Source organism: Furipterus horrens, unplaced genomic scaffold, assembly GCF_987537825.1.
Source record: "Furipterus horrens unplaced genomic scaffold, mFurHor1.1.pri manual_scaffold_12, whole genome shotgun sequence".
NCBI classification, from domain to species: Eukaryota; Metazoa; Chordata; class Mammalia; order Chiroptera; family Furipteridae; genus Furipterus; species Furipterus horrens.
Genome location: NW_028327182.1, coordinates 1,383,309 through 1,441,824, shown reverse-complemented (window position 1 = coordinate 1,441,824; position 58,516 = coordinate 1,383,309). Strand labels below are relative to the sequence as shown.

The following is a 58,516-nucleotide window of genomic DNA, read 5'->3' as shown; positions in this document are numbered from 1 at the left end:
CCCTGCCTCTAGACAATGACACGAGGCCACAGGCCGAGTCGTTCCATTTTAATGACGAAGAAATGACGGCAGTAGCTAGGCTATCAAAACCAAAAGTAACGACCTCGCTCTCCCAGATGACCCCTGTGCCCACAATGCTGTCTCGGTCCCGAGCGACACATTTTAATCCCGGGAAGACGGGGGGTCTTCTCTTCATCGGCAGAGGACGTTTCGCTCGGTCTGATTTATTCTCGTTTCCTTCAGACTCTGACAGACAAGGATCATGTTCCTCACAGTTGACAGCACACAGTTCATCTTTAGCAAAGAAAACACGTCTGGGGAAAACCCACTTTAAAAGGTATAAATTTAATTTTTGTAGCGTTTTAATTAGACCTTCCCAAACCTCTGGAAATTTGTTTTTCACTCACCAGTGTCTGAGAAATATGCTTTCCAGTATTCCACCACCACACTGACTTTCTCCCCCGTCAGCGGCTCAGTTAACGTGATGTCCGCTCCGTGCCCTGAAAGACAACCTAAGGATATTTGCATTAAATATTGACCTGTGGTTTCCATTCGGAGGAAAAACAAATAATACGTCCAGCAGACACATACCTGTGAAGTTTTCAGGGATTATAGAAACAAACAGAAAGTGTGTATTTTTCTTCTTGCCAAATCTGAGAAGGAAAAAAGAGTTACAATGAAGCAAAATCATCATTCAAAACATTGGGATTCAACAGCTTAGCTTATCAGAAATCGAACTAGAGTGATTTTCTATTTTTCTTTAGAATTTAAAATGGTGGCATGAACATGAAAATTTCGTAAAAGCGCATCTCCGATCAGGGAAGGAAGAGAGGGACCGCTTTTTGAACAACCTGTGAGGAAAGGGGGTGCGTTTTCACTTCGTACAGCTGCACAGAGACGTTCTGGGGTCTGCCGCGCGGGGCACAGCACACCCACAGCTGATGGGAGGAACGCCGGGGACGGAGACACTCCGCTAAAACTAATACTTGCTCCGTTTAACGCTTTCTTTATAAGAGGTGCCTGAGGTTCTCTGTTTCAGTTTGACGGACAAGGAATCCAGATTCTGAGTCTTCAGTCAAACCCACGGCTTCCCTGAGCAGGACCCCTCGCTGTCAATAAGGACAGTCTTTCTATGATGCGTTTCTATGGCAACCGCAACTGGGGAAAGGGTCAGGGGACAGCTGTATGGGAAGTCTAAAGACATGCAGAAGATCAGCTGTCCCGAAAAACCCCTGGAGTAATGTCCGTCTGTCTGTCCGCCTCCTTCTCCTTCACAAGCAACTCGGTGCCTTTGGCTTCCTGTCCCCCCGACTCCCGTTTCCGCAGCGGAATGTGTCATTTCAGAAGCCCTTATATGTGTGAATATCATCTGCTTTCCCATCACGTTCTCTTATACGTGTGAGCACACCTGTTCTGACCTAACCCTCACTTAAAGCACCCTAAATGGCTCAGGCCCCGAGGCGGTCGGGCCAGGGAGACCCTCGTGTGCACCCCTGACAGCCAGGGGGCCGCAGACAGAAGGCGACCCGGGCCGGGGCCACTGGTGAAGCAGGACCGCCCAGGTGCTGCGGCCCCGGACCCGGCGGCTCTCACTCGGCCTCCCCGTCCGGAGCAACGCCTGCGGCCCGGCCCCGCTCGCCGGCTCCCCGTCCTGCCCTGACAACGAGCCCCAGGAAGATGGGCCATTTAGGGACAGTTATTAAAAAGAAGCCCCTTTGGGGGCGTCCTACACCAAATACATTTCTACAAACAAAAAGTTCTTATGCTCTTGCCCTCGCCTATTACTGTTTAAGCTAAAATGATCGTTGTTATAATAGCGCGACCAAGCGGGAATGAAAACATGCACGGAGACCCTGCCCACGAAACCATCCTGCACCTTGGACGGCAGAGCAGAAGTAGCACCCTCTCCTCGGGGTTCTCCTCGGACAGGTGTGCACAGAAGCTGTCCCCAAGGCGCGGAGCCCACCTGAGAGACCCCGCCGCTTCCCGCTCCGCGGCCGTCGGTGAGGTCATCTTCAGGAATACCACGTGGAACGCGCGCTCCTCCAGAAGCACCGCCGCCTCCCTGATGTCACCAAGGGTGACCGTGACTTCCGCCAGACTAGAAAAGAACTTCTGCACCGTGTCAGCCAGCTGCTCAACGGTGGCATCTCCGACCAACAAGATGTCTATTTTTGCCTGAAAGAGAAGGAAAAGATGCAGCAACGCACAGAATTGACTCCTGGGCACAGAGGGCGAAGGCCCTCCCTGCGGGGCCAGGACGTCCGCAGGTGGCCGAGGGCACGACCACAAGCACGTGCGGGGCGGGAGCTGGCGACCCCGGGCCTCGGTGCCCAGGGCAGAAAGCGGGCCTGAAGGCCATGCCATTTTGAAGCGTGTTGCCTACAAATTCCATTCTGCTATGGTTTTCCTGCAAGCGTCTTTCCCATCCCATTGACCACGGACAGGGGCTTACGGCCTGGCCTCTGGACCACCCGCTCCGCTGGAAAACGTGCTTACCAACGACAGAGCCAAACTGGGCGCTCGCCTGCACGTTTTGGGGGGTTTTTGTTTTTACTCTCCCAAACCCTTTTGAGGAAACACGGACTCCACAGAACGGTGTAAGCTTTAGATGCTGAAATCCTAAGAAATGCTCAGATAAAGTCCTTTATTTAAACAGAATATGCATGCTATTCAGATCTCAATATTAGGAATCAAAAACCTTTATTTCTAGTAGGGACATTTTGAAGGACATTCAATTAGGAAAAATGTAATTTCCATCCTCATCTTTTATTTTTCTGTTTTATTCTCCACAGCAGAAAAGGCATTTGACAAAATCCAATGTCCATTCATGACCAAACTATTTAAAAAGTGAGGAAACAGTCCTCAACGTAACAAAGGCCACATATGACAAACCCACAGCCAACATCATATTCAACGGGCCAAAGCTAAAAGCCTTTTCCTTAACATGAGGAACAAGACAGGCCTGTCCATTTTCACCACTTTCTTCAGCATAGTATTGGAAATTCTAGCCACAGCAACCAGACAAAAATAAATAACGAAAGCATCCGAATTGAACAGGAAGAAGTAAAACTGTCATTCTATGCAGTGAAGTAGGATATAAAATTAACATTCAGTAATCAGTTGCATTTTTATATAGCAGTAATGAACTGTCAGAAAGACAAATTAAGAAAACAATCCCATTTACAATTGCATCACAAAAATAAAATAACCTAGGATTAAATTTAACCAAGGACGTGCTCGGAAGGACCTGCCCTTAGAAAACTAAGACACCGAGGAAAGAAATGGAAGGAGAGCGGAATGTACTGGAAGCACCTACCATGTTTACGGCTTGGCGGAATTATCCTCCTTAAAATGTCCACACTACCCACCCCCATTTACAGATTCAATGCAACCCCTATCGAACTTCCAATAGCATTGTTTATAGAACTAGAATAATCCAAAAATTTCTATGGAACCACAGAAGTCCCCAAATAGCCTCGGCAATCTTGAGAAAGGAGAACGAAGTTGGGGATATCATGCTGCCTGATATCACACGACGCTGCAGGCCACAGGGATCAAAACAGCCTGGCCCTGGCCCAAGACCAAGCCTCCAGATCAATGGAACAGAACAGAGAGCCCAGAAACACGCCCCCGCCTCTGGGCTCCATTAGCCTGTGACAGAGGAGGCAGGAACACGCAGCGGGGTAAGGACAGTCTCCTCAGCAAGTGGTGTCGGGAAAACTGGACAGATGTATTTTCAAAACAATGAAACTAGACCACCTTCTCTGCCACGTACAAGAATAAACTCAAAATGGACTGACGGCTCAGATGTAAGACACGACACCATCAACCGTCCAGACGGAAACAGAGGCAGTAAACTCTTTGGTGTCACTCCTAGCAATATTTTTTAATGTGTCCCTGGGCAAGGGAAACAAAAGAAAAAATAAACAAATGAGACTACATCAAACTAAAAAGGTTTTGCACAGCAAAGAAAACCATCAACAAAATACAAAGGCAACCTACTGAAGGAAAAAAGATATTTGCCAATAATACATCCAAGAGGTGGCCAATATCCAAAATACATAAGAAACGCGTAGAATTTAACACCAAAAAAAATCCTATAAAAAAATGGGACCTGAATAGACAGTTCTCCAAAGAGGACACACAGATGGCCCACAGACATCTGAAAAAGATGCTCAACGTCACTCATCATCAGACAGATGCCAATGAAACCACAATGAGGCGCCACCTCCCACCTCTCAGAACAGCGATCATCAATAAACCCGCAAACAGCTCTTCCCACCACCCTGCACTGACCCTTCGGAGCCCAAAGCCACCCGACCTCCTTGCAGCTCAGGGTGTCTTTCATGCCCAGGTTCCCTGTCTGTCGCTGACGCTCATGGATGGGCTTCCCCTGCCGTTGGGGTGGTCTGTTCCCCCAACGACTGACTCCTTTCAAGGGACAAGTGACCAGGCCTGGGTGTGAGTGGGCGGGACAATGGGAGCAAAGGTGCAAAAACCCCAGCCGGCTCCGCTCAGACAGCCGAGCCCGCCCCTCGCTCCACGGCAGGGCTGCCTTTCCTCGGGCCCTGCCCAGCTGCCCGGCTGCCCACGCGGACACCAGGCGCCCCCGCCCCACACACAGCCGCGTATGTTCTCCGTGACGAGCAGTCCCTGGGTTTCATCCCGGACCTAGAAAAGCCGCGGCCCCAGCTGTACGTGGAGGGAGTGGGCGAGCCCAGGGCTGAAGACGCTCAGGGCCCAGGGGCCCGGGCCTCCTGTCTTCTCTTCTGCTTCCTCGTAAGCTGCGTTTTTTCTCCTTTTGTCTGAGTGGCCACTTGATCCTGTCTGCTTTCTGAATTTCAAGTTCTCCTGTGGATTTTTTTCTTCTTTTTTTTAGTGTGTTTTGAACTAAGCTGCTTTGTTCCAACCGAGATCCCACTAAGGACAAGGCATTGCATTTGGTTGCTTGGTCTCCTTGGACCTTTGACTTGGAAATCTGCCCCCTTCCTCCCCCCATGGCACCGACAGGTCTAAACGTGCCCTGCCGTGCAGTCTGGGTGGGCAGAGACGCGGACGCGCGCACGCACGTCCACCGACCCGAGCCGTCTCCCCCGCCCCGCCCTGCCTGCAACGGGACACCACTCCAGGCTCCTTCGGACGGCCTTTCACACCGCACCCCCAGTCTTAGCCCTTCTACTTCCCTCAGGTACCCTTTGTTCTCAGAGGGCAGTGTGACCCCCCCAAACGAGCTGTGACCGTGGGGGTTTCTACAGTAGAGAACACTGGGACTCCTGGCGATGGAACGGCCTTCAACAGTGTTTCCTTTTCGTTTCGTAAACTGTCCTCACTTCCAACACGTTCGGGGGGCCGCGCGGCACCCTGGGCCAGCCTGATGCCTTCAGGGCCGACTTGGCAAGTCGCCGTGCGGCGCAGAATCTCCTCTGTGCCATTACGTCCCTTGTGCACTGAAGTCTGAGCACTGAAAATAGTCATTAACAAGGGTCATGAAAGCAGCGATTCTCATTTTGTTTATTAACCTGGTTAACGGAAGCAACCTACATGCTGCAGGTGGGGTGACACTGAATGTACCCCACAACCTGAGACACTTCAAGACTGAAAGGGGATGCTACTGATAATCACCCTGAAATCACACAGAGAAACCAGGGTGACCTGGGCCATGAAACTCCGTTAGAAAGGTCCGTTTCCTCTTCCTTGCGGAGATCCTACCACATGGCCTCTGCTTAAATATGGCTGCAATCTGTTTCCTCTCTGCAGATACTCACAGAGCCCCTCCTACAGGGCAGAGGCCGGGCCGGGACTGTAGGTGAACAGTGAGACGAGGTTCCTGCCCTTGTATGAAGTATTTTCTTCTGCTGAGGAGTAAGTATGGCTTTCAACCCTCAGAACCCGCGAAGAACCGGGCCCGAGCCTCAGTTCTCCCAAAGCCGTCAGCACGGCCCCTGTCTTAACACCCTGATGCAGTGGGAAGAGAACAGGGGTGTTCAAGGGACAAAGACGGGCATCTGTCACCCAAGTTCGGCCACTGACTAGTAGCTTTGAGGAAGACGCCTGGGTGATCCTCATCTGGGGGCTAAGGATATATCACGAGACTGTTCCCAGGAGAGATGTTTGCTCTGCACCTTGTGGGTGGGAGTTATTGCATGTTTTCTTGAGTAGCGCCAGACGTGAGCACAAGGAGTACAGAAATGTCACCTCAGCTTGTGGGGGAGGGAGGGGTAGGATTGCAGAGAAAGTGTGGCCACCTCAGGCAGTGCAACAGCCTGAAATCAAACTGCAAAACCCAGGCCTCAGGGCTCGGAAACGTGAGCCTACAGAGGAGCGGAGGCGAGTCTTGCAGAAGAGATGCCAGCGGCCACCGTGAGCGCCTTCCTAGCCCGTGATGACGCTCTGAGGGCGGCATGCACCTCGGAAGCTCTGGTTTCCCCAGAACCTGTGGGCGAGCCTCACGGAGCCGAGGGCAGAGCCTGGGTCCTGCAGGGCAAACAGGAACTGAAGCAGGTTCGGGAAGAAGCCCTGCCTTGCTCTCCCGCCCCAGGTGCCCTTCCTGCCCGGCCAAGTCAGGCCCCAGCCCACCTGGGACGGGACGATGAGACCCATGAGCACGCGGCCCCAGCCCACGGGCCCACGGGAACTCGAATCAACTGACCAGCTTCTCATCGGCTTAAAGCAGAACACCGGCTTGGCTAAAGACGGCTCGTTGATGGTGTAACGTGGACACAGGTGATGATAAGGGTCCACGGATGAGAATACGAGGAGGAAAATGAATAAAACTCTCTCAGGCGTGCGGCCCTGGAAACCCGCCTTCCGGAACGTGTCAGGGGTTCACCCGTGAGCCCCACGTAAGCAGCACGAGGCTTCCTTTGGCAGAAAATGCTTTTCCGTCTCAATGGCTTAGTGCCTCTTCGAACGTCGTCGTCGTCGGCAGCCGTCCGTCTCGAGAGACGATGGTGTAGCTTCTTAAGAGTCTATCTGCACCGCCGAGAATGGCTGTGCAGTCCGACTCGGGAGTGACACGGTATCTGTCTCCTCCCGTGTTGAATCGACATCTTGCGATGACGCTGAAGCTACAGAGCCTGGGCAGGGTGATATGGAGGGTCTGCTGTTGCCCATGCAGCAGACCCCCCCTCTCTTCGCAGCTGAAGGGTCCAAGGGAAAGACGGAGTCAATACAGCTTGGCTTCAGGTGCGCCGCAGGAGTTGCCGGTGTTGACTACAACGTCAAACCGCCTTAGGGACTCCGGCTCCGGATTTTCTGTCGGGGTTTACTCCCTTAGCCTTTCCCCTGAAGAGGTATGCCGCAAGGCAGCGGAGGTTTTTTGGAGTCAGAGTTTTCCTTCTCTGATGTACCCTGACTGGAAGATCGAACCAGCGACACTTAGCTCGCAGGCCGACGCTCAATCCACTGAGCTAAACCAGCCTCTTCGAACAATAAATAAATAAAAGCAACACACAGTCCCGGGAAGTAGCGGGAAACTAAAAAATGCCTAATGAGACAATAAAAACTATCTGTGATTCCCACCACTCAGGAAGAAACACCCCCAACACCCTGGTAGAGACCTTTTAAGTGCGGGGAGTTTTTCTAATGCGATGTCCTTGTCCCCAGCACTGGGATTTCAGATGCACACGCGCTCAGGGCCCTGAATCGCTGGGTTTCCCTCTGCTCTGCCCCAGGCTAAGCCCTTAATTGGTAACAGCAGGTGCTGACCTGCTTCAAGCCAATCACTCCCACGTTTTCCTGAGTTGTTATTTACGTCACTCCTCTTATCACGGGGAGCAGCTGGAGGGGCGACTCTGGGTCCCGGGTCCCCAGGCGGGAGGGCCTTACACAGCTCTGCGCTCAGATGCAAACAAAAGGCTCCTTGGGGGCTCCCGACTGCTTGAAGCCATGTTTATTTCCCTCTAGAGAATCAGACGCTTGATTCCGAGCCCCGACCGGCGCAGCCTGGCCTCGCCCTGCCGCACAGAAGACCACGTTGCCTTGAGTTTAAATAGCTGCCTCCCTTCTGAAATACTTAAGAGAACCTACGAAACCGGCCCGCCTCCAGAAGGGCCTAACTCCGCTCAGAAAGCTTGTTCCTAAGGAGGGAGGGGCCGAAGGCAGCGGGCGTTCTCCGAGGGGACGAGGGGACGGAGCCTCACACAGCCCCCAAGGCTCCCCGCCCATTTGTATCCGTCAGGACCTGAGGAAGAAGAAGGCAGCCCCCCTCACTTTCCGGGGTGGCTGACGTTTCGCCCCGCTCTTCCTACTGGGCTAATAATCACCTTTCATCTGCGTCTAAACCAGACTCACAAGTGACTCAGTGCTCTGGCTGCGGGAATAAGAGTTGGGGGGCGGGGGGCACAAAGGCACCTCGGACCATGCCGGTGAGCGGGCTAAAGAGGGGCACTGCCTGGGCAGACAAGACGCTGAAAACGGACCTGCCTAGGCCACGTGCGGCCCTGACAGCGGCCATTCCCGTGGTGTCGGGGACTGACTGCTGCTCCCAGGAAACTGCCCGCGGCCTCCTGCCCGCGGCGGCGGTGAGCGTGGCAGGCGCCGGGCCCGCCAGAGGCTCCCCGTGTTCCCCCCCTCCTGGCCCCTCTGTCCTGGCGGGGGTCAGTCCGGTCCCCACCTCCGGGTGGGCCCAGCAGCTCGGGCACCTGCCCAGGGCTCGCTCCTGCCCCCCCCCCCCCCACCAGGCCCCGGCCCCGGCCCGGAACGACAGACGCCCGGGCCCCGCGGGCGTTATAAGCGCAGCTGCCTCCCTTCCTCCTCCTCCTCCTCTTGCCTCTTACCGGAGCAGAGACCCGGCCCGGCTCCTGGCCGCTAATTGAGGCGGCCATGCCCGCTGCCCACGTGCCGGTGCCGGCCGCTTCCCCGCAGCAGGAGCTCGGGCCGCGTCCGCCCGCTGATGGCCCGGGGCGCGCACCTGTGGCCACTGTGCACCTGCGGCTGCGCGTGCCGGCCGCCCTTAAAGTGACCTGCCTCCCGGCCGGGCACCGAGGAGCAGGCGGCTCCGCCATGGGGGGGGGGGGTGGGGGGGCGCCGCGACAGGGCTGCCCCGGGTCCCCTGGAGGTCCGTAGGGGACCCGACCCTGTGACTGGCCGGGTCCCTGGGAGACGGGTCACAAGGGCCTCGCCTGCCCCAAGTCTCTCTGGCGGGAAACCCTTCCCCGTTAAACAGCAGAAATCGGCAAATGGACGTTGTCTTTCTCCCTAGACAGGGAAGACGGGGTGCTGTCGGGGTGCGTTCTTTGCAAACCCCAAAGACATTAAAACTTGTAGAAGCATCTCAGGCGGTCCTGAAATGCCCCAGGCAGGGTCCCCATTTCTCAGGTGGCACGGTGAGACAGTCTGAAGTCCCCCAGAGGCTGCTCTCTGTAACCTGCTAGCTCAGCCTTTGCTAGACATCGTACGGAGTCCGCGGGGCGCCGGGACCTCGGCGGGCCCTTCCTCTCGGGGCCTTCACCGCTGCTCCTGACGGCTCCTCGCTAAGTGTGGGGAGGGGCAGGGGAGGACATCGGCGGACAGTGCTGTCACTTCGGGTTGCGTAGACTCTGAACCTCACTTACCCATCCCCACCCCTGATCTCAGAGAAAACCTGTTTCCTGAGCAGGCGGTCCTGTGTTCTGGGGGCTGAGGTAGACCCCGAGAGCAGGCAAAACCTTTCTCCTGGTTCTGTGTGGCTTTGATGGGTAGAAGAGGAGCAGGTGAATTTCCGCGGGGGTCATTCTGCCCTGTGTTGGGAAGGGGCGGACACGTTGTAGGAGCTGCTGTGTCAGACGCAGGAGCCGAGGGAATAACTGCAGAGGCGTGAGGCAGGGGTTTGCTCGGCAGCACACGGCAGAGGGGAGGTCGGGCCCTCGCACAGCGGGACGTGGCCGCGGGGCCGCTTCACGCACATCCCACGCCCATCCGGTTGGCCTCGCTCCCGAGTCTAGGTGGCTGGTCTGGTGCTGAGCGTGGCGAGGACTGTGCTGGGCTGACGCAGACCCCCGCCTTTACACGGAAGTGTGAGCGTCCACGCTTGTGCCGCGGGAAGCAGGACAAGAAAGGCCCTCTTCTGTCTCCATTCAGATCACATCAGTACTGGAAGCGTTTCCCGTCTTCGTCACCGTTAACAGCCTTGAGATCATCTTCACTTGTGCTGTTAGAGACACACAGTCAGATGGATGCTCTTCCTGGTTCCCAAGAGTAAAAGTATGCTTCTTACGCTCTTGATGGAAACCTGAATATTATGAATTATTAAATATGACAAGAACGACTCTACACAGAGAAACAGACTTTAAAAATGTGCACTCAAAATTAACAATTCAAACCGGCTCTTAGAAAATAGTCTCCGGATCACCTAAAATCATGATGTTTTACATTATTTTCCAAAAAAAATTACATAAGAATTGTGTGTTTTTCACACTGTTCATAGGCCCTGAATAATTCTATGAGGTAATAATACATTATATGCGGTCTGTTCAAATGAATTCTTATCAAGGACCTGTGCCTGCAATGTTGGGAAACTTCCCACCCAGCCGTTGCCGGAACCGTTACATGTGTGCGGGGTGTGCGGCCTTCTCTCGCTCTGGTCCCGCCCCTGCTTTTCCCCTGCGACACCCCCCTCCCAGCGTCCTCTCTGCCGGGTGGCCCTGGGGGCGCTGTCCTGCCCCGCACGCACGGAACTTTCTCCGGTCCCGGCTCCAGAGACGCCCCTTCTCCCAGGCCGCCCCTCGCCCTCTCTGGAGAGTTTTCCTCTCCGGTGTCTTCACTGAGTGTCTCCCCAGCTGCGCCGTCAATGTCCCTGTTCCCCAGGGTGCCACGCTCAGTCCTAGCTCTCAGACTTCCTTCCTGAGCAATCTCTTGTAAGCCCACGACTGCAGGTGGCATAACAGCTCCGTGGCCTCTGTTTCCAGGGACGACTTCCCGTCGTCTGCACCCAAAACTACACTGGCAATGTCCTCGCGTCCCAGCCCACCCTGGTTCCTGCCGGCCTGGTCACTGTGGTCCACGAGTCACTCACGTTAGAACCCTAACCCGCTCTCAAAGCCTCCCCAGCCGCGCCCCGGCCTCCAGGTGTCCGTGACGACCTCAGTCCTGCGGCCTCTTTAACCTGTCCCCTCTGCTCTGACCCCTCGCCCACCCCCGAGACTGCTGGCCCAGCTCAAAGGCCCCTTTCCTCACCCGGGCAATTACAAAAGCACCCACGGTTTTCCTGCCTCAGTCTCACCGCCCTGGGGACTCCTCCCTCCGTGGTGGCCGGGGGACGCTTTCTGACTCCGCATAGAACATGTCAACAGCTCCCCATCACACGGGAGAACGTTCACGCTCCCCGACACGGATGCAGAGTTCTCTGATTCTGTGTTGGGGAGCCCCTGCCTCCGTGTCCAGCCTCCCCTCCCGTCTCCTCTCGTTTATTCCAGGTATCCTGAACCAACTGCAGACCTGGGGTGTGTTTAGATCATCGATCAAGGGACTTTATCCTTGTCTGAGGATTTGAGACTGTATTTCCCGGGACCTAAGGCCCCCACTGTCGGCACACGCGTGTCAGGGCAGTGCCCTCGGACTTCGTGTGCGCACGACTTACCGGACAGCTGATCAAGAGCACAGAGGCAGCCAGCCGGTTCAAGGGCCGGCGCCCGGGGCCTGGCTGCTGGGCCTTCCCGCAGTTCCCTGGGTGGCGTGGTGCCTGCCGAAGGCGAAAGCAGGGGCCGGGGACGGCAGCCTGAAGACCAAACCCAGTGTGGCCTGTTCGCGGAAACCAAGACCTGCTGGGACACGGCCCCCCCCCCCCCCCCCCCGTTCAGGTGTCGTCAGTGCAAGAAAGCAAATGGCCTCCAAAGCCAAACACACCGGCCACCAGCTCCCCGTAGGGGGGCCGGCCCCGCCTACGAGGACCCTCTGTACCGGGAGACACACATGGGGACCTTCCCTGGGGCGGTGTGGTCGTCATGAGGTTCTGGAAACATTCTCAATGTCCATCAATAGGGGAATAAATAGATGCGTGAGGATATACACATAAAACAGCAAACTTTATTAGCTCTTTATGCATTAACATGGGTAGAATAAAAACAGTATGTACAGTATAACACACACACACACACACACACACACACATATATATGTATGTTTTAGACACTGTATGTAAAAGAGTGTTTACCAATAAACTGGACAGACCCCACTTCGGTGAAGGAAAGGACAGGCCACAAGCAAGGACAGACTTGGAGTTTACTTTGTCTTTTTAAAATAAATACACGTTACATTAAAAAACAAAAAAACCAAATTAAAACCGCTACCTCCAGTTAAACACGCAGCTTGAAACTGCCTGCAGCAACGTCTGAACGCCACCAGGTGGGGGTGTAACTCCGTGGATGGGGGGGGGGGGGGAACGCCACTTTTTCCATTAAAAAGAGCAAAACAAATACTATTTTCCTGACTCTCCAAAATAGAACGAAGGGTATTTCTGGGTTGAAAATAGCAGGGACATGTGCAAACAAGCGTCTTGCCTCCTCCTGCGATCTCTTCGTGGCAACAATCCAAGGTCTCGCTCTCGTTCCCTGAAGGCCGTGGGTGCGCACGGGCCTGTGGGCGTGGGTCGGCTCAGCGCCCGCCCTGCAGCCGCGCAGACCGGGTCTTGCTGAGAAGCCGTGCGGAGCGCGCGTGGCTGGAGCAGCACGTGGAGTTTGGGGGGTTCGTCAGCGGGGCGGGCCCGGGGCCTCCGTCCCAGACCGTGTGGTCCTGAGCGAGCCAGGGGGCTGCTGCACAGCAGGTGACACGCATGACAAGGGCTTGCGTGTTCCCTATGCTCAGTTCAGAGCAAGTTACTATCGGGACAATGTTCGGTCCTGGGATTCCGCGTGGTACGGCGCTTCCGCTTTTCCTCTGAGGTCGTCTGGGTTTTCTCACACGACTGCTGTTTCCCTGAGTGTTTGTGAAATAAAAACTCGGCAGGCTCTGGATTCACATACGCCGTCCTGGGAGCCTTCTCTACACGTCAAAGAATAAATATTTGAATGAATAAAAGACAGATGCATGTGTTTCGTAAAGTATAAAACCCATTCCATTAATTCATCAGCGATTGTAACTCAAAAATCCCACGAGGGCAGCGATTTGCAACCGGCGCGCTGCGAGGATTTGCACAGCACGCAACGCCCGACTGGTCAGGGGCCCCGGCCTCTTTCCCCTTCGACTGTCACACTTAAAAAGTGACACCAGCCAACAACGGCTGTCTGTTCTTGGCAGACTGGGGAGCTGCAGTTCTAGTGCAGGAGCCCCTCTCTATATCACGTTCACTTATCGCAGCCTCACTGCATCGCAGGATTTTTAAAATATTATACTTAATTAGTTATTGCGTATTTTTCACTATATTGCAGGATTTTGCGGTGCTGTGCAGTAAATACTAAAATAAATGTAAGGTTCCTACTTCGCGGATTCTCACCTATTGCGGGGGCTCCAGAACGTAATACCCGCGATAAGTGAGGGATCACTAATTAGTTTCTGGGCCATCAGACAACCAGTGAGCGCGCAGGTCAGCTCACGGCTTTGCAGGAAGGCTCACTGTGACGGTGACTGGCTGTGACGGTGACAGTGACCATGACCATGACTGTGACAGTGACTATGGCTGTGACTGGTAGCGTAAGCCCCACCCACTACCAATAAAGACGCCCGGACGCGCGCAAGGCCTGCGCTCAGGCAGCGTTTTCTCCTGCTTCTCTCCAGCGCGAAGCCTCTGGTACCGAAGGAGGCGAGGGTTCCGGCTGACCTGCTATCACCCCGTTAGTCACAGCCTCCTCCTGTCCCTTCCCACGGGCCCCAAGTACTTCTTACCAAGGGCCTTGCCGGGTACGTCATGGTTCGGGGCTGGCACTGTGGCTGCCAGCATTTAAAAACCGTTTTCTAACTGGTTATTTGGTGTTTTGGGTTTCTAAAAATAATAATTTCTTCTATTAGTCTACCCACCCACTTTCTAATTCCTTACTAATATACTAGTTTTTCTAGGTGTCTTCTGGAAGGGTCTGAATGTCAACTTTTATAAGCTGGAAAAGACCGTTTTTGCTCTCATCTAATAGCTGTGCCTCTTGTTTGTTTCCTATTTTCCTGCTCGATACGGGAACTTTGGAGACATTGCTGGTTTAATGGTGGCAGCAGGCAAGGCCGCCACCACGCCCTGCCCTCAGGTGACCTCCCTGGGTGGAGCTCCGGTCCCCAGCCTGGACTCCGCTTTGACCAGCAGGAGACGGCAGCAATGGCTCTGCCGAATCTGGCCCTTTCTGTCACTTGTGCCTTTTGGAATTCTTGCTCATGGGACATGTCCTCTCGGCAGCCCGGTGGCACCGGCTGCAGGAAGCAGGGCCACAGGCGTCACGGGTGGGCCTCGTGACTGCCGGTGCCCAGGTCGCCAGCCAGTAGCCAGGGTCCGGCGCCAGCTGCGTGCAGTCGTCCCGGGTGAGATCCAGTGACCGATCGGTGTGCCTGTGTGCGTCGCCCTCAGAGCCCCCGCCCTCCGGTGCTGGGCCCCTCCTGTGTGACCCCGTCTTTCCTGCTGTCCTCGTCCGTCTTCGGAGCTACCTAACCTTACACCTCAGTCCTAGTCTGTAAATTAACGGTCATTGGGACAGCACCCGCAGTATACGCCTGAGGAATGCTGTGAAGCCGAGTTCTCCGTGTAGAAGAACCCAGAACACTGCTGGCCCATGGGAGGGGCCGAATAAACATGAGCTACTGTTCCGTCTGCAGCGGGCCAGCCCCAGGGACGCCCAGAAACCCACCCGGCACCGCGCGCGGGAGCTACTCCGCAGGGGCAACAGGAGATGAGACCTGGTGGCAGTCAGTCCCCAACCAGAACGGTGGTTTTTCACCCCCCACGTCTGCTGAGTCTCAGCGCCAAGCAGAGCTGGGAGAGGCCTCTGAACAGTGACAACCAGGCTAAGCCACTGTGACAGCTGACGGTCAGCGTGGCTGGGCCGCAGGGAGCCCCGGCTTTGGGCCACATGTCCCTCTGGGTGTGCCAGGGGAGAGTGAAGCCCTGCACATCACGCAGTGGCCGGGTCACGCAGACGGCTCTCCCTGCGGTGGTGGCTGTCCCTCAGTCGGGTAACTGGCTGGCTGGGACAAAAAGCCTGAGGAGGACGCACTCGGCTGACCCTCCCGTGAGGACGTGGTCTCGCCTGGCCTCGGGCACGGGCTGCCAGGGCTCTTCTCGGGCCTCCCGTCTGCAGCTCCCAGAAGGGCAGGCGGCGCCAGCTGCCCGGCCTCGGGTCCCCAGAGCAGGACGGGGGGCCATCGGCCCCGCCAGCTCCCAGCCCGACTGCAGGCCCGTGGCCGCCTCAGCCCCGGCCGTCGCTGGGTGTTACAGTAAACCCACCAGAGAGAGGATGTGTGTGTGGACATAAGAGACACCGGAACCTGTAGAGAACGTCCTAGTTTATTTGAGCCAAACCGACAGCTGCCAGGAGGCGGCAGCTCAGCGGCCGAGCAAACGCGTGGGGAAGTGGCGGCTCTACTGCTCACTTAACACGGGAACCGGGGGTCGCAGGAGACCCGCTGGCGGAGGGAAGCAGCGCGGGGCGCCTCGGAGCTTGGCGGCAGGCGCGACAGAAACAGCCTCGCACACCGGTGGGCACAGGCGCCCCCACCACGCACAGCACAGACGGCGCGGGGGAGGGGGGCGCGTGGTCGGTGCCCGCGGGCTCCTGCGCCCTGCGGGCTCTGGGACACCGGGGTCGCTCCGACATCCCAAAGCTGTTACCATGGAGGCAGGAGGCGGCCAGGCTCCGCCAAGGGGAAGACTGACCTCCGTCAACGAGCCGCAGCCCAGGAAGCGTCCTTGCGGACCCTCGCCCCCCGGGTTTGCGAGGCCGGGGCCTGTCAGGAGTATGTGGCCCCTTCTCCATTCATAAGACACACATACGGTTGAATTCTAACACAGAAGTTACACTTATCAAAACGTGGTCCAGCTGCTAGATCTGAAAAGGCAACGCACCGCCAAGGGAGCAGCGGGAAGAAGTCCAACCACCTCCAGATACCTGCTGACCTCCGGTCTAAGGTCACTTTTTAAACTTCCAGCTCCACTGTCTGTCACTCCATTTCTTAAGGCAGCAAATGGCCAGAAGCGACTCACCCGATTTATTCCCACTGCCGTGAGTACCGTTTCCTTGGCCTCAGGGAGAGACTCCGCCAACTCCACGTGTCCCTGAAACATCACACAGGCCCACGGATGTATGAGGCCCAGTAATTCAGACAGTTTATCCACAAAGGGCATTATTTAGGCCGTTTCAAATAAGCTCTATAAACTAAGTAGCCATTAGAGGTCCCAAAAAATATCAGAATGGATGAGAACTATGAGAACCAATGGCAAGCTTTTAAAATCAAGAAGCAAAGAGTAAAAGGCCATGAGGTATTTCCCTGCACGCACACTGGGAGTTTACGGGTCTGTGAACATCCTGCCCGCAGCCCCTCTCCGGGGGTTAACCTAAGTCTTCACATTCTCTGCATTAATTATGAATAAAACCTTTTCTTCCTAATAACTTATTGGCTTAATATATAAAATTCCAATGACTGAATTCCAAAATAAAAGTATACTTACTACCCACAAACTCAATACTGTTTATAATCGTTTTTATAAAACTTCAGCCCCTTGGAGAAGCTGACAGAAGTAGTTATGGTGAACTGATTTCTTACAGTGCCTTCTGTCCGATTAGGCTAATAATCACTGTGAATGTTAATACACCACCAGTCCTACCAGGCTCCTCCATCAATACCAGCCTAAATCCAGAAGACTGAAAATCTGTCTGTTCATTTTAAATCAAGAAGACCACCTTGCTTCCCAATGAAGGGTTAGCCACTAAGCAATTTTGGAGAACCTTTTATTTCTCACGATGAGTCTATTCCGTGTTTTGGAAGTCTTTAAAATATTATCTGAGAATTCTTTAGGTTTAGGAATAGTCTTCGTTTAGCTTATATGCTGTAAATCCTGACAAGCCCCTAAAAGAACCCACTGTTAGTGCAAAAAGAGGAAACGGGATTTTCAGTCTTTCCTTCCCGGCACCAATAAAGCCAAGGTTACTAAATGCCAAGTTTTATGCAAATATATAATAATTTCCTACTTTGCTTTCTGAAAGGTAGCAAATATAAAAATAGTTTAACTTCAGGTTTAATGAGGGCACGTGTTATTATTAGTCTTAACTGCAAAACGTGAGCCGCATTTAGAGAAAATACTGAGAATGAAACTGTATTTCTAAGGCCAGACGGAGACCAGAACGCCGGGCCCCTCCCAGCGAGTTCAGCACCGGCCGTGAGCGCGGGAAACAGCCGCCCCGGCCAGGAGACACCTCGCGGCCCCGCTTCGCCCGTGGGCGCCCACACCACCTCCTGGCGCCACCGCGTCCGCCGCGTCACGGGCCTTTCTTCTTGGCCCCCCGCTTCCCTCCCGCCCCCGTCGGCTCTGCCTTCTCCCCGTCCGCGTCCGCCGTGGACCCGCCGCCGGCGCCCCCCGCGCTGGTGTGGTCGGCCAGCTTGTAGTCCTCCAGGATGGTCTGCCCGGTCTCCTTGGCGGTCTTCTTGACCATGGCCTTGATGCCGAGGTTGTCGAGGTTGTAGGCGGTCAGGCCCACGTTGATGGCAGAGTCCACGGCGCTGTGTGTGGCCTCCCCCGCGGTATGTCCGTACCTGGAAAAGCGTGGGTACAGTGAGGTCACACGTGAGAGTCCAGGTCTCCCGCGTGACTATGACATAAGTCACGTGGTTAGCGTGTTATCCCTGAAAGCAAAGTCAGAGGTTAGGCTTCGCTTTCACTCACAACTCAGCACCTGGGAACGGACAAAATCACAGTGTGCGCTCAGGCTCCGTTTTCCCTTCAGCCAGGACGGGAGGGAAATACACTCAGGCCCGCGGAGCTTCCTGTAAGAAGGGCTGTGGTTGCTGAAGGACGCAGTGGGACAGGAAAAAGGGCTGGGGGTCGCCGGCATACCGGAGGGAACTGTGGCCGTCCGCCGATGACCGCCGGGACAGGACAGGGGACATAGCACAGTGACCCTCAGCACCGCCGTCACGGGCGAGCGCGGACGCCAGCGCCCTGAGAGGCTGACGGGCAGCGAGGCGGGAAACCCCGCGGGGAGACGCGCCTCCAACCCCGGGGGACGTCCCCAGGAGGACAGCCTGTCGCCAGCATGCGACAGACCCCGGCACGGAAGGGCGCGGAGCAAACCTAGGGTGCGGGGAAGGCCTGCCTCTCCAGCCTCAGACGACACAACATGAAAGGGAGCAGGACACGCTTCATGCTTCCAACTCGGAAGCCGAAACGGAGAGCAGAAATGGAGCAAGCGCACGAGGGACACTCTTAGCTATAGGTACAAATGTCAGGCGTCCAAAAACAGGGTGAGAGATTGGAATTTAAATAAAAGGCTCATGAAAAATGCCAGCTGTGACATGGGTCGATGAAGGGACAGCCACTAAAAAGGCACACTCGGTCCCTTCCTGACGCTCACCACGACCAGGGCCGGGCGGCCAGTCCCCACGTGTCCAGTCTGGGACGGCCCCTCTGGGACAGCAGCGCCCACCTGGGCTCCACGGTCTGAGAAAAACATGCGTGGAGGACCTGGAAATCACCCCAAACAGGAAACTGTGGCAGGAACTCAGGGTGTTTAGAGACGAGGAAAATCACCGGAGGGCGCAGCGATGGTGCTGGACTCTGCAGTTCCCAACGGAGGAGAGGAGGCTGTCCCTGGGTGACCCTGCAGAGCGTGTCACACAGAACAGGGTCTGGGTCACGCGGCCGCTGCCCAGAGCTGCCCTCAGTGGATCTGAATCGGTCCCTCTACCCCATGCAAATGTGAGGGGAATGGCCATTAAAACTCACTAAACAAACCAACAAAACATGAGGCCTTAAAAGAGTAAACTCCTTACAGGAAAATATTTTTACTAAACTCACCCCTCACAAATGTGTCCTAACCTAAAATATTCCTGAGGGGGGGCAAAAAGAAGCCTCACGTACTTAGGTTATCTTCCTCTACAGTTTAGGCTGGAAAACCAGGGCCTCGGAGGCGGCCCGAGGGCCGTGCGGCGCAGGGGTGAATTATTCAGCAGACGGCGCGCTGCAACCCAATACGGCGGGTTTGAGTTACTCGCCGCTGTTCACTGTTTCCGGAGGCCTTCTTGTTCCTGGAGCTAAAATACGGCAAATTAACGGACCTGACAAAAATGACATCTTCCTGAGGCTGCTACGCATGTGCCTGAAAGTTTTAAGAGTGTCATGAATTACGCGGACCCTCAGGCAAACCATTCATACTCAATGGACATGGTCCCAAATCATAATCAAAAGCATAAAAGACGGAGAACATACTTGTTAACACAACCTGCTTCTAAGTGCGTCTAAATGAAAGACTCAGCCCTCTGTACTGGCTCACGCCACCAGCAACCAGCTCAGGAAACTTACATAAGATGCTTGTTCCTCTCCTACGCAGAATGCACAGAATTAAAGAGACTGAAAGCGACTCCCTGGGCGGGTAATTTATCACAGGTCTGAAGAACACGGACTTCCTTTCTCGTACCATATCACTTGGGTTACAGCAGAAAAACACAAAGGCTCACGCCAACAAATACTTTCCATAGTGTAAATAAAATTCATAAATGTAAATATCAATCTATTACATTTACATCCACGTGTGTGAATAAATATAAACTTATATAAGTAAAGGAAAACAAAATCAAAGAACAACTAGCTCTTCCATTTCTTCAGAGAGAAAGATCTGGCCTAACACTGGCCGTTTCTTCTCCTAAAGGACGACCCCCGCCTCTGGGCCAGACAGCCGCTGACGGATACATGAGAACTGAGCACCCGAACAAGACCCTCTGTGCCCCACGGCCCCGCCCGTCCTGAAGTCACTGCTGAGGTTCCAGGGCCCTTGCAGCTGGAAATACAAGCCCCCCCGCCCCCTCGCTGGCCTGCTACTTCTCACTCCACGGGTCTTTGGAGGAAAGGGTTAGAAGAACAGCAACACACCCTCCACACAAGGAAGTCGGTTCAGAACCACTGTCAAGTGCTATTCTTATCACGTTCTCCTCTCTAAGCACCAAAAATACAAAATCTGCACCAAAACCCTGCACTTCCTTACCTGTGTGAATCCCCCCTTTAATAACGCTCTACCTACTTAAGAACAGAACGAGTGACGAGTCACCAGACACTTAATAAAAAGAGCCACACCGTCGTGTGAGCCGCCGGCTTTACGGAGGCCCCAGGAGACGTGACCATCAGAACACTCGCTCCCACTTACTTGTGCCGCACGGTCTGCACGGTTTCTGCCGAGACGTTGGTGACGATGCACTTGGCTGCGCACTCCAGGCCCTGCCAGACGGTGGAGAACCCTGCGGAGATGCGGCAGAGTCAGCCGCCCTGGCGCGCGGCCTGCCGGCCCCAGGAGCGGCCCTCCCGCCCCCACACTACCTTGCACGCTGCTCGCGGCCACCACCATGGCCCCGTCCAGCGGAGACTTCCCGTCCCGGTCCTTCTTGAGCGACTCGGGGACCAGCTTGCTGCCGTGCTTCTTGACGTGCGGGGCCAGCTCCTTCCCCACGCAGGTGGCCACGCTGCAGACACCGTCCACTGAGGGCCACAGGGACCACTTACAAGGGCGCCTTCCCCGACTCACCCCCCGCGCGAGAGCCGCTGCGCCGCAGCCCCCGTGCCTGTCTGAGGATGGGGACCGAGGACGGGGACCAAGGACGGGGCCCAGGCCGGCTGGGTGCGGACCGTGGCTGCTGTCTGGGGCGAGGGCGGGCCTGCGGTGGCCTTGCTCCTGCCTCTTACAGACATGTGTTCTTCTGGGCAATCTGCTCAGAAGAAAATGATGCGCTTTCCTATCTGGCTGCTGCAGCGCAAGACGGCCACGTCCGCCTTCCTGGGGCCGGCTGAGCGCGCCTGGTGCTCCCTGTGTCTGCCCGCGTCTCACTGGAACAGCCACAGGGTGTCTAAGTCCGTGTAAAAGTAAACAAACCCAAATCTGACTCACAGGAAGACTGAGCACTAAGACAGTCATCTCACGGAACTTAAGCACAGCCCACCGAGGAGCTCCCACCATCCCCCCGGAGACCCCGCTGTCAGGCTGTCCCAGGAGAAGGGCTGAGGGTGGACGAGCGCCGCCCCGGGCTGAGAGCAGAACCCTCCGCCGGCCTGGCTCCAACACCACCCCCTCGCCCCGACCCCCGCTGACCCTGCCCTCAGCCACCTTCCAATAACGTCACCCCCTGGAGGACAGCAGACACACGGGCAGGACCCTCCCCACACGGCCCCAGCGACCTCTACCCAGAGCTCCTGGAAGCCGTCCCACGCCAGCGAGCACCGCCTGGGACTGCGTGCGGACGCAGGCCTGACGCGGCAGGTGTGTGGGTCCCAGGACTGCAGCTGAGGCTCTGCAGGCGGAGACCCCACGACTGGTCTGCAGACCCCGTGGGAGCCGAAGGCAAAACCGCTCTGTCCCGACTCTCGACTCTTAAGTCACACGGCCCCGAAGGAGCGCGCAGGGGACCTTGAATCTGGAGGTCACTTTTCATTTACCCGAAAAGCAGCGAAGCCGCGAGAGTCACTTACCCAGGAACTGGCTGACTTTGGCCGCGCCGCCCGTGGCCTGCTTGGCTATGTGGAGTCCCCTGGTCACCGCAGGACTCACTTCCACCGGTTTTTCTTCTGGTTGGATCCGTTCTCGGAGTTTAGAGGCCCCTTTCTGGATGGCTTTGCCAGTGAATTCAGCACCTTTGACGAGACCCCAACTCACCCAGGAAGCACCTTTCCAAAGAAAAGTTTACAGTGCACAACATTATAGACTGATCATGGCTTTAAACCCGTTAATAACTAATCAGCAGGAAAAAAAAATCCAAGAGTTCAAATACCAGACACACCATCAACTTTCAAGACCAGGCCCAGGCACCCACGTGTCTGAAGTACATTCACCTGGAACACGCGTGGCACAGGCCACGCAGGGAGAGCTCTGCACGCCTCAGCCGCCACTGACTGGCGGGGACCCCGGCTTCCCACACCGCACTACGTGGGGCACAAACCCGGGCTCATGGTACCACGAGGGTGGCTTCGGACCCAAGGGCCAGGAGTCCTTGCTCTCTCTGCCTGGCCCGGGCACCGCCTGCCCCCACGTGGCCCTCAGGGCCACAGACATGGACGACACCGACCGGACGCCAGGAGCCGCCCCCGGGGGCACCGAGGCCGAACACGCTGGCCCGCGTCCCTCTGAGGGCAGGAGGAGGGGCCTGCTCCTCCCTCCGTCCGGAGCCCAAACCTCTGGGTCTCAGCACTCCCCAGCCTGCACCGTGACCCCGTGCGGCAAAGGCATGAGAACCCCAGGACGGCGCGGGGATTGGGCGTCTGGAGAGGAGACGGAGGCCAGATGCCGGCCCTCTGCTTCGCGTGGGTTCGGGTGGCTGAGTGGAAGAGGCTGCAGAGGGGCGAGGGGCGGCAGAGCCGTCTCCAGTGCAAAGGCCCTGGGGCCCAGGGTGGGGGGGGAGGGAGGAGCTGGGAAAAGACAAGACAGGAGGGGCAGGGCTCCCTGGGGAGGCAAGTGCCGCCCTGCCCAGGGAGAGCCCATGGTGCTGGCTGCTTCCTTCTGGGCCACGCCCACCCGGGACGGGCTTTTAAAGCGGGACACGAGCAATGGGCAAAGAGGGACACGCCCTCCCGAGCTCCCGGCAGGGCTCTCACACAGCGACGTCATCCCACGCGTGAGCAGGCATCCAGGGGCCGTGGGAGAACCAGACCTGTTTACTGAGAGGCGCCAGCAACGGAAGCGCCAAGTGAAATCATCCTGTGTCACCGCGCGTCTGCCTGCGGCCCCCGCCCAGCCCCGTCCTGCCCTCACAGCCAGGCACTCGGGCCCCAGCCATGAGCCCCCGCCACCATGGAGGGACCGCAGGCGTCTGGCCAAGAGAGATCAGGGAAGTTACGGGCTGACAAGCTTGAAGGAGGAACGAGTGACGGTGCACGAAGGGCTGCAGGGGACGCGGTGACCACAGCGGGGGCAGCAGGCAGGGACGGGACCCAGCTGCCAAGACCCATGGAAACGGGACCGTGGGGAGGCACAGGACGAGTTAAGAGACGCCAGATGTGGGTTACGAAGAAGCTGTCGCCGCGGGAGAGCCCAGCAGACGTGACGCTACGTGACCTGGAGACGCCGCCACTGAAGACACGGACGCACAGCGTCTCACTGGCAGCTCGAGAGCTTCTCAATGGCACGCGTGGGGCCAGATATATTCACATGGAGTCTACCCACACGTGCACGCTGTGCCCCGTTCCCGCAGACATGCAGCGGGGAACAAACTAGCCTCCTCTGTCTCCGGTCGCCCGCGTGCGCTCCCAGACGCTGGGGCCGCCTCCCGGAGGCCAAGGCCAGGCTTCCCACGCGGGCACCTTGGCGCCAATCGCTACTGCGCCCCCGCTCACCTGCGCCCCCGCTCACCTGCGCCCCCGGAAAGCCAGACCGCAGCTCGCCCCGACCAGCTCACCCTCGACGCGCCTGGTGCACGGGATCCGTCGGGAGCGTGGGCCACACACGCCCGTGGAGCCCGCGTGGGTCCGTGCCAACAGGCCCTCGCCGTTCCGGCCCGCCCTCCCCGCCGTCGCTCGCGTGCTCCCGCACCTGTCCCTCGTGCCCCGCTTGGCGAACCACTGGCTCTTCACTCGCTCACTGACAAGCACGCCGGGAGACGTTCGCTCCGAGCGCAGTGCGTGGGTCTAACGCCGCCCCTGCGAGGCCGTTCCCGGAAGTCTGGCCCCAGGGTGTAGCGTGAAAAGGACGAGCTCCGAGCCCGGAGATGCTGCGAGCTCTGCCGGGACCGCTCGGGAGCCCTGCCCCGGGATGATCCCGCTCCCGGAGAACCGGCGTCCGGAGCCCTGCGGTGCCCAGGGGCCCCCGACTGTGAGGTAGGCGGTAGTTTCCAAAGGCGTCCAAAACAGCGCCTCTCGATCCACACGCTCTCTCAACATGACCTTGACCTTCCTCCTGCTGGGAAGCGGGCTCTGTCATGCGCCCCTGGACCCAGGCAGGCTGGTTACTCGCCTGTAACGAGTGGCGCCGGAACCCCCAAAGTGTACCGACTGCCCGTCGGCTGGGCCGTCCCGCTCGGAGCCCCGAGCTGCCACGCAGAGGCCGTGGGGCCAAGGGGGTGGCGCGCAGGGAGGCCACGTGCAGGCGCCCCCCCCCACCCCCGGCAGCTTGGGGTGCGGGGTCCTCCCAACGCCCGTGCCAGCCGCGCAGGCGCAGCAGCCCCGGTGACGCAGCCCCCAGCCGCTGAGGGGCCATGCGCCCCAGCCTCCCCGCCCAGGGCCTGCCATGGGAAGCAGACACCCCGGCCCTGTGGTGACTTTGACCCCTGGCCCACAGGACTCCTGTGCATCACCAGGGTCTGTCCTCCCGTGAAGTTTGGGATGGTCTGATTTTTGAGTTAATACAGCGACGGCACTAACTAAAAAGCTTAAGAAAACGACCTCTGACTTAAGCACCCACGTCTGCGGGCAGAGGCTCCCCGGAAACCGACAGAACCACGGCTCAGGCCTGTGCCGCTAAGCGGCAGGTATAGGAGCAGAGGTTTTTCTTACAACCTCTTTGAGAATCTCTTTCAAGGGCCCCTTTTAACGGTGACAACTGTACCCTTAAACACTTTCTCAGCTCCTCTCGTCTCACGCAGCACACCGACATGCGGCATGGCACGCTGGGAGCCCCTGGCTCGCTCCCCGGTCACCTCTCACCTGCCTGAGCTTGTGGGTTTCACACCGAGGGTCTCCTCTGCTTGTGACGCACACGTATTGTCAGGAATTGTCACTGCAAGGCAGAAACCTGTGTTGATGGCCTTCTGAATGACTGGCTTACTGAGCAGTGACCGGCAACAGGTTTTACAACTAAAAAAGGTGGTCTACACCCGAGAGGCACCGCCACTGAAGAGCTCAGATGGTCACCAAAAAGGGAGATGCACGCCAGTCCCGATCACTCTGGTTTTAAAGCAGCTGATCTGAGGCCCTTTCTGACCACGACGGGCAGGGGGCCCATGTCCCAGACGGCCGGGCTCTGGTCCGGTCCCCTCGAGCTTGCCCTGCTGTGGGGGCACGAGGGCCGCTCTGCTTCCACGGACAGGGGAGCATCAGACCCCTAGGGTGGAGGAGAGGCAGAGGGAGAACACCACGGGGGCTCAGGGGACTTCAAAGGGGGATGGGAAAGAACCGATTTCACGTTCGGGGCGATACGAGAGTTTGCGGCTTCCTGCGGCCTCTCGCCCCCTTTCCCCATGAGTAAAGCGGAGGAGACTGGGAACTTACGCCTGTACAGCTACGTGGGGTGCTCCAAAAACCAGCCCCTCCTATTTCTGTTCATGTGCCTACAAACTGATCGCTCAGAACCAAAACATGAAACGTTCTCGGGTCCCCCAGGTTTCCCACTAAAGCAGAGGAGAGGTAACGTGATGACTGCATACCCGTCAGAATGTTCTGGGCCACTTTCTCACTCCATTCGGGAAACTCCTTTGCCTTTTCTTCTGTGCCCGGCTCACAGGGGACCATGTGGCTCAGACTCACTTCTTCAGCTGAAGCCTCTTTAGCCTGGGGAGCAAACACATTTCAAAACGTGAAACAGGAAAGTGCTCAGAGGAAGACTCACAAGCCCTCCGTAATGAAACACTAAGCCAGCAAGCCCGAGGCTTCGTCAGTGAGCACGTCCCCGCCCACCTGGCCAGCAGGACATGTTACAGCTCCGGGGGCAACGCCACAGTGCCGGCAGTGGGAAGCGTCCGGGTCTGGCGCAGGCAGCCCCGGGCGAGTGCGGTTTACACGCCAACACACCCCCGACCCCCCACGGTGGGCGTCAGAGCGCGCTGGGGTTGTATTTCCCTCCTTGCCGGGGCCACACAGCTACGCGCTTCCTGGGCATTAGGATGCACATGGTGCTCAGTTAGGCCAGACGATTTCTGGTAAATGCTCAGTCAGCGAGGAGGGACGTAACCTAGTAAACTGGGTTTGACATAAACCAAGTAAAAATAACAACATACGAACACGGAACCACCTGCCCTTCCACTGACCAGAAATGGGGACACAGAAATACCTGTACTTGCTAATCCCACCGCTGTCACGAGAACTAGACCCAATTCTCAAACGCTCGGAGCTAAATTCTTTCACCTAAGAACTCAGAACCTCGTAATAAAAAATAACTTGAAAATCAAACTGCCCAGCAGAGATCCAAAGAGAATTTCACTTAAAATACAGAAGCTTAAAAACAAGACAAAAACTGCAAGGGAAAAGCCACTCGGAAGTAAAAACTGAGTACACTATAAACTTAACGAAATATCTGGCAGCGGCCGGAGTCTAAGTTACAGCGCCCCTGGGAACTGAGAAGAAAGAACTAGGACCTCAGTTACGCCGTCACCAGACAGCACCGCACGGTCAGCTTCCCTCGTAGTAAAACCAAACCCGGACACTGCAAGTGACCGCCGCTCCCCTGCGGGGCTGCCGCGTCCCGCTCCCGGCCGGGTGCGGCGCCTACGACCCTCAGGAAGGGCCACTCAGCAAAACCTATCAAAACTGCAGCTGCGTTTATCTTGCGACTCAGTAACCCCACTTCTAAGAACGTATCTGATGAACAAATGTATGATCGATGGATCTACAAAGTTATCGACTGAAGTATTGTTTATAACATAAAAAATGGAAGCGCGCCAGATACCTGTCAATAAAAAATTGATGAAGCTATGATGTATCCATACGATGAAATACCCGGCAGCTGTAAAAAAGGAACTGAGGAAATTCTCCGTTTACTGACCTGGGAAGATCCCCTCAACGTGTTATCAAAAACACAGGGCGGCCCAGCCTGCGCGTCACCTCTGTGACGATGGGACAGCGACGCCCCTGCTCCAATGCTCGGCCACCAGGGGCCCCGGGAGGACTGAGCCCCCAGCGGGACCCCAGCAGGCGCTGGGGACACGGGCAGAGGGGGCGGCAGAGCTGTTCTGTGCACGCACCTTCTTATAGAATTTCACTTTTTAACCCAGGGTATTAAATTTTTTCATAATGAAGGTCTATTTCCAAATGCACTGTGAAGGGAAAACCAAGGAGGAAAATAATATGTGTTACATGCTGCCATGTGTATTAAACATTACTCGTGTATGCATGTACATATATCCACACAGAATAAGCATGCGAGTGACCATGCATCTGAACATGCATGGCACACACGTGGAAGGACAGTAAGCAGCAAGTGACCACAGAGGGCAGGGATCCGGGAGGCTCGGGACAGGAAGCGGGACAAGCTTACTTTTCACGCAGCATCTTTTTGTAACTTTGGATTTTTTTCTTGTGCATTAACTTAAAAAAAATTTTTTTTTAAATAAATGTATTTCTCGGAACCATCTAGACGCCCATCATCCCCACAAAGTGAGTCTAAGACGCCCAACATCAGCCGCTGCGACACCTCACAAGGAAGTGCAGGGCACCCGTCAGCCACCCTCCGACCCCGACAGCTTCGCGCACTCACCACGCGGGACTCGACACCAGCAGCACCAGCTCTCCCAACTCCGCACTCACGCATGCGCTTTCTCTCCCCACACACGTGTCTGCGCTGCTCCTGCTGCCTCGGGTCCCTACAACCGGCTCCCGGTGCAGCCGGCCCTTCATCTGCCAGGACTCGCCTCGGCCCTCACGGCCGCCGGGGGTGGGGGGCCCCCAAATGCTCCCCGCGGCGGCCATGCACCCACCCTTACTGACAGGCCAGGGCGTCCCTCGGACGGAAGGCACCGCCCAGCCTTCCCTGCAGCTGCGCGCCTTCATCCGCCCATCACACCGGACAGCCAGGGGCTCCGCCAACCTGGCCCCGACCAGACCGCCCGCTCCTGGAGACGATCAGCCCCCACTCTTCCCACCGGCTCGGCACTGCAGCCCTTAGCAAATGCTGACGGATTCTGATCCAGACCTACCACCGATGGCCTATCACACACTCAGAACCTAAGACACGAAAGAAGAAACTACTAATGAACTGCTAACCGTTCCAAGTAACCCTCCTCTGTCCCGCTGACCGTCCCGGAAGAAGGAAGGAAATGAACAAAAATGCTGGCTAAGAAGAAGCATGCTCGGCCCCAGCTCCGGGGAGGTGGGGAACAGCGCAAGGCCCACAAACGTTTGCGTCGTTAACGTAAATACAGAAGTCTTAAAAACAGTGGCAAAAAAAATACCTATCCCTCAAAACATGGAATATCTTTTAAAACAGCTGAAGTAACAAACCCCTGGAAAGGGAAATGCTAAGTGTGCTGGTTACGGTCACCGGTGACCCCGAGACCCGACTGGCCTTGTTAGGTAAACGGGGATGAGACCGTGTAGGAGTAACTTAACGGGTGACGGACAGCGTGGATTAGAAGCCCCCGCCCCCCGCATGGCGCTTTCACGTAACGCACTCACCTTTTTACCCCGCTTTCCTCTGTGACGCGCATCCTTACTGCCCGGGTCCCGAGAAGGACCCACCTGCCTCCCGGCAGAGCCACCGGCTTCCTTCCGGCGGTCAGAGGGGCTCCTGGCCCTGCCCGGGATTTGGAGTTCATCCTCTCCCTCCGCCCGGCTCCAGTTCGCCTAGAGGGAGAGCACTCGGCTTAGCGCGGCTGCGGCCCTTCCGGGCGACCTTCCTCGGGGCCACGGGCCGCGCGCTCTGGAACCGCACCTGCGGCAGCGCCTGCTCCCCGCGCTCCTAGCGCACAGCCGGGACCGAAACCACACTCCAGAGACAAGGAATAAACGCTCACAGCAGCCTGTCGGGGCGAGTCGCCATCCAATCAGAGGCCGCTCCACTGGACCTGAGTTATGCAACAGGACGGCTTAGGAGCCGTAAGACTAAATACGTTGAAAGGCGACTAGCGACACTCACGTCCAGTGTAACCACTCCGCCCTGTCGGAGAGCTGGTGGCAGGTTGTTTTTTGGTTACTAAAGGTATCCGGCTGGCGTACACTTGAAGGAACACTAAAGCGTCAAAGAGAGAGGTGCAACGTGGAGCTGGGAACTAACTTGTCTCCAGTCGGGACCACAGAGCCAACTCAGACACGCAGCCGTAAAATAAGCCCAACAGGGTGAGCGTGGGAACTAAAAGGGCCCTTTCCTCCCCCAGCTCGGGGCCCGCGGGCGTGCAGGGACGCGGCTCTGGGAACTGAAGGAGGCCCCTTCTCCGCTGGGGAGCGGAGGGCAGAGCTGAGGCTCACGCCCTGGCGCCCGCCTTTGTAAGCGCCTGTCCGTGGGCGCACACGGGACACCACTCTGCGGCCCGGGCGTTGCTGACAGCACCCGAGCGTTTCATGCTGACCGGGCCCGAGTATGCGTGGGTCACCGACCACGTCATCCCCACACCCAGAGCTCACAGCTCATGCTGACGTGACTCCGCCCTTCACGGAGCCGGTGCTGCTCTGTGACCTTTGACCTTGGAGACAGAGGCAGGGATTCAGAGTGTATTTGACACCCTGAGAAAACGGGAGCAACCTTTTGAAACCGAAATCGAAGGAAACTACGGTTGACCCTTGAACGGCTGGCGGGTCACTCCCGTGTGGCTTCTCTGCACTGCACACTGTAAATAAATGCGCTTCCGGCCAAGATGGCACAGGAGGGGATCACTGGGCTGGCCTCCTCCCACAACCAAGCGCTCACAACCCAATGACAGAACAGCCCCCCGAGAGCCCCCAGAGCCCCAGAACAGACGTCCTGCACCTCAGGACATGGAGAAGACAGGCCGAGACTCGCGAGACAGCCACGGGTGAAGGCTGGGAATCGGGAGGGACTTCTCAGGCGTGGAGGCTGCCCCTGAGGAGCAAGGGGTCCCTGCAAGAGCTGGCTGTGAGCAGCGGTGGAAAGGCCTCTGGGAGAGACCAGGGCTGCTGCAGACCCAGCATGCAGCCCCTCCTGGACACCTGCCCTCGGCTCCCACGGGGGGACGGCAGCTTGGGAAACACCAGGGACACCCGGGGCGGGATGGCAGCGCGCGGCCTCAGAGCGAGGGCTGGGGGGCAGCTCTCCAGACAGAGCCGGCAGGTGCCACCCCTGCTTTGCTAAGCCCCCAGTGGGCACCATATCTGAGTCTCTATTGAGCTTAGGAACACCCTTCTCGCCCGTCCCCCCACGCACGCACCTCCGAACCTCACTCAGCAGCCGCCCCTCCCAAGCAGCCGGCCTCGGCCTGCACTGCAAACCTCCCTAAAACCTCGGAAAGGCCCACACAGCCCGAACAAGCAGCAACAGCCTCCGGTACCCTGCCCGGCACCTCTCGCTAAGCGGCCCCCGGCCTGACCCTGGCAGCGACAGCCTCGGTGCGCAGCCCCGCCTTTCCCAGGCCGGGGGCCCGCAGCTCCCACCAGGTGGCCCCGGCCGAGCACAAGCAGCAGCTGACTTGGGCAGGGACCTCAGTGTCCCCGGAACAGACGCACCTGCACCCCGTGGCCGGTGCTCACAGCCTGTCAGCCCGAGGGCCGGTCTGCCCCACTGACATGCTAACAGCAATCAAGGCTCAATGGGAGCACCTGGCTCAGGGGACCAGGCAGGCTGTGCCACTGGGTCCCACAGGACACCTGCTACAAAAGGCCACCTGCAAGCCTGGGAGACACAGCAGCTCTGCAGCTCTGCCTAACGCACAGAAACAAACACAGTGAGGCCGCCAAAATGAGGAGACAAAGAAATGTGGCCCAAATGAAAGAACAGAACAAAACTCCAGAAAAAGAACTAAAAATGGAGACAAGCAACCTCCTGGATGCGGAGTTCAAGACACGGGTTATAGGGATCCTCAGCGGCCTCAGCGAGAACTCCTACAAAAGACAGGAAAGCAAAGGGAGAGGGCGGCCATGAAGAAGAGCCAGTCAGAAACGGTGGGATAACTGAAATGAAGAGTATGCGACATGGGGCCAGCCCCAGATCTGCTGAAGCAGGGGCTAGAACCAGTGATTTGAAACAACAGATAGTGATAAACGCCCAGTCGGAGCAGCAGAAAGAAAAAGAATCCAAAAAACTGAGGACAGTTAAGGGACTTTTGGGACAACATCAAGCAGGACAACAACGTCATCACAAGGACAGCAGGAGAGGGGAGGGTGTAAGGGATAGAGAACGTGGAAGAAATAATGACTGAGAACTTCTGATGAAGGAAGCAGACAAGCAAGTCCAGGAAGGGCAGAGAGTCCCAAACAAGATGGACCTGAAGAGGCCCCCTCCAAGACACGTCATAATTAAGATGCCAAAGTTAAAGACAGAGAATCTTAAAAGCATCAAGAAAAAAGCAGTTAGTTGCGTACAAGGGAGCCTGTCAGCTATTTCTCAACAGAAACATTTCAGACCAGAAGGGACTGGCAGGAAGTATTCAAAGTCATGAAAAGCGGGGACCTACAACCAAGACTACTCCACCCAGCAAAACTACTGTTGAGAATCACAGGACAGATACTCAGCTTCCCAGACAAGAAAAAGCTGAAGGATTTACTTGTAAACCAGTATCACACAAATGTTAGATACCCTTAAGAAAAAAAATTAAAATATAAATACGAAAACATCGCCAAGAAAAATTTCTCGTTGACACGTCATAAATGCAGTGGATCAACCAGCAGCAAAGGCGGGGGTGGAAGCGCGCGTGATCACAACGGTAGGTTGAGGGGCACAAACAAGCACACAGAAGGAGTAGAAGTGACCACCGAGACGAGCATGGCCTGGCCGAGTAAACGGCAGGGCCCTGAGGCCGTGTCCGAACTCAGGGCGCCTGCAGCTCCACCAGACCCCTAGGGAGGCAGCCTGGTCGAGAGGAAGCCCGTGGGAACCACAAACCAGAACCCTGCACGCCACACACAAAACCAAGAAGCCCTGGCACAGCACCGCAGGACATGGTCACCGCACACGGGAAGGAGCAAGGGCCTGAGAACGGAACAGAGAACCACAAAAACCGTCCGAAAACAGCAAAATGGCGAGACCTGCACACCCACCCGAACTTACTCTGAATATAAACGGGCTAAATGCTCTGACCAAAGCACAATGGTGGTGGGCAGGGAGCACATGCACTCTGCCATCAAAAATGAAAGTCGACTCTTTGTGACGATATGAATGGACCTCGAGACCATGATGCCACGGAAGTCAGTCAGAGAAAGGCAAACACCACCTCACTTGCACGTGGAAAAGAACACACAAAATAAGCACAGAAACCAAACAGAAACGACCTGGAGCCCTGGCCGCGGCGGCTCAGTGGGGTGGGCCTCGCCCAGCAACCCACACGGCTGCGGGCTCCATTCCCCGGCGGGGCGCGGGCCTGGGTCGCAGGTGTGGTCCCCGGTCAGGGCGCGTACGGACGACAGCCACCTGACGTTCCTCTCCCTCTCTTCCTCCCTCCCTTCCCCTCTCTCATTGGAAAAAAACTTCTTTTAGAAAGAAAGAGGAAACGAGCATCTCCCCCTGATGTTTATTAGGGCTTCAGATCTGTGGGCGGCGTCCACGTGGCCCGCGGCTGCCGTCACCGAAGGTCTGTGCCTCGCTGTCGGGCCACCTCCTGTGACCCAGGCCTGGCGCGACGCCCTCTGACCCCTCACTACCCCTCGGCATGGCTTCGGGACGGCCAATCACGCACAGGCACCTCTGGCTGGGCGGCTGGCACTGTGCGCGGTGGCGAGGACCCCGGCCGAGGAGCTCCACCTGGGCACCGGCCACGGGGCCCACCGCACAGTGGACAACACACGTGTGATAAGCGAACGGTACTTGATGTGAACTCTAAAATCGCGGCGGATCGCTGCAGGACAGGGCGCAAAGCGCAGGGGAGGCTTCCACCCCCCGGGTGACCTGAGAGGCAGGCCAGGCGCAGGGGTCTGCGCAGCTGATCTGGGCCTTGCAGCCCGCCCCTCCGCCCACCACGCACGGGGGCCTCGACGGGGACAGGCTCACCCCCGCACTGCAGCACCTCTGCATCACCTGCGCCCCAGGGCCCCCCGCCCACCGGCCTCCCGGCAGTCGTGCCGCCCCCACCCCCACCCCAGGACTGCTCTGCTCCCCATTTCCTTCTGTGGTTTCTATCTCCTGTGACGCATCGCACGCAGCTCGGCTGTGGGCACAAAGGCAAGTGTGGGCTCTGCCGTGAACGGCGGGAAAGGCTGTGCCCCCCGGAGTGACACCGCCTGGGCTCACGTCAAGGGACCTCTCCATCCCGAAGGCAACCACACTGGTCACCTGCAGCCGGAGGTCCGACATCTGTCTCAGCAGGTCCTCGAAGAGTTCTCTGTCGTCTTCCGGTAGCTCGGAGGAGAGGACGACCCCCACGAAGCACCCGGCCGCCTGCAGCATCGTGTCGGGAAACATGTAGGCCCCGGCCGTGCACTTGAGAACCGGAGACCTATCGGGAACCAGTGGGTACAGCCAGTCGCAGACCTGGAAGGACGTTTAGAGAAAAAAGAACCAGTGAACAGAGGCAGGTTTTCACCGCGGCTTTAAAACTGTTACACCAGAAAGTACGTGTCTCGAAGCCGGAAGAGCGTTTTACCAGGCTTTATAGAACCATCAGCATCAGCAAGGCCCAATGAAAATCCGCCACTTGCTAATCCCATCTTCCAGCACACCGCCCAGACGGCTGCGCCGGGACCCTACTGCTCCCCACCTGCACTGTCTCCACGCAGGCAGCCTCGGCAGCCCGCTGCTGCCCAGCGGGAGTCTAGCCCTGGATAAATAACGGTCGGGGCACGTGAGGGTTCTCCTCACCATGCCAACGAGACACCCCCTGGGGGGAAACAAGTCACACTGCTTTCTAGTGCCCTGCAGGCACTTACTGATCTAACCCTCCAAGCGCCAGGAAGCCAGTCAGATTGTTCGATCGGAAACTCAGCATTCACAACGCTGAGTAATTACCCGACAGAGACCAGAACACAACGCTGGGTTACGCTGATGGCTGCTGCTAGTGTGCACCCCGAGAAAGCAAACGCCCTCTAGGAAGGGCTCCCGGGGGCTCGTCTTTAGCACCCAGAGCCCTGGCTGGTGCAGGCGGCTCAGTGGACTAAGCACCGGCCTGCAAACCAAAGGTTCGCCGGTTTGATTCCCAGTCAGGGCACAGGCCCGGGTTGTGGGCCAGGTTCCCAGTTGGAAACCACACACTGATGTTTCTCTCACTCTCTTTCTCCCTCCCTTCCCTCTGTAAAAATAAATAAAATCTTTAAAAATATATAAAAGCACTAGCAGAAGTATGGGTTTGACAAACACGGTCAAGATCATACTTGACTGATTCAGGTGTGAAAGTGTGGGCGAGCGTTCCCTCCATGCTGTGACTCCTTCCGTGTGGACTACGTCCTTACCACCTTGGCTGAATGGGAGCACCCCCAAACCTCCTCGACACACCGTGACAGGCCTTCCCGGGGCAGCCGCCACGGACCAGACAGACGGGCTGACCCACCCCGGGCCGCCTCGCCCAGTTCCACCGCCACGGGGCCATCTGTCCACGTTCTGAACGCACGGACCCCACGTTTAATGGGTTCAAAAGTACAGTAAAACTAAAACCAAGAGAAAAACAGTATTCAGAAGCCCAAAAATTCAAAGTCTGCCCACTTAAAACCAAATTAATTTCTAATTTCTCGAATAGGCCAATAGTAATTTTTACAGCCTAAAAAAGAAAAAAAGAAAGGAAGAAAGGCTACCACACACAAACACAGACACTCAAAGCCCATAAATTTCAGGGACATATTTAAGAGGAACTAGAACGTCAAACGATCTTCTTGCACCGCCTTAGCCACACTGTAGATATTAACAGACAAAAATGGTGCGTTTCACGCCCGTCCCCACATCAGCACGTTCCGGGGCTCACCTGCAGGAACCCGGGCGGGCGGTTCAGGACCGTGTCGAGGGAGCTGTCCAAGAATCGCACGATCCGGAGGTACCCAGGGTAGGAAGGGGCGCTCACCTCCCCCGCAGGGTTTACGAAAAAAATCTGCACCCCGTTTGGTATCAGAATCAGCTCGTCCGCATCCAGCCCCAGGGTCTCCAGCGGCGGCGGCTGCGAGTGGCTCCCGTAGAAGTCCCCCCCCACGGAGGAGAACTCCCCCGACTCCGTCCCGTAGGACACGGTGTAGTGGCCCTCGGCCGCCTGGGGGCTGTAGGCAGGCGGCGCTTCCGCGGGGCGGCCCGGGCAGGCGGGGCTCGGGGCCCCGGGGGCGACCGAGGCGCTGCCATGGGCGGCCGCGCGCGGAGGGGCGGAGCCGAAGGGCTGGGGCTGCGGAGGCTGCTTGGGCGCGTCCTTCGGGGGGAACTCCGGGTACAGCTTGGGCACGTCCTGGAGGTCGCTGCGCAGGGACGTGGCGAGGCCCTTCTCCAGGATCTCCAGCCGCGCGCGCACGTTCTGGAGCGTCTCCTTCATCTGCTGCTGCATCTGCCGCGCGGACTCCCACGCGGGCCCCGCGGCCTCGGCGCCCGGGGCCGGGACGCTGAGTCCCCGGAGCAGGTGCCCTATTCCCTGCTTGTAGTGGTTCTTGGCTTCCTCCTTCTGGCCCAGCTCGTCCGTGCTCAGTCCTCTGTTCACGAAGGAAAAGGCCGCCTCGTAGGCTTCTCTGATGGTCTTAATTCCGGCGGGTTCTCCATTCTGTGGCTCCTGCTCCATTTCTGCAAAACACGTAATTAGCTTTCATTATCGGACTGAACTGTGTGTTTGCTTGTTATGTGTCCAGGCTTTCGAGGGGACAGGCCCGCCGGTGCTGCCCGCGGCTGCAGTCCCTCGCCGGCCAGGAGCACGGACGCAGGAAAAGCGCTCGGCGGGAGCGGCTGAACGGGCAGCGACGGAACACGCTCAGGCCCAGACACCGTTTCCATTAAAAACGCAAGGAAGTGAGACAGACGACAACTACTGAATAACTTCCGTGTTCCCATTTCTTAAAAGAAACAGAAGTTTTCTATCACATTATCTTTAAGGTGGGAACCAAAGAGCGTCATTCTAAAATGGATAATATACACCCGGCTGGGGAGGCTCAGTGGACTGACCGCAGCCTGCGATCCAAAGGGTTGCTGGTTCGATTCCCAGTCAGGGCACGTGCGGGGTTGCGGGCCGGGTCCCCAGCTGGGGGCGCACAAGAGGCAACCTCACACTGATGTTTCTCTCCCTCTCCCCCCTCCCTTCCCCTCTCTCTAAAAATAAATAGTCTTTTAAAACAAAAAACAAAAGAATTCCATGCAGCTTGGAGAGGGAAGGGAGGAACTCCATGTGGTTTACAAGGAGGCTGGAAACTCCACGTGGTTCTGCACTAAGAGCTGGAGGTCCCCACAACACAGGCAAAACCTCCCCAATCTGGATCGAATGATTGGCAGCTGCCGGCAAAGCTGAACTGTGTCTGGGAAGTAGGCAGACTGTATCTGACTTTTCTAAAACTAGCCTGGTTTGGTAGGGGGAGGCAGAACGATGTGTTTGTGGGTGTTTTAAAGAAAATAAGACTTAACAGCAGAAATCCACCAATAATCTAAATCTGTATAACCTTTAAATAATTATTTTTCTTTTCACCAAACTCTAGTGTTGAGTTATGCTTCTGGCAGCGGGCCATCGGGCCCCTCGTAACTGAAAAGCTCATGGGTTCTATTACAATCCGGCACCCGGACGTGGGGCTTTAATAATTCCATGGCAGGCCGACCTCCTGGGGAGACACCTCCTGAGGGCGCTGGCCACCTAAATACGCCTGGAGGGTAAAAGAAAACAGAACTGGGAAGGGATTAGAGAAGTAAGATTGTTTGGCTGAAAGTTTATTTCTGAGCATTTCTGAAATAATGGAATTGTGGATGCTAGATTTGTTTGTCCAATCAAGAGTACTCCTGGGAATAACAGAATTATGGATGCCTAAGTGGTAATAAATAAAAAATAAAATAAAATAAAATTCATAATATAAATACAGCTCATGCCCAGCTAATCAAAAGTGAGGCTGAATCACACCCTGGAGATGACAGAAATGAGAAAAAATGCCGGGACGAAGCCTTGAGGCTACCTCACTCCCACGTAGAGGTGGCAGGGTGCCCAAGCGCAGGGAGCCCTGCTCCGCCCGAAACCCCACTGAAAGGTCTCTGACAAGATCACCGCAGAGGCACCCCGCTCTTCTGATGAGAAACAGCATGAACAGCCCTTCACAAAACGCGTATTTCAGTGGCACGTGGAAAGGTGAGCACCACGCTCCTTCCTGGGCAGACGGACTGAAACACAACAGCAGGGCCACACGCATGTCCGAGGGCTCATGCGGGAACAACCCACGGGCCGGGGAGGAGGCCGCTGGGGCCGACACGTGGCCCGTGTGCGTGACAGAGGGCGCCGACGCTGCGGAAGACAGGCGATTCCCACGGAAGCGGGCCCTTCACTCGCTCCACGGCCCAGCACGGCCCCTCAGCGGTGTGTAAGCAGGAGAAACGAATGAACTCGCACCCAAAAACCTGTGCCGTGACGGTCACGGCAGCTCCGTTTGCAACAGCCCCAAACGGGAAACAACTCAGGGGCCTGCCCACAGGAGAGGGGACGAGCAGCGGTATGTTTCCACGGCGCAATAAACACGCAGAAAATGACGAGTAAGTAAATAGGCCAATGCGGGCGGCCTCAGGAACCGCACCAGTTCCTGAAGCAGAGGCAGCCAGGTACAAGCGCCTTGGTGCTGGGACCACACAGGTATGAATGACTGCACACAAGTACAGCTGGAAAACAGGCAAAACCAGTGCCTGACGAGAGAAATAGGGATCAGGCTTCCTGGCGGCAGGTGTAGGTCTGCAAGGGACGGGAGAGGCCCCACTGTGCGGGGAGCACTCGTCATCACGGTCTGAGCGAGCACACGTGTAAGAAGTGACTGGGCTCTAAATCTGAGATGCGTGCACCAGACACTTTACGTCCTCTCCTAATTTAGAAAAGGTAAGTGCAGCGCTAACTCCCCAGAACAAAGGGGGAGGATGGACAGACAAGACACGTGGTACCTCCAAAGCAGACCAGGGACAGCTGAGGCCCCGCTGGCAGGGAGGAAACCCTAGCAGCAGCCCCCGTTCACACCCATCACACACCCTCCCGTGGGCCGGGAACTGATGGAACTCAGCTTCCTGGGGAAGAGCGAGCAGACGTGGGGCTGGAAACGCAGGACTGATCAGAAGCTAACGTACAAATGAGACCCTCGGGTCTCTCCTACCCCCAGCACCCAGGACCCCATTCTCTCCAGCCCTGAAAGAAGGCTGTTCCCTTCAAGAGCACAAGATACAATGTCTCTGGAGAGAGGACTGTCAGGGGTGATCAGGGTAAATACCAAAAGCGGGGGGATTAAATGAGACATGACACGCTGAATCCCAAGACCCTCAGCCTTCTCTCCCCAACTTGGTTGGCATGAAATATCAAAGCCCAATTTCAAGAAGGAGGAACCATGTAAAATACCATATTTGTTTAAACTTGATGGTGATGGGCACAGAATTGCAATATTATACTCTTTCGCAAACGGGTAAGAGCGATGTCCCAAACTTACGCCATACAAACGTCAGTATGTGGGGCGATTCACCCTTTGCGGCTACCCGAAAGTACCACATAAGATGCTATGAACCACCCTAAATGTGTGAAAGGGGACAGTCCCACAAGAAAAACAGGGGGGTTCACAAGCAAATTAAAAGCACTGCTCTAAAACCACCCTCCGATCCATATGCCAACGTAAAAGGCACGTGGTCTCTGGCCTCTAGACACACCTCAACTCACTACCTTTTAGGAAACTCTTTGGACATCCTCAGCACTGTTCTAAGCGTCACTTAATTTTTAAATCCTTGCAAGTTTGCATCTGATTTAGAAAATGTTTTACAAGGACACTGAGCAGCTTGCCCAAGGACAGAGCCCATAAATGGAGGGGACATTCAGAGACAGGTTCCACCGTCTTTGACAGGAAAATGAGATGAAATGGCCAGTTCCAAAGAGAAAGCTGTTTCCTGTGCTCACGAGGGAACCGAGGGAGGGAGGGGTGGAGGACACTTGGGATATCTTTGGTGGGAAGGCGGTTGGCTTAAATCGAACCTTACCAGGCAGCCCCTGAAGGCAGAAGGCAGGCAGGCACGATGAAGGGACTTTAGCTAGAAGCATGAAATGCTTAAAAATTACGTACACTGATACAACTGCCTTAGGTCACACATCAGTGGGACATGTAAGTTACTTTTCAAACGTTCTCACAAAAGAAGTAAAACGTTTGCTCCAACCACTGCGCGTGCGCTTTCGAAAACGCTCAGGAGCAGCAGGAAAATTCTGAGCGGAGCCGCGGGCTCCTTGCCTCAGTCCCGTAACCACCGACAGGAGTGACAACATTCCAAAGGTCAGCCTCAGAGCCGGCCTGAATCAGATGGCACTTGTCTCCCTGCATCCGGCCCTTTATGAAAAATTAAAACAAACAGTAAGAAAACCCAAGTGGGCACTTGCCCAAGAGCCACGTGCCATTTCCTGCCCTGGCTGCCCACCCTCCCCAGCTGGTCCCATAAGCACACAGTGACATTTCAGAAAGGGACCCCCCCCTCCAGATAAAAGCTTCCAGTTCCAAGCAGGTTTCACGTGAAGTCGCCCACTGGGGTCTGTTATTAGAAAAAACGAGCCAATCATAAACACCTCTTGATTATTGGGGACATTCTTCTATTACTTTTTGGGAGCGCGTATGGAAGTCTCAAAGACAAGCGGTTGCGTGCTCACGTATTTAAGCCCATTATTTCAGAGGCCACAACGATCTCCGACGCAAATTCACTAGGTTGCAGCACGAGAACGGCCACCGGGAGTCCTCCCGGGACAGAGAAAGCAATCGGTGACCACGGGGGCGGGGCCGGGGAGGGACGGGCGGCCGGGGGCGGGGCCTTGGTGGCTGGGGGCGGGCCAGGGGGCGGGGCGGTAATGTGGGCGGGGCCTTGGTGGCTGGGGGCGGGCCAGTGGGGGGCGGGCCAGTGGGAGGGGCGAGCACGTGGCGGGGCCAGCCCCGCGCGGGCGGAGCTCGCAGCGTCAGGCCGGAGGCGCATTCCAAGAAAAACTTGTTCCAGACCCAGGAAGTAGGTTGATGGCCTGTCTCCGCGGCGCTCAGCCGTAACTAGCAGGAATAAATGTTCTCGAAAGAGTAAAACAACGCTCCCTGCACTCCCAGCGTCGCGGCTGCCGGCAGTTTCGTAAAGGGTGCGACGACGAACTTTCCCGAAGCTGCAAGAACGCAGGGGGGGGGGGGATTTTACGAAATCCTGCTATTTTCGACGCAAACAGCGGGGGCGCGGCAGCCAGAAGGACCCACAGATGCTCCCGGAGGCCGCCACCGCACGGCCCGAGGGGGGGCGGGCAGTGTCTCCAGGCCCCAGTACCTGGGGGATGCGGGAGGTGGGGTGCAGAGCGCGGAGGCTCCTAGGTACGAGCTGGGGGTTAACCAAGAACAACTTCTCAAACTCGTCCCCCGTTCACTGAAAAGTTCATCTCCGCGCTCGGGAAGAGGAGCCCCGGCCTTCCCGGCCCCCGGCCCGCATCCGCCCAGCCAGGCCGCAGGGCCCCGGGCGCTCTCGCCACACGCCCGCCCGCCCGCCGGCACCCACGCAGGGGCCGCGCAGGGGCGAAGGCTGCCCGCCCGCCCCCCGCCGGCCCACCTGTGCCTGCCCGGCCCCGGGCGCTTCGGCGCCGCCCGCGAGGCTCCCCGCCGGGCCCCCAGGCCCAGAGGCCGGCTTCCTCGGGTGCGGCGCTGCCCCGCAGCGCTCCCCAAACCGGTGCCGAGAGCGTCCGCGCTGAGCGCCAGCGGGGACTCACAAAGCGTTCCGAGCCGCGAGCTGCCGAGCGCGCACGTCACGCGGCCGCCCCGCCCCGCCCGTGGCCCCGGCTCGGCCTCCGGTCCGCGCGCGCCGCCGTCCTCGCGGGGGCGCGCGCACGTGACACCCACGGCCTGGTCCCTGCTGGTACCGCGCGAGGGCTGTGCACTACGACCTTGCCAACGGCGTTTGGGGAGACGTCAGTCCCGGTCACCGTAAACCCCCGGGGTGGGGGGAGAAAAGGAGCGAGGGGGAGAGCTGGAAGGCCAGCGACTCGGCGCGCGCCCCAGCGGGGGTCGCCGGGGGCCGCGTCCCCAGCCCCGCGCCTGCGCACTCCCCGCCCTGGGCCGCGGGCGGGACGAGGAGAGCCTGGTGGGCAGCGGGGCTGTGACGCCGACAGGGAGCCCCGGCGCGGTGCACGCGGGGGGACAAAGGCTGACTCCCTCAGCCGTTCTGGAACCCACCCTTTGTGACCTATGCAGCCAAGAGACACCCATTCCAAAAGCCCACTTACGCTGGTAAACATGTGTGTCCTAGACATGCGCACGCTGAAGTCTGTAGCGGTACGATGAACAGTGTTGAACTCCTCACTGCCCAGGATAAAGAGCAACTGTGCTAATCCCACGCGTGGTTATCGGAGGCCCGAAGGGGCAGAGCCAAGCGAACGCGCTCTACCTCTCTTCGCACGTTCTTTTAAAATCAGGAAAATACTGTAGATGACAGATTTTATGCTCTTGAATAGACCTGCCGTAATAAATAACACATATATATGCAGTGACCAGAGCATTTAAAACTAGCTAAGTCTCTTGCTTAAAGATGGCAGTAACCTAATTCCAGAAAATTCCTATTCCTCTCAATCCAAATTAATGATGGGGACTGTTGTGTGACTCCTGAGGAACGCTTTTAAATGTAAAATTAAGGACTTGGGGTAGTTCCCACAAGCCTCAGGTAACAGCCATCCCAAAGAGACAAACCTCTCAGGGAGATGTGTATACATTAATTCAGAAGTTGTAAACGATTTTGCTTTTATACCCCCTGAAAGAATTCCGAAACGGTATGACTGCCCCTTCTCCCTCGATTTTTAGATTGACCCAAAATGCTCTCCTGCCTTGCATAATTGCAACGGATGCAAACTTTTATTGTACATTTTAAAGTAAAAGTACATAACTCTTAAATGTAGCCATTCCAGGCAATCTGATATCCATCACTGAAACCGTGAAAGCCGACATTCTTGCTGCCTGTCACCAGCAGACCCGATAAACAGAGACAAGGGTGGAATCTTTACAGGCGCTTTATTCAGATGGTCTGCGATCTGAGAAGACCGCAGGTTTGTACCCTAACAGGCCGTCTTCAATTCCGTTATAAACAGACCCTTTTTATAAGGAGGAAAGTGTAGGTAAGGGGTTTGGAATTCAGGGAAAAGGTTAATCAGATAAAAGCTGCAGCGTTCCTTCATCTATGTCCTGGGTGGTGGCTTTTATGTCCTGGGCGGGGTCCTCTCGCCCTGGAGCACAAGGCTCAGATGCCTCAGATGCCGTCTTGATTGCCTGCCCGTCCTCCGGAGGCACAAGTTGGACCTGCCAAGGTCTCCTGGGGTCAGGGGGGTCCTACCTCCAGTTTCTGAAACAGTAGCTTTTTACCTTCATGGATTACGGATTACTCAGCTTATTAGCTGTTACCTGAAACTAAAATTTTCCCACATTTGAGTCCCCCATCATCAGCTGCTTTTAAAACTACATTAACAAGCTTTTCTTTAAAAAGTTACATGTAATTTGTTTTCTTCTTGAATTCATATTTCCATATCACTTTATGAATTTTTATCCCAATGTCATATTTCCTCATTCTGGAAAGCCTTTTGTTGATCACCTATCATACTTCTTTGAATTGTAAGTATATACATGTAAATCTAATTTTTAAATTTTGCAATAGCCATAAAGGTTAAAGTGTTTAAAACATAAAATTTCTGTATACGATATCACCTGATATATAGGAAACACTAAAATTTACTACAAAGCTACTAAAACCAAGTCCATCAAGGTTTCAGGATAAAAGATTGATGTACAAAAATCAGCTTTATTTCTATATGATGGGGGCCTCAAATGTGGGAAAATTTTAGTTTCAGGTAACAGCTAATAAGCTGAGTAATCCACGCAGGTAAAAAGCTGTTGTTTCAGGAACTGGAGGTAGGACCCTCCTTGACCCCAGGAGACCTTGGCAGGTCCCCCTCTGCCTCGGGAGGATGGGCAGGCAATCAAGACGGCATCTGAGGCATCTGAGCCTTGTGCTCCAGGGCGAGAGGACCCGCCCAGGACACAAAGGCCACCACCCAGGGCACAAGGACCACCGCCCAGGGCACAGGTGAAAGAATGCTGCAGCTTTTATCTGATTAACTTTGTCCCTGAATTCCACACCCTTTACCTACACTTTCCTTCTCCTTATAAAAAGGGCCCCTTTATAATGGAATTGAAGACGGCCTGTTAGGGTACAAACCCACTGTCTTCTCAGATGGCAGACCATCTGAATAAAGTGCCCGTAAAGATTCAGTCCCTGCCTCTGCTTATCGGGTCTGGTAGGTGACAGGCATCGTGAACGCCAGCTTTTCTAATTTCATATACACTTCCACTCCAAAAATTAAGTTGAGTATTTCATTGACAATCCTGTCAAGAAGAATAAAATACTTGGGAATAAGTTTAATGGAATAAGTACAAGACTTGTGCTCCGAAAGCTTTAGTAACACGTGGCTGAGAGGATTGAAAGGAGACCTAGCTGAGTGGAAGGCTCTTTCACGTTCATGGAATGCTAGACGCAATGTCATTACAACAGTCGTCGTCGGCAGCCGTCCGTCTCCAGAGACGATGGTGTAGCTTCTTAAGAGTCTATCTGCACCGCCGAGAATGGTTGTGCAGTCCGACTCGGGAGTGACACGGTATCTGTCTCCTCCCGTGTTGAATCGACATCTTGCGATGACGCTGGAGTGTCCTCTCCAGTGGAGCTGAAGCTACAGAGCCTGGGCAGGGTGATATGGAGGGTCTGCTGTTGCCCATGCAGCAGACCCCCCCTCTCTTCGCAGCTGAAGGATCCAAGGGAAAGACGGAGTCGATACAGCTTGGCTTCAGGTGCGCCGCAGGAGTTGCCGGTGTTGACTACAACGTCAAACCGCCTTAGGGACTCCGGCTCCGGATTTTCTGTCGGGGTTTACTCCCTTAGCCTTTCCCCTGAAGAGGTATGCCACAAGGCAGCAGAGGTTTTTTGGAGTCAGAGTTTTCCTTCTCTGATGTGCCCTGACTGGAAGATCGAACCAGCGACACTTAGCTCGCAGGCCGACGCTCAATCCACTGAGCCAAACCAGCCAGGGACAAGATAAGTAATACAATTTAAAAATGGGCAAAGAATTTGATAAACATTTCTCCAAAGATATACACGTGAAACACCTAATAAGAGAATTGTTTTTTTATTTTGTGATGGCTGTAGTATTCATCAGCTTTTTAAATTTTGTAAATTTTTTTATTTACTTGTCATTCAAAACCAACTTTTACTTTGTTCCCGATTGTGTATTTTCTTACGGAAGGCCACTCACGCCGTAAAAGCCGGGCGCAGCGCACCATCTGGGTCTGCCCCTGCCGCTCAGGCTGAGCTGTATGGAAAAGTAGCAGAAAATACTTGCTTATATTTAAAAACATGTAAAAAGCCATTTTTAACATGCATTATATCTTGCCAAGCTGAAACAAAGGGCCAGATCGTCTGAACAGCTGACCAGGATCAGGGCTTTGATCCAGGATTAAACCTGACTTTGCTGACACCTGAAAAGAATACAGGTGACTAGGAGTCGCAGGAGCAAGGCCCTCGTCTGAAACCAGGGCCCGGCTGCCCAGGTCTCCCCGAGCCGCCTCAGAACACACCCTGGCCCAGACCTGGCGCTTGAAACAAAGGAACGGTTCCAGCCACCAGGTAGCTCCAACGTTACTTCGATCATCATGTGGCTGACCCTGATATATTTCAGGGCATCACTGCTGGTGCCGACCAGCGGCTGATACTTTCCCCCTAACTGATTTCCCCGACTGGAAAGTAACACATTCTCCAACTGTGGAGAGCCAGGAGGTAGGTAACGTCTGTTAATGAAAATGACCGTTGCACAGCCTCCTCACGCCCTACAGCGTTCCTGATTTAATAGCATCCCCCCAATACCCCTCCTTCTAAGGCCTTTACCTGGAGGACTACACCTTGTAGGACAGGGAAAGACAGGAAGCCCTGAGGTAGACGTTGTGTGGTTTAGAGGCCGGTTCTTCCTGAAGACTATTCTGAACTCTTTGTATTGGCAACCTTGAGAATGTTTACACCCCGGGCCATGCACCAGAGTAAGACTTGGGGAGGTAGAGGTCTGTGTGCTTCTTGCGTAAAGTAGGAAAAATTTTAATATGAAAGGAGAAGTAGGAAGAGAGATGCCAGGAAATATCCCATAAGACCCTGAAATCTGGAGACTGACCATCTGGAAACCCCTTCATCCTCACGAACCCTCATACACGTCCAGCGCTACGCCCGTCCTCCTTGGAAGGCACCGAAGTGCAGCCCAGGCCTGCAGCTGAGTGCGGGGGCTGCGGGGACTGGGATCTCCGGGAGACCCCGCCTTCATCTCAGTTCACCAGTTTCCTCATCTGTCACAGGGGCGGGCGGTGGGGAGGGGGGACCTCTCTCATAGACCAGTTACCAGAAGTAACTCCTTTAAAGTTGGTGCTCATTAAACGTCACGCATGACATTTGACATTGTCTCAATGCACTTCTTTAATGACTGGCAAAGAATAGTTTTGTTCTCAGCAAACCTGAATATTTTTGTCTTTGTCAAGAGTAATGAAGTTATATATTTTTTAAATCAAGAATTGAATTCATAGTAAAAAAAAAAAAAAAAGGAAATGTAAACACTATCTTTAACTCTGCCACAGAGCCACTGATAAAACAGTAATGTTATATACAGGGTTATTTAGATAACAAGTGTTCTCAGAAGGAAAACTACTTGTTACTGGACTTTAGAAATGATATACAAGTATATCCCTAACCGGACCTCTGTCCTTAAAAAATAAAAGAAAAATAAATAAAGACTCTTCTACTTTTTCATCTCTTTTTAAGCCCTGTGCTGAAAACCAACTTAATTTCATACAAATTAATGAAAACTGAAATGTTTGAACAGCACGTTAATTACTAACTATAAGGAGCAAAGCTAATAGAAGTAATACGTTTCTGAAATGCCAGTTAATTCCTGACAAACAGAAAATACTTTCTTTGAATTGTAAGTTGGTGGGGCAGGGGTCACTTTTAATAGGACTGTTGGATTTAGAAAATCCCTAGTAAAGGATTTAGCTTTCTTCCTTATTATAAAAATTAATCCTAGCGTCAAAATTAGCTGAACACTGAATATCAGGCAGAAAGTATGGACCAAATAATATTTTAGGCTAAGAAAGTATTATATTAATGTATTAAATGCACTAAATATTTTAGACATTAAAGACATAATGATATTGTTCACATCTCAATATACTTTATTACCAAATATGTAGTTTATATAAAACAAGTTTTATTTTTAATAAAAATCGTGCCCCTATTTATCAGTAGAATTTGTCTTTATGCCGTAGTACATTACTTGTTCCAATATTTAGTGAAGATTTTTTTAAAGGAGAAAGCCATTAATATCGTGCAAGTTATCTGAATTTATGTGTACACACATAAAAATATATATATAAATATCAGTCCATCGGGACTGCTAATTCAAGACCTAACGTGAGGGCTGCAATGAGTTAATATGAACTCTAAGGCAGCATAATAAAATCGTAACCAAGTGGACAGAGAAGAAAGATGGTACCACGTGTCCCTGTGAGAAACGTCCAGACCTGTATGAATTTTTATGAGTCTATTTGACCAAACTCATGACAATTGCCAGGAACCCAAATCCCAACCAACGGAGAAAATGTTAGAGAAAACGGCAGGTGTACCACGTATTGTACCCACGAGAGTCACAGGGGAGGACGTAAATGGGTTGCATGAAGTCCGCCGGTGACAGATGAGGGAGGCGGGAGAAACAAGGCAGGGAAGCCCCTGGGACTGGCTGAAAGGCAAAATGATAGACATGTACTGCTTTTGCACAGCTGGGTACAGGATGGCGAACAGTCCTCTACTAACAGAACCACCGCGGCCTCCTGCCCTGTTATTCCGACGGTGTGTTGTCATAGACGCAGAAGTATAATGGCCAGGCTCAGTGAAGGCAAAGATGGACGTTTGTCCAGGAACAGCTGAGCCTGGGAAGTGACGACCCGCCATGGAGCCATTCCAGGCCCTCCCGGGGGGTTCCTTCGGTCTCCGAGTTTGCAAGGCCGCCATGCGGCCTCCCCTGGGCTTGTCAGGTTCACTGTGGGACCCCTTGGCCGCCCACACATGTAACTGATGATAAGAATATTCCATACGTGTGCAATAAGGCTGGATGAGGCTGCAGCTATTCACAGGGGAGCTCAGGACAGGGGGCTATGAAATAAGCAGAGGGTCCCACCGGTTACTGTTTGTTGTAAAGGCATTCTTCAGTCCAACGACAGCTAAGAGCCACTGGCCACCTTCGTGCCCTTGGCCTTGGGTCCTGAGCAGCTCTGAGCTGGGACCACCGGCGTCAGGGCGCCGCCTCTGCAGGAGCCCCGCGCTCCCCCTGCTCCGTGGGCTTCGACCGCAGAAAGAGGGCGGAGAGGACGGGCTCCAGGAGCAAACGCTGCACCGGCTCCTTCGTTCCGGAAGCCAGGCAACAAGTGAGAGGTCTTCGGTCATTCCCGCTGAGAACAGCAGATCCAAGGCGACCCCGAGAGGGCCCGACGGGGGCGGGGCGCGGCGTGATCTTCCCCCGCCAAAGCCACGCGGACTTCGGCGAGACCCGCCCCTGGGCCCCGGGCTGTCACCCCGAGGGGGCGGGGGCGAAGGGGGCGGGGGGCTCCCAGGCAGACTTCCGGGAGCAGCGGAGGTGGGGGCGGGCAGGACCCCTCCGCCTGCTCCGCCCGGGAGGCTGCCGGCCCAGCCGAGCATGCGCCCCGCGCCCCGCGCCCCAGCGGCCGGGTTGCAGCGGGCGCGCGTTAGCAGAGGGGGCCCCCGCCGGAGGGCCAGGCAACCCCGAGCGCAAGGGGAGGGCCGCCCCTTGAAACCCAGTGACACACGCGTACGAATCGGTTTCCTATGGAGCAAGACCCGTTTCTGCGTCCGGCGCGGATTTCCAAGATGCTTCTCAACTCCCCACCAACATCTCAGTCAAGCGCTTTTCTCCGCGCTGAAAACACAGGAATAAAGTTAAAGTCTCCTCCCTGGCCGGCCCGGTGCCCGGGCTCCCAGGTGTCGAGGACGCTCTAACCCGCTCCTCCTCGGCCCCCGTGTAAGGTCCCTGCCTCCTCCCCACCTGTCCAGCCCCAGTTCCGAGCCTCCCGCTGTCCCCCTCAAGGTCCCAGGCCCCGTTGTGCCACCCGCGTTCCTTCCTCTTCCTGGGGCACTAACTCGGCGTTCCTGGACCCGCTTCACGGCGTGGCTGCCAGAACCCGTCGGGGAAGACCTCCTGCGGGCGCTGCGAGCACCCCGTGGGGCCCTAAGTCCCCAAACCTCCTCTCCCGCCCTGCCGGGCCCCGAGTACAGGAATCCGGGCGCCCAGGCGCGGCCTCTGGTGCTCAGGGACCCAAAATGACCGGAGCCACGGCGCCACCGCGGGTTTGGAGGCCCCGGCTCCCACCTGGGGCCCAGCCGCGGCTCCAAGGCCCCTGTCTGGGAGGACGTGCTGGTGTGTGCTCCGGGCCGCAGAGCGAGCCGCGCCGTCGGGCGGGCGCGGCCGGGGCCCCGCGTCGCCCTCCCGAGCCAAGGTTCTCGGGAGCGGGCCGCGGGGGAGGACGTCAGCGGGAGGAGTTAGCGGCTGTTGGGAGAACGGGTCCACGGAAACAGCCCCTTCCAAAGCCCCGGCCATCGCGGGGTGGGCTGCCTTCCTCCCTCCCAGGCCGGGGCGCGGTGCCGACGGGGACCGCCCGCCGGGCTCGCCGGTCAGGGCGGCGCAGGAGCCGGGAGCCGCAGCCGTTGGCCGGGCTGGGGCCTGAACGCCTAGGGGTCGTGCGGGGCAGCTAGACAGGTGAGATGGTCGCCATGGCGACGCGGCCCCCACCCCCACCCCCGCGCACGCCGCTGCGGTTGGCATGGGAGCGCCCCGCGAGGCCCGGGGGCGCCGCTGATTGGCTGATTCAATAGACGCGGAGGGGGGGGCGTGGCGAGGAAAGATACTAGCTCTGAGCCCCCTGGTCCCAGTGGCTGGGAGTCGGGCGCCCCCGCCGGAATCTGTCCGCGCCTTGTCCCCTCCCGCCCTGCCCCCAGCCTGGGGGACCCGCCTTCCCAATCCACTCCCACCCCCACCTTGCACTTGCTGATTATCCGAGACGTCTTAGGTCCCAGGCCCAGAGGAGCGAGGTCCGTCTGCAGGACGCCTGCTGCTTGTCACTGGGGAAGGGGACGTTCTTCCCGTGGAGAGGCGTCCGCAGGCTTCTGCTTGCGGGCGGGCGGGTGGGGGCTGCGCCCGGCGGTGGAGAGAGACCAGGGCTGTAGGGTTAGACCCCCACGAAACGTGGGGCCCTACCCTCCCGGCTTGGTGTTTGTCAGGCTGCCCGCTCCCCGCGGCCTCCGCCGAGTCTTGGAAGAAGCCTGGACGGCGGAGCCCGGTCGCGGCGCTGGCTCCGAGCAGCGCGGGCGGCGGGCGCTCGGTGGCCCGGGCCGGTTCCGCCCTAGTAATTGCGGGGAAGATCGCGCGTCTCCTAGGGACTCGCTGCCTCCTCGGCGGCCCTGGTGGGAGAGGGGGGCTCACCGGCTTGTCTGTTTGTCCTTCCCGGTGGCAGCGGCCTGTCGAGACTGCGGCGATGCATCTCAGCACCTCCAAGAGCGGACTAGTCCTGGCCCCGGCGTCCCGAGGTCCCGACGCCTGTCAGATGGCGACCAGAGCCCAGCTCGGCCAGGACCCCCCACAGAGGACAGTGCTAGGGGTGCTCACTGAGAACGCGCCGTACAGGAGTGGCCAGGTAATGACCGGGAGGCGCCGGGAAGCTGCTCGCTGAGAAGGGCTCTCCCGTCGCGGCGGGAGGCGGGCTTCTGCCGTTTTACCTCCAAACTCCCCTGGGGTCCTCCAACCGTGGCGTCTGGACTGCTGGGACGCCGAAGAGTTTAAGACCATCTGGTTGGGTCCCCTTTCCAGCTAGAAATAGTGAATAATTTCCACCCCACCCCCACCCCCCAAAAAAGAACAGGTCTAGGAAGTGTTTGGATGAAGTATTTGTAAAGGCATTTACCTGCTGGCCAAAAGGAGAGGCGCATGCCTCCAAACAAACTAGAACCGGGGTTACTCCAGGTCAGCGTGGTGTGCAGACCACTCGAAAGCAATCCCGGATACTCTGGGCGGGGTTGCTTGGACCGAGTTTAGGGTCTGGATTGGATCAGGCTAGATGAGATTATCTCAAAAAGCGATTGGAAAGCGGACACCTCCCCTCTGCTGGCCCGGGGCAGGTGGGCAGACAGGGAACTGGCCAGTAGATGTGGCTCCACTGAGCCCTTAACAAGCTGAAGGTAAAGTCACACATTTACATGCAGATGAGGGGTTTGGATGCTTCAGAACGGATTTTGAGATTAAAAAAAAAAAAAAAAAAAAAAGCTTCCCCAAGTCTGTTGGTAGACAAGCTCCCGAAACAAAGGTTTGTAAAGCCTGTGTGGCATGTCCGCGGAATGACGCTGGCGATCCACGATGGGTCTCGTTTCTCTTTGATGGCGGGGGGCGGGCACTGGAGGAGGCCAGATGAGAAGCCCCTCCTCTACTGCCCTGACCCCCAAGGCTTTTTGTGGTCCCTGATTAGTGGGGGGTGGGGGGGGGTACCCAGAGTGATCTGTTGAAGGCTTTGGAAAAAACTGAGTGATGCTGTTTTTAACAAAATCCGTTTGATTCGCTGTGTGTCCTCTACACCTGGTCCGGAGGAACCCGCAGCTCCGCCTTGGCTGGCGGCCCAGCCTCCGAGCTGCCTGCTCGCTTCCTCTACAGACGTCTTGGGAACCTGCACCCCCCGTCGTCTTCCTCACTTCTGACCTCCTGTGTCTTTTCTCGCTTGCCCCCAACTAGAATGTACCCTCCACGAGGGCAGTTCTCTCTGGACGTTTGGTTCATTGCTCACGTCTGGGCACCTAGAACATCACCGGGCACTAGTGGGTGCTCAGTAAATGTGCAGTGAATGGCTGTCTCGACCCGTGTACATAGATCAATGTCGCAAAAGTCGGCCGTGGTCGTAGCTTGCAGTTACGATGATCTGGTTATAAAAACTTGTGACTTTGGTCCTTTGTGGTTCCCAGAGGGGCACACACTGTTCCCGTCACTAATGCTACAGGAAGAAAGAACAGGGAGACGCGCTCAGTGGATGGTCGGGTTTCTCAGGGGTCACTGCATCATGTCACACAGAAAGGGTCTGTGTTAGGAGAGTTGAGTGGTCCGAGTTTCTAGAATCATCCATTTCTGCCTAACCGGGTATATAACGGGAACTGTATGGGGCCACCGGCTACAAGGTCACTGCTCAAGCGGGAAGACTAGGGGCCGGGAACCACGTCCGGGGCTGTGCCGGGTGGGCGCTCACAGGATCCTGGAGCCAATTCACAGGCCCCGCCCGCATGGCATCTCCTCCCCTGTGGAGAAGAGGTAGCATTTCTCTGTTCCATAACCTTCAGTTCCCTTTGATAATGAATGCGGGGACGATGGCAAATTTTAGATGGCCCTTCTCCCCAACATCCAACGTAGATGGAGACAACAGAGGACTCATACCACGGAGGCTTCCTTTCCGAGGTGACATTGCAGGCATCGGTATTTCCGTTTGACATTCCTCTCCCCTCCCTGGCCGGCTTGGGTTGAGCCACACAGGGTCACACCACCCACCGGCCTTTGGGACAGCCTCTAACAGGAAACTAATCCCTTTCCAGGGGGTCCCCATGGTGAGGTATTTCCCCGGATCCGAAAATGCCTTCCCCCCAGTGGGAAAGAATGTGCTCTCCGTCTGCGGGGCCCTCGTGCCGGCCAAGCAGGGATTTGACGTCCACATGGCGGAGCCTGAGCAGGAGGAGCGACCCGGCTGCGCAGGGAGCAATGAGGTGGCCTTTGAGGACGTGTACGAGGTGGACACCAGCACACTCAAGTCAGACCTGCGCTTCCTGCTGGATTTCGGCCCAGGTCAGCGGACTCACCTCTGGGCGGCGGGCGGTGGCAGGTCCCCTGCATTCATCATCGCCTGCAGTGTCAACAGCGACGGGGTGGCACCAGCAAGAGCAAACCAGGAAGCACGGCGGGGGGTCGGGGCTGGACCAACGCTTTCGATGAGGTGCCTTACCCGAGACTGTCGGCCCCCCCTGCAGTCTCCCCTATGCTGGTGGACCCGTCTCTGCACTCCCAGCCCGACGTGGCGGCCGATCCCGGGGCCGACATGCTCGCCGTGACCGAGTATGCCGAGGAGATCCACCAGTACCTGAGGGAAGCCGAGGTAAGCGCTCCCCAACTCGGGGTCCGTTTCCGGCCGCCCGGCGCTCCGCAGGAAGATAGCTGTAAACCCTTGGCCACGGCCTCCTGAGGACGGGTAAGCCTAAGAACGTCTGTGGCAGGACTGGCTGTGAGGTGGGGGCAGTTACAAGGATGCGTGACCAGCCCTCCTTGACTCAGAGGCTGCGCCCGGTAAGGGTTCCACGCTGAGGAATCATCCACGTTGCTGTGTCCCTGCCTTCAGGTCGTTACGACCCAAGGCCTCGTGGAGCCAGAAGGTCCCACTCTCTCTTGTGCCCCAGTAAAGATGTGTTTGGCTCCGGGTCCGCTTCCCGCTAACCTTTGCTCCCGAGATTTTCGAACAGCAGGTGGACTGGGACGCGTGATCTTTCTGCTGGGGCGGCCATTTAAATTCCAGAACGCTCTCCCCGAACAGACGCGACACCGGCCCAAAGCGCACTACCTGCGGAAGCAGCCTGACATCACGGAAGACATGCGCAGAATCCTGGTGGACTGGCTGGTGGAGGTGGCCGAGGAGTACAAGCTCCGCACCGAGACCATCTACCTGGCCGTCAACTTCCTGGACCGCTTCCTCTCGTGCATGTCTGTCCTGCGAGGGAAACTGCAGCTCGTGGGCACGGCAGCCATCCTCCTGGCCTCGTGAGTGACCCGGTGAGGCGCGGCCTCATGCTTCCCTTACTGGGGGAGGGCAGCGCTTCATAATTAGGACCTGTCACGCCTCTGACAACTTATCACAGTTTTATAGTATTTACTAGTATTTACTAGTATGTACTGAGTCTTGCCACGCAGTCACGCTTCAGTTCAGATGTGTCTGATTTATAGTGACAAGTCGGTCTTGTGACTAAGGCAGCGTCAGCTCAAACTCAGGCTGCAGTTTAACTGTTTTTTGGGGGTGGGGCGGTCTGTTGGCCGAACTCTAGTCTAAGGAACAGTCCTACTTAAGGAGACTCTGGTTCGATAAAAACCGCTCCGTGATCTGGTAAATGATCTGCAACAGCACGGTGAACGTGGTTACAGTGACGAAATTATAATATTTGAGCTGGTTCCTATGACTACCAGTCATTGATAACATCTAATCGCGTGGGAAAGAGCCAGGTCGTGGCTGAGCTGCCTTTAATTAAGTGGCCTGCTGGGAGGTAGTTTCCTTCCTGCTCCTCTGGTCTCAGAGATTCTAGTTACGACCTTGCCTAAGAGGTTGCCAAGATCCCCCTACAGAAAGGAGACGGAAGAGCAAAAGCAAAGAACTGGTAACAGTGAAGCTTTGTCTTTATCCTCCTCTTGGCTACATAGAGCCATCGCCGTCGGCAGCCGTCCTTCTCGAGAGACGATGGTGTAGCTTCTTAAGAGTCTATCTGCACCGCCGAGAATGGCTGTGCAGTCCGACTCGGGAGTGACACGGTATCTGTCTCCTCCCGTGTTGAATCGACATCTTGCGATGACGCTGGAGTGTCCTCTCCAGTGGAGCTGAAGCTACAGAGCCTGGGCAGGGTGATATGGAGGGTCTGCTGTTGCCCATGCAGCAGACCCCCCCTCTCTTCGCAGCTGAAGGGTCCAAGGGAAAGACGGAGTCAATACAGCTTGGCTTCAGGTGCGCCGCAGGAGTTGCCGGTGTTGACTACAACGTCAAACCGCCTTAGGGACTCCGGCTCCGGATTTTCTGTCGGGGTTTACTCCCTTAGCCTTTCCCCTGAAGAGGTATGCCGCAAGGCAGCGGAGGTTTTTTGGAGTCAGAGTTTTCCTTCTCTGATGTGCCCTGACTGGAAGATCGAACCAGCGACACTTAGCTCGCAGGCCGACGCTCAATCCACTGAGCCAAACCATTTGCTAATTCAGTGCAGAAAGCTAAACACAGCCCTTTTTTAAAATCTGAGCCTTAGGGAATTTTCCTTCTACCACGTGTTCAGCATACGTTCTTCCCCACGAGAGGATCTGAGTTAGGAGGAGTTTACCTGTGCGTCTGTCATTCAGATCCTTTCGGCACGTCAGAGGGCAGACCTAGAACTCGGAGCTGGGAGCTGCTTCTGTTTCTGCTCCCAGCAGGTGGCACAGCATCTGTGTGTAAGGGTCGTGTTCTTGCTCTGGAAACCAGTGGCTCCTATTGTCCCCACCCTGTGCCCCGGAGTGACGTCTAAGGCTGCGATGGCACAGGGCGGGGGGCCGCGGGTTCCCAGTGTTACTGCCCAAGGCTCTCCGCCTCTCGCAGGAAGTACGAAGAAATCTACCCGCCGGAAGTGGACGAGTTTGTCTACATCACGGACGACACGTACACCAAGCGGCAGCTGCTGAGAATGGAGCACCTGCTCCTGAAGGTCCTGGCCTTCGACCTGACCGTGCCGACCACCAACCAGTTCCTGCTTCAGTACCTGAGGCGGCAAGGCGTGTGCGTCAGGACCGAGAGCCTGGCCAAGGTACGCCGCCCGGGGCTGCCGGGGAGGAGGTGGCCTTTCCGGTCACCCCCCAGGTCTCCCTTCCTTTTCAGGGTTTTCCTGTTTCTGTCTCAGGCCCAGCAGAATTTGGGGCAATAGAAGAGGGCTACTTTTAAGAACGTGCCTCCTGGTTACGTAACGTGACTATTGATCATGGGTGGCAGGCACGGGTGGTCTAACCACTCAACTCACAGAAAGTTAAGCTTAGAAGCGGTTTCCTTGTCGGACGCAGACCCCATCCAGGCAATACCTCTAGGTGTGCAGGGCAGGACCACAGTAAATGTGCTTCGATGTGGCTCTCATCTCCTCCCGACACACTAAGCAGGGAGGCACAATTGGCCCGTTGGGAGGTACAGAACATAGTCAAAGGCACTAAAGCATCAGTTTGGAACACTTGGTTTCCAGCCGCCACGATTCAGTGTATTCGGTATGTATCTGCTGTGCCCACAGGGATAAGGAAGTCCGTATAAGTTTGCCAGTGTGCTGCTTCTAACCGGATGGATACGTTCCCACCGGCACTGCGCTGGCCTCTGAGCTGCATGTTCTTGCTCGATGGATGAATAGCTTTAATACGGTCACGGTTTGCCTTTGGCTGGAGTCTCTCGTCCCACTCCAGTGGCCAGAGCCGGGCAACTTTACCTGAGCAGCAGACACCTGCACTGCCAGGTGAAGTAACCCATCCATCACGTGCGCCGTGTGCACAGGCCAGAGACCCGTGCGTTGAAATTCATTACAGCGTCAGTGCTACTCCGGTTGGGGACAGTTATTAACCTAGTGACTAATTTTGAGATCGATTGTACGTGCAAATGATACAGGTTGAACAAAACTAAGACCCCATTTGTCCCCCTGACGTGTTTAAGTTGACTTGTGACCTCGGTCCGATTTCCGGTTCCAATGAGGCTTTTCTCTCTCGTCTCCAGTACGTGGCAGAGCTGAGTCTGCTCGAAGCCGACCCGTTCCTGAAATACCTCCCCTCCTTGATAGCGGCCGCAGCGTACTGCCTGGCAAACTACACGGTGAACAGGCACTTCTGGGTGAGGCTCCAGCTCCTTTCTCCTCAGTGGGATTCAAGGCCTCCCTCAAACCCGTCTGGTAACGCTCAGGGCTCGGATCGGGCCGGCCCCGTGGCCTCGTGCGTCTCGCCCGCGTGTGACAGCAACCCCCGTGGCTCTGCTCTGCGGAGAGGGGAGACCGCACGCAGGAAGGCAGGGCGTGGTGCGGGCGAGCACGGTCCATGAACAGGACCAGGCCTGGCAGCCTGCACGCTGCTCCCACGCTGGGCAGGCCCTGTGGGGACGCATCAGCCACTTCGAGTGAAAGCTGCTGACTGTCCCCTAAAAGTGGCTGACAGCCTGGGTCCAGTTAAGGTGGTCTGAGGGCTGGATCTGGCTTTGGAGGGAACAGGGACGGCAGTGGCCTCTTGGCCCAAGACGGTGGCGGGAGGGACATGGGCCCCTCCGTTCGGTTCTGAAGGCTCACTTCGGTGCTGAGAGAAGCAGGGGGCCTACTTCTGTTGTCTAGAACACTTGTTTCTCATCCTGCATTCGGCTAAGGATCTTTCACGTATTCTGTGTAAAAAGGGCTTCCAGGTAAGTACATTCTGGATGTACAATGTGAGCACATTTAGAACTCCGGCTCTTCCTTTCAATATTTTGTGTCTAACGTCTCTGAGGAAGGATTACGGTTTCTTTGGACGTCCTTGTGGGCAGTAGGCAGTTCCCTTCCTTATTCCACAGTTCCATCTTCAGATTCCTTACATCTTGGAAAGTTATATGATGCCGTTTTTTCCTCTCGTCCTGACCAGCCGGAAGCCCTGGCTGCCTTCACGGGCTATTCGTTGAGCGAGATTGGGCCGTGCCTGAGCGAGCTGCACAGGGCCTACCTCGACAGCCCCCGCCGGCCCCAGCAAGCCATCAGGGAGAAGTACAAGGCCTCAAAGTAAGCTCCTGGCGTTTTGGTACCTGGGCTCAGTATTGAGAGCATCGAAGCTTTAAGGGGTCATAGTAACGTCGGGATCAAAAACAGAACAAGCTGTAGACCTGGTGCTGGGCTGCAAAAGTAAGGTTATGTGTTCAGTCAACAGAACCAGTTCAGAGAGAGCTAGATTGGCCATTCGTCAGCTGGTAGCACAGACAGCCAGCTAGCCTCCTTCTTTTCTGTGAACACTTCTGGGAAGTTTCCCGTGGCCTCATGAGCTCTGACAAAACCCGAGTCTTTGGCTGGTGCTCCGGGTCTCATTCCAGGGTCTCGTTCCAGGTACCTGTGCGTGTCCCTCATGGAAACACCTGCAGCTCTTCCTCTGCAATAAGGTTCAGGGCTGAAGCACTTCCAGACCTGAGCCTCCAGACCTACCAATCGCTCCTGGTGTCTCTAGGTCGCTGCATGTGGGGTCGCCTAGGGTTGCTTCCATAGAGATGACATAGTTTTAAAGATGTAAATGTATTTAGGTTCTCTTAGATTTAGTAGCCTGTAAAGTAGCATATCATTTAAAAAAAAATAAACAATAAACAACTTGCATTATAGCCGCGCGTTAGGTTTGTTTCCTGATTTTCACGGCCGACGCTCTTGCCTGACTCTGAGTCGGGAGTCTGACCAATGTCCTGTCTATCCTAAGGATTCCTCTCAGCTGCCTTTAAAAGCCTGGCAGGCTCATGGGTGTCCGTGTGCCGAGGGACACCGAGGTTGTCATTTACAGGCCCTGAGAGGTTTTCCTCTGTCCCTTCGGGTAACTCTCCATGACCTGGCCAAGGAAGGAGCGCAGGCTGGGACAGACGAGGGAAGGCCTGCACACAGGCGTGTGGGGCCCAGCTTCCCTCCCGGCCCTGGGAAGGACTGTCCGCCTGGGTGCCAGGGTCTCCGAGGGCTGGCTCCGCCCACCCAGCGACAGGATGCTCCTTTCCTGGATGGCTACTGTCATGTCAATGTTCCCTATTGATGGAGTCACCCCTCAAGCCCGTTTCAGTCTGAGAAGACGCTCAGAGAGATAGAAAAGGCCGGTGTCCCCATGGGAGGGGGCTTCAGAGTGGTTGAGCGCAGCCCTCCTGCCTGCCTCTCAGAGACCCCGGGGCTGGAGTCGTCGCGGCTCACCGTTCAGGGTGCTGGGCTCTCCTCGCAGCGCAGGTGTGCCTGCCTGGCCCTCCCACAGCCTCAGGCCCTGCCCAGGCCGGGGAACTTGAAAAGCAAACAAACAAACAAACGTTTTAATGTTCTTTGAAAGACTGGGAAGGAAATCCAGAATAGACTGGGCCTTTACGGGAGGTGGTACTTGTTGGAGACAGAACACAAACGTCATGGATCCGCAGGTCAGCGCACAGCCCCACGCCCCGCAGATAACAACACACAGGAAAAGTCAGACCGCGCAGGCTTTGGCAACACGGGAGGAAGTGAAATGAACTCCCAACGTTATGCTCATTTCAAGCGCCAATGAAATTACAAATATAAAAACACGCTCATATGTTACATATTTTTATGAAGATTTTTTTTTAAGTACCCACAAGCTCTTAAAAGGTCTTAGCATTGCCTCCCCCACCCCTCAGGGCCCCCTGCAGACGATCAGCATTTCCCTGAGCGCATGTGTGTTATTACCCAAGATGCAGAAAGGGCGTGCAGGACCGGCGCAGGTCTGAACGCTGTTTCCATCATTCTGAAACGAGCAGTCGGGAATGCAGCCTGACTCAGGACTGGGCATGTTTCCGTTCCCTGCACGTGTGTGCTTGCTTCCCTGCAGCCACCCTTCGCGCGTGGCCATGGAACAGACGTGCTGCAGGTTCAGCATCACGTTGCCCCTCCCGAGGGGCCAGTGGCGGAGGGCATTTCTGGCTGAGACCCCA

The 58,516-nt window shown here is 56.2% G+C and overlaps 3 protein-coding genes across 6 annotated transcripts in view; 1 reads left to right on the top strand and 2 right to left on the bottom strand.

Annotated features, from left to right (window-relative positions):
• The window catches only part of SOHLH2 (spermatogenesis and oogenesis specific basic helix-loop-helix 2), an 18,519-nt gene extending 9,691 nt beyond the window's left edge, over positions 1 to 8,828 (bottom strand). The window contains exons 1-4 of the mRNA XM_090258818.1: positions 8,781 to 8,828; positions 1,967 to 2,178; positions 592 to 653; positions 408 to 512 (exon numbers count right to left, since the gene is read on the bottom strand). Of these exons, the coding sequence (XP_090114944.1) occupies positions 408 to 512; positions 592 to 653; positions 1,967 to 2,178; positions 8,781 to 8,828 (427 nt within the window). The remainder of the gene's footprint in view (positions 1 to 407; positions 513 to 591; positions 654 to 1,966; positions 2,179 to 8,780) is intronic.
• Positions 8,829 to 17,176: 8,348 nt separating this feature from the next.
• On the bottom strand, positions 17,177 to 41,280 carry SPART (spartin). Of its 4 annotated transcripts, XM_090257988.1 has the most exons (9): positions 40,545 to 40,750; positions 39,962 to 40,113; positions 34,777 to 35,567; positions 33,159 to 33,356; positions 25,438 to 25,561; positions 21,557 to 21,751; positions 20,414 to 20,572; positions 20,244 to 20,334; positions 17,177 to 17,640 (listed from the first exon to the last, which is right to left on the bottom strand). In XM_090257988.1, the coding sequence occupies exons 3-9, from the start codon at positions 35,563 to 35,565 to the stop codon at positions 17,367 to 17,369; spliced, it is 1,830 nt and encodes a 609-aa protein (XP_090114114.1). In that variant the 5' UTR covers positions 35,566 to 35,567; positions 39,962 to 40,113; positions 40,545 to 40,750; the 3' UTR covers positions 17,177 to 17,366. The 4 variants fall into 4 exon arrangements, with proteins under 4 accessions (XP_090114114.1, XP_090114115.1, XP_090114117.1 ...); XM_090257989.1 differs by lacking the exons at positions 39,962 to 40,113; positions 40,545 to 40,750 and adding an exon at positions 41,215 to 41,280; XM_090257991.1 differs by lacking the exons at positions 39,962 to 40,113; positions 40,545 to 40,750 and adding an exon at positions 40,876 to 40,896.
• An 8,289-nt stretch (positions 41,281 to 49,569) lies between these two features.
• Positions 49,570 to 57,196, top strand: CCNA1 (cyclin A1). The gene is made up of 8 exons (XM_090258255.1): positions 49,570 to 49,759; positions 51,690 to 51,936; positions 52,119 to 52,243; positions 52,676 to 52,899; positions 54,464 to 54,668; positions 55,607 to 55,720; positions 56,491 to 56,624; positions 56,943 to 57,196. The coding sequence occupies exons 1-8, from the start codon at positions 49,601 to 49,603 to the stop codon at positions 56,992 to 56,994; spliced, it is 1,260 nt and encodes a 419-aa protein (XP_090114381.1). The 5' UTR covers positions 49,570 to 49,600; the 3' UTR covers positions 56,995 to 57,196.
• Positions 57,197 to 58,516: the final 1,320 nt, after the last annotated feature.

Coding starts and splice junctions, on each gene's coding strand:
- CCNA1 (XM_090258255.1), top strand. CDS start 49,601: ATGCATCTCAGCACCTCCAAGAGCGGACTAGTCCTGGCCCCGGCGTCC. Junction 52,244..52,675: donor AGTACCTGAGGGAAGCCGAG/GTAAGCGCTCCC, acceptor CTCCCCGAACAG/ACGCGACACCGGCCCAAAGC. Junction 54,669..55,606: donor GGACCGAGAGCCTGGCCAAG/GTACGCCGCCCG, acceptor TCTCGTCTCCAG/TACGTGGCAGAGCTGAGTCT.
- SPART (XM_090257989.1), bottom strand. CDS start 35,565: ATGGAGCAGGAGCCACAGAATGGAGAACCCGCCGGAATTAAGACCATC. Junction 33,357..34,776: donor GCCCGCCCGGGTTCCTGCAG/GTGAGCCCCGGA, acceptor ACGTCCTTCCAG/GTCTGCGACTGGCTGTACCC. Junction 20,573..21,556: donor CAAAGTCAGCCAGTTCCTGG/GTAAGTGACTCT, acceptor TGTGGCCCTCAG/TGGACGGTGTCTGCAGCGTG.